The 66,150-nt window shown below is 33.9% G+C and overlaps 3 protein-coding genes and 2 long non-coding RNA genes across 7 annotated transcripts; all 5 read right to left on the reverse strand.

Annotated features, from left to right (window-relative positions):
• Nucleotides 1-737: 737 nt before the first annotated feature.
• LOC148608221 (uncharacterized) lies at nucleotides 738-13,408 on the reverse strand. Its single transcript, XM_088543581.1, has 10 exons — nucleotides 13,189-13,408; nucleotides 12,411-12,478; nucleotides 11,611-11,748; nucleotides 11,174-11,300; nucleotides 10,836-11,063; nucleotides 5,585-5,713; nucleotides 4,824-4,891; nucleotides 4,024-4,161; nucleotides 3,619-3,708; nucleotides 738-2,443 (listed from the first exon to the last, which is right to left on the reverse strand). The coding sequence occupies exons 1-10, from the start codon at nucleotides 13,314-13,316 to the stop codon at nucleotides 2,211-2,213; spliced, it is 1,347 nt and encodes a 448-aa protein (XP_088399707.1). The 5' UTR covers nucleotides 13,317-13,408; the 3' UTR covers nucleotides 738-2,210.
• Nucleotides 13,409-16,169: 2,761 nt separating this feature from the next.
• Nucleotides 16,170-22,578, reverse strand: LOC148608222 (uncharacterized). 3 transcript variants are annotated; one of them, XM_088544053.1, is made up of 7 exons: nucleotides 22,303-22,578; nucleotides 21,120-21,382; nucleotides 20,511-20,576; nucleotides 19,529-19,615; nucleotides 18,681-18,815; nucleotides 17,949-18,016; nucleotides 16,170-17,094 (listed from the first exon to the last, which is right to left on the reverse strand). In XM_088544053.1, exons 1-7 carry the CDS (start codon nucleotides 22,385-22,387, stop codon nucleotides 16,530-16,532), a joined length of 1,269 nt encoding a protein of 422 aa, XP_088400179.1. In that variant the 5' UTR covers nucleotides 22,388-22,578; the 3' UTR covers nucleotides 16,170-16,529. The 3 variants fall into 3 exon arrangements, with proteins under 3 accessions (XP_088400179.1, XP_088400181.1, XP_088400180.1); XM_088544055.1 differs by having other exon boundaries at nucleotides 21,290-21,382; nucleotides 22,303-22,345; XM_088544054.1 differs by lacking the exon at nucleotides 21,120-21,382 and having other exon boundaries at nucleotides 22,303-22,445.
• Nucleotides 22,579-23,373: 795 nt separating this feature from the next.
• On the reverse strand, nucleotides 23,374-26,022 carry LOC148608223 (uncharacterized). The gene is made up of 4 exons (XM_088544057.1): nucleotides 25,997-26,022; nucleotides 25,528-25,617; nucleotides 24,629-24,907; nucleotides 23,374-24,333 (listed from the first exon to the last, which is right to left on the reverse strand). Exons 3-4 carry the CDS (start codon nucleotides 24,861-24,863, stop codon nucleotides 24,095-24,097), a joined length of 474 nt encoding a protein of 157 aa, XP_088400183.1. The 5' UTR covers nucleotides 24,864-24,907; nucleotides 25,528-25,617; nucleotides 25,997-26,022; the 3' UTR covers nucleotides 23,374-24,094.
• Nucleotides 26,023-28,936: 2,914 nt separating this feature from the next.
• LOC148608224 (uncharacterized) lies at nucleotides 28,937-30,386 on the reverse strand. Its single transcript, XR_015914969.1, has 2 exons — nucleotides 30,116-30,386; nucleotides 28,937-29,213 (listed from the first exon to the last, which is right to left on the reverse strand). It is a non-coding gene; the product is annotated as an uncharacterized LOC148608224 (long non-coding RNA).
• A 24,070-nt stretch (nucleotides 30,387-54,456) lies between these two features.
• Nucleotides 54,457-56,399, reverse strand: LOC148608225 (uncharacterized). Its single transcript, XR_015915292.1, has 3 exons — nucleotides 56,126-56,399; nucleotides 55,376-55,510; nucleotides 54,457-55,014 (listed from the first exon to the last, which is right to left on the reverse strand). It is a non-coding gene; the product is annotated as an uncharacterized LOC148608225 (long non-coding RNA).
• Nucleotides 56,400-66,150: the final 9,751 nt, after the last annotated feature.

A 66,150-nucleotide genomic window follows, 5' to 3' on the forward strand; every position in this document is an offset into this window, starting at 1 on the left:
CCATGTATTGTTTGTCTTCTAACACAAGTATATTTCATAGCTAAAATGTGTAACGGGAGAGCATGATTTGACTCACAAAATTATACTCCGCCACCGAGGATCGAAACCTAGACCTAAATCTCCTGCCACATTTGCCCCACCTTAAGAGTCTTTGTTCCACGAACGACTCTAACACTAGCTAAATAGCTAAACAAATCCCGTGGGTTTTTTAGTTGAGCGCCAAATGTAACGGGAGAGAATCATCTGACTCACAAAATTATACTCCGCCACCAAGGATCGAACCCTAGACCGCTCGATGACAAGCCGGCGACAAACCGATTCGGCTGAAAAATTAATCCTTTGACCAAGTCAATTAACTGGCTAATTAAATCTCACTACTTACTACAACGCAGGTAGGTCAACCTGCCACAAATGAATGAATCAAAATTGATCTTCTTCATAATCATTTTGTTTTACATCATTTTAAACTCTGTGAACTGGTGAATGCCAAATATTATGTATAAAGTCATTTATTTTCTTTACAAAATCATAACTGGAATTTGGTAATGACACAAGAAATCAAAATTTATACCCAATTCTTTAAATACTGTAGCAACCCGTGAAAGATTTTGTTCAGAACACAGAATCTTAGTACTATTTTATTGACTATCAATGCAAATAACTTGTGTCTTAGAGCAGCTAATTATTAGGCGAGATACGTTACAAAACATATGTGTAATATGATAAAGACTAATATATAGAAACACAGTTTAATAAAAATGTACGTCAGCGTTAAGTTGACAATTCAAAACCAATCTACATCTCTCATAGGTTCCCTCAGTGACTCATCTGATCCATTCATAAGTAGTGTCGTATCGTCAGCAAATTGAGAAAGTGTATGTTCTACTTGAGTGATAACTAATATTTTATAATTTTCTCGAGTCTATTAAGCTTCTAGCTCTATAGATTCAAGAAAATGGTAAGAAAAGCAGATAAAATAAAAAGGTGAGGTGAGAAAGGATCTCCCTGCCTACATCCTCTTTCAATGTTGAAAAAAGATGAGATTAACCGTCTTGAAAAACAGCAGAATTGATGTTTCTAGCCAGTTCTTTGTGGAAGTATAGTTACTTTTAAAATCAATCAAAAATCCTATTTTTGAAGGATTCGCTAAGGAGTGGTATTCTTTCTGTTGATGATAATGTTGATGAAAGACCTTTTATAAAATTTATGAACATTTGTGTGATAGATATAATACAAACATAAATATTTTGGAGTATTATGGTATCGTATCCATATTATGTAAAATAAAAAAAGAAGTTTCATCTCAGGATTTTAAGTGAACTCTACCATTAAATCTATTATACAAACTATTTTGAAAGTCATAGATTGTAACATGATATGTTTGAGGTGTGTGTTAAAAAATGATACTGTATTTCTACTGGAAATGTCAAGTACGAAATTTTATTAAATTTAAACAACCATATAGACTGTGAAAAGGTCAGTAAAATGTCTTTTATTAATACAAAGAATCCCAAGTCACAGTGGTTACAATACAAAATCAATCACATGATTTTAACCACGAACAAGTTTTTATATAGGATTAATGAGGTCTCCAACTCTTTTTGTGTTTTTCGTAAAAATGAAAATGAAATGATAGATTATTTATTATGGGTATTTGAAAATTGTACAGAACAATGTTTTACTATGGATCAAACATTACATTTATTGTACAAAATATTTTGAATCACAATTGGTTTATCAGGCCTTAAAAAACTGTAGTAGGTGTACAATATAGAGAGGATAATTGCTGTGAAAAATAAGTGTCTAGAAAAAATTAATCAACTTTGGCGTAGTTTTGAGCTATAAATTTGATAGATCCTTCTTCAGGCAGGTGCAAATATGTTAAATTTATAAATTTCTTAATTATTATGTTTCATACAAGATTTTTACTCAAAATTTAATATCTCAATCACTCCATCTCTTTTAACAATTTCTCTTCTCACTTCTACTTACAACACTTATTTTACAACTAAAACCAACATTATTGGCGACATATTCTATGATGTATTCTGTATTTATGCTGAATCAATTGTGTTATACATGTTGGATTAAAAAAATAAATTTTCAAAACTTCAAATACAACTGTGCGTCCGTAATCTATGACATAGAATTTGTTGATTTAGATAATACGTGAAACATATTTATTTATTGAATATCTCCATCCGTGCGTATTAAATTTCCACCACGTTCGCATCTAGTACCTCGGCATAGCCTGGATCGTACGCCATGCTGACAGAACGATTAGTTCTGATAGAAGATGCCCGAATCTGACTGTTTTTGTCTCGTTTTGACTTTCCTGCCATCATCTGTTTAAGATGGACGATGAGAGCTGAGATGAAAACGAGGGCGATGAGAACTGCAGCCATTCCGATATATGCTTGTATAAGATGAATGTTACTGTCGTCTATAATAGTACGAACAAAGGTATATCAAAACAATGTTTATTCGACTTAAATATAAGATAGAACAAAAATAATCTTGAATGTGTTCATTATAACAGATACAAGTTTCCACAAACTTTGTCATAGTGTCCAAGTTTTCCTTTGGGAGATGGAACACTTATTATTATCCATGTAATAGAGTATATTAAGTGGAACTTTAATGGTAAAGAAGGGGCGGGGTGAACGCAGCGAACATTTCAATAATTAAATACTCTAATTAGCTCAGAATGTAACCTTATTTTATTTGGCCGGCATTTGGAAGGCCGATTGTGACGTGACGACTTCGCTGTGCTCACTCCGCCCCTTCTTCACCATTAAAATTTCATTTAATATAGTCTATTACATAGATCAACCAATTATCTGATATATCAACAGATTTTCACATTGGTCTTAAGGCTTACTGCAGATTTTACTTTTGATATCATTCAAATGGTACAATGTAATTCCCAATAATATGAAACTTTCTGTCAACCGAGACATTTTATGTTTTTCAATTCATCGCAAAGTAAAAAAGCGTGCGGCAAATACCGAGTAACTATTTTCCGAGAAACGTGCGGATAATAAACTGTAATGCAAAAATGCAAATCATGCTCAACAATGGTAGTTCCCTAATCAGACCTGAGTCTTAGTTTTTCATCCGGTTGTTGCACATGTTAATTTGAGGGAAAATATATAGACTGTGTATGAAATTGGCACTTTGCAAGAGTTATAGTTCTTGATTTGGTTGATTAAAGTATGCGATGAATATATGGTTTTCTCCAAAGTACAGATATCTTTCCTGAAAGGACTATAATTCCATAACACTATTGCGTACGTTGACCCAAAAGCGGTTTGGTGGATTTTTCTGCACCGTGCATATGAATCACCTCTACATTGGGCAGTGTCTGAACTTGAGAAGGATTGGTAACTAATTAGAATTATGCTATTGAATATATAATGAGAGGATGTCATGTGTATTGAAATTTAAATTGTCGGAAATTAAAGTCTTCACTTGGTCTGAAAAATCGCATATGGAGTCATGTGCTCTTTGCATTTTTTATTTGAACCAGAAATTTTAAATCATCCTTGATTTTATGTTGTAAGAATTAAAAAAAAACATCCGCGCGCTTAATTGTGATGCCATATCCCATTCTATTACCACTGATTGAGGACAGTGAGATCTCATAGGAGCCACTTGAAACGGATACACCAGTTCTGTTGTCACATGTCAATTCCTCTGTAGAACAATCTACGTAAAAAGTACACAAAAGATACTAAATTTGGTTCAAGAGCTAATGGATATACAATATCGCATAAAATCTCATGATATTTCTTTTTCTTTAATTATTTAAAATATATGTACATGTACTTATTTAATTAACTCATTAAGCATTTTGGAAGTTCATGTTTTTCACATCAACGCGTGAATGAAAACTACTCTGATTGATTTTTGTCAGCGCTGGCCTTTCCAAAGTCGTATGTATCAGCTATAGACGTGAAACTTTATTTAATACATTAGATATCGTTCCATTTTATCTACTTTATTATTTATTTATCAGCTTACCAGGGGTCGACACACATCCCTTAGTTGCATCACAAGTCTGGTTTCTTGTACAGTTACATTTATCTCGGCATTTAATACCATATCTTCCTGGTAAACATGAAAAATTGCAATTCTTACCATAATACCCAGGTGGACAAGCTTAAAATATAAGAAAGCATCAAATTATGATATGTATTTTTCGTGCGTTAATAATATAAGTGTTATTTAATAAACCTTGTCAGTTGCCACAGTTTGTCTCGCGATACAGCGTGCTGACTCATATGTGAAAGGTCGTTGGTTCGATCCACATCAGAGTAATATAAAGGCTTCAAAAGTCTCTGCAGCACAAGTGGAGATAACATTGGCTCGAGCTCGGAGTCAAAATAATGTGACAGGAATTTCATACCTACATGTGGACTATTTCTTCTATGAGTTACATTTAAGCACATTAAAGATTAGGCTCAGAGTGTCAGACAAATACAAAGCCCGGCTTATCGATTGATAAAATGTTTTCGTCCTTAAATACGTTAAAATATTTACCATAGGATTTTTACACAAAAATGTAAGCAAGCTGTGATTGATTCGAGAATAGTAGAATCATTCGAGTCACAGGTAGAAAGTATCAGTATGTAACTAAAATGAAATCGATCTTCGTATCAAAAACATCTGAATTGTAACCATAACTGTTGAAATATCCACATTTATTTCATCGTATCGTAATAAGTTTTTTTCCGAACTGTTACGAGAAATAAAACAAATGAAGAATTCAGTATTTTTGAAATATAATGAAATAAAAATAAAAGTCATGTTATAAATCGTACCTATACAGGACTTGTTTACTTCATGAAAATCAGCACAGCAATAGAATTTTAGTACGTAAACTACCGTGCTGAAATAATAATATTTGAAATTATTACATGTAAACAGCTAAGATTATTGGAAGCATATTTCATCTTTTTTTTTGTCAAATGCTTTGCATTGACAAGGCGCGACTTTTTGTACCAAGTCATTAACTTTTTCTAACATGGTAGATTTAATTTATATTTTATATTTTTGTACTAGGATAATACCTTTGTATGATGGAATAAACTCATGCGATCATGTAGTTGCATGAACATTGTTTATTCCAATAACTGCATACGATTGTCGATATCGAGCATCATATGAGTTTAGAATTTTAACAATTACCAGAGTGGTTTCAGGCTAAAAGTTTCATGGTATGATACCTAGCAAATTTGTTAGTCAGAAGAATCGTTAGTACTAAGAATTAAGTTCAAGGTTAAAATTTTCCTCTAAATTTAAAACTTTAGCGTTCGTTCTTTAAATGTCGAAAATTAAAACATATGCTTTAATTTAAGTATTTTCGGCGTGCATAACGCGTTTGTCAATTTCATTAGTTTAATAAAACAAATGGGAAAATATCAATCTTCTTATGGAGTTAATTCTTTAATCAATTTAGGAGAAATGAAAAAAAAATGGCATTATGCACTTAGGTTATACACTGAACAAATACAAATGGCATTTGATCTAAAACGTACGATTCAACAATAATCTTCATTGTGTTAGTAATAAATTGTCTTACCCATTCTGTAGAGTTAGTTTTTCTTTTTTCGGGCATGCATTACTTGATCTGTTCTGAGAAATAGATGTACACAATGCAATTTTAAAAGAAACGCAAATGAACATGTAGATATATATCCAATATCTCATTTTCCGTCATATTTCGTGCTACATAGACATTTGTGTAGTAATGTTTCCGCATCACATACATGTAGTATTTGGGTACTTGTTAAGGTCGAAAGTAATTTCGAATTGATTTCTCTTATATAGTTTAGACAGGATGTGACGATGCTTAATAATCAGGGAAATACTTTGATAAAAAGCATGAAAGGATGAAAGAAATATTTGACAAAAATGTACAATTATGTGAATGTCTGAAAGGTACCTTATACACTGTATATGAGCGCATTATTATGAAACTTAAAGTACACATTTTCACTGTCACCATATAAAGTCCTATCTCCTGCTGTATACTCGCTTAGACGCTATTTATCAGTTTTCGACTCTCCCACAAACAGCAATAAGCACACGCATCCCTTACTGCAAATAATAATAATAATAATAATAAAAAACATGCGCGTTGGAAAGAGCTTCGAGGATTTGTAATGATTATTGCTTTTGCCATGTGAAAATTTTAGCAGTCTTTTTTTTTTTAAGAAATCATTAGAATTAGAGCCCGAAGAACTAATTTACAGATGTCGTGGCCTGAGACGTATTGTGATATTTTTTTCTTTTTAAGAGATAATACATGAGTGAGGTAACTTAAAGAGTAGTTAGGGTTGCATTTATTCAATTGGTTTCATACAGTAAAGTTCAAATAAATATTTGCTAGAGTCGCTTTATACCGTAAAATGCGAAGAATACAAAAACGAAAAAGGAGAAAAGGCCTATATTTATATAAATCCACAAGCCGTAACGTTCTGTCTCATATTATTTTTACTGAACTATACGTTGTCATGATATTGGAAAAAAATACTTTGTACATGTTCTAGATTTCATCCAGTACGGACTTATTACATGTATACGACACATTTAGCATAAACTATTTCCTCTGTGTGTGTGTTTTTTTTTTAATGACGCATTGATTTCCGGTTACGCGGATGTTTGTGAGAACATTTTACATCAAATTATAGTTAGTGATCTGCCCTCAATGACATTTTTTTGTTGTTTTGTTTTGTTTTGTTTTGTTTTTTATTTTTAGGTCCTAAAGTTTATGAATGTCAATTGCTGGTGGTGTAATGTTTTTTTTTTCTTTATTTTCCCTATTTTTGAATTAATCTTTGCAAAACAATTACATTGAGTGAACACTTTCTATTTCTGCCCCATGCCTAGAAACTACACCTAAAAGGCTTCAATTCATCTACTGTTGATGAAGATACATGTACTGTATGGTCCATTTAGCTATTGGTGTGACAATTTGGGAAATTCCATGTGTAAAAATGTATTTATCGATGCCCTTATGCATGAAAACAAATTCTTGAAGCAAAATACACTGAGTAATTTTCCATTGTTGTTACACTCTTTAAGGCGTTTAGGTTTCCCCCACGCACAATACCCAAACGCACGATAAACAAACGCTTCTATCGTGCGTTTAAACAAGCGCTCCTCTCGTACGTTTAAACGCACGATAAACGAGCGCTCCCAGCGTGCGTTTAAACGCACGATAAACGAACGCTCATATCGTGAGATATCGTGTAAAAATAATAATATTGACATATAATGAAGACAGAAAAAATAGAAAATAAAATTAATGAAATCATATGAATGATAGCAAAAAATATAGAAATAACAGCTAAATCAAGGAAATAATAGAAGTACAAAAATAAACGAACGCTTCTATCGTGCGTTTATCGTGCTTTTAAACGAACGCAAAACGATGTGAAAACGCACGATAAATGATGCACGGTCGCTAAAATGGGAAACGTGAACGTGTCCAGGAGTGTAGGCCCCGCTTAATCTTGTTGAATAATTGTACATGGACATGTTCCTTCCAACTTTGACATAAAAATACCCCATCACCGCAGGGTATCATGATAAGATGTGTCACCAACAATGTTTTACAAACCGTCGTAAAATTAGGCCCTTTCCTCTCCCGCGGCATTACAACCAACGGTAGTACGCTTAGCGAAGGAGAAGGGGTACCATGCTGCTAGTGTCCCCTCACTGACAGGTTTCCGCTCAAGTACAAACAAAATGTACGAACTTTGTTGTGAGAGTCATCTGGTCTCACTGAATAGAGTGTCTAATGTCTTGATACTAGTACCCTTAACTCAGTTTCAGGCCATCTTATTTTACGAACTCCAATGAACTTGATTTTGTACTGCTTGATTTTCCTTACTAGTTTAGCGAATTTCTGAGTTTGGTAAAGGGTCTGCATGTTCAAGCAGCTCATTTGTCGAAGTATCTCTTCTTTCGAGGTGAAAACAAAATACCCATCATTCTTCCATCGTATTGTGTGGTATCTATCTTTCTTCAATCATGTATATTCAATAGCTGGAACTCATTTTTAAAGTGAACAAATGATACTGAACCAACAAACAACCAGGCATATAAAACAAGGATTGAGGTAGTACACATGTATCAACAAATATCGTATCAATTTGAGAACACAGCTAACATAGTTATTACGCAAATACATGTGTGTCTACTTCATCGTATTCGGTTAATATCTTTACAAATTATGAATATTCGGTTAATATCTTTACAAATTATAAATATTCGGTTAATATCTTTACAAATTATGAATATATGAGCTATAAATCGCCAATTTATTTTGCCGTTGATTCAAACATCTTACACGAAAAATGACAAGTTGAAGGTGCAGGTCTTATTTGGTAGGTGGGGCAGAAAATATGATAAAGTCATGTCATTTGCGGAACTATTTCAATTAGTTCTTTTAAGTTAAATTACACGTTAGTATTGCATTGTCATAGACATAAGCTAATTTTTCTATCTCTGTAATATTATACTTCGACTACATCCGTAATTAGCACACTACAACCATTTCATCTACAAGTTTTTTTAATACATAGATAGACACCTTTAAGATATCCACATAAAAAATAAATAATTTCAACATACTTACAAAAAACCAACTTTATGAAGTGTCAAAATTTAACGCTTTTTCTGACATTTATGAGTATCTTATATTATGTACATACATTCATACATACACGTTTAACAGTGAAAGTTTTGATTTTTGTATACTTTTTACTTTATCTGTTCATGTTAAAATAATATCCTGATAACTTCGAAACTATCCATTTTCTCATTGAAATGATAATTGTACAATAACGTTTCAGAAAAGTTAATCATTTGAATTGTTCACAATTTTACAATATGGCACATGAAGAATCAATAGTATTAACTATCACCGTTTTTAACTCCACTAGAAGCATCCAAATAACTATATCTTTGTGTTGCTGTGTTTTTGTCTTGATGTTGTTTCTGTTCAGTTTTTGAATGACGACCGAACTTATACTTATTTTTATTTTGCTGTTCTACCGTGAATTGTTCTTGTGGAATAGTTTGAGATAGAGGTCTGTCATGGCTACTATTCCAATCATTGTGATAGTTTGTCTTATCGGGCAACTCTCTGTGAGCTTCATGATTAGGTTTTTGTGACTCGTTGTTTGAGTAATTATTCATCGAATGCGATGCCAATGATTGGTATTTATTCCTCCCATGTGTTTTAATCTGTAAATCGTTTTGTAATTGGTCATAACCATTGTTTGGAGATTGTGGACCTAGAGGAAGATATTTATCCGTTTCGTGTCCGTTCGTCTGTTTTAATTGATCATATTGTTCTCGACGTTCTTTTTCACCAAGATATTCATAATATCTGTCTTCTATTTCATCGTAGACGTTTGGTCAAGTCAATTAACTGGCTATTTAAATCTCACCACTTACTACAACGCAGGTAGGTCGTCCTGCCACAAATGAATGAATCAAAATTGATCTTCATAATCATTTTGTATTACATCATTTTAAACTCGGTGAACTGGTGAATGCCAAATATTATGTATAAAGTCATTTATTTTCTTTACAAAATCATAATTGGAATTTGGTAATGACACAAGAAATCAAAATTTATACCCAATTGTTTAAATGCTGTAGCAACCCGTGAAAGATTTTGTTCAGAACACAGAATCTTAGTACTATTTTATTGACTATCAATGCAAATAACTTGTGTCTTAGAGCAGCTAATTATTAGGCGAGATACGTAACAAAACATATGTGTAATATGATAAAGACTAATATATAGAAATACAGTTTAATAAAAATGTGCATCAGCGTTAAGTTGACAATTCAAAACCAATCTAAATCTCTGATAGGTTCCCTCAGTGACTCATCTGATCCATTCATAAGTAGTGTTGTATCGTCAGCAAATTGAGAAAGTGTATGTTCTACTTGAGTGATTACTAATATTTTATCATTTTCTCGAGTCTTCTAGCTCTATAGATTCGAGAAAATGGTCAGAAAAGCAGATAAAATAAAAAGGTGAGGTGAGAAAGGATCTCCCTGCCTACATCCTCTTTCAATGTTGAAAAAAGATGAAATTAACCGTCTTGAAAAATTGATATTTCTAGCCAGTTATTTGTGGAAGTATAGTTACTTTTAAAATTAATCAAAAATCCTATTTTTGAAGGATTCGCTAAGGAGTGGTATTCTTTCTGTTTACGATATTGTTGATGAAAGGCCTTTTATAAAATTTATGAACATTTGTGTGATAGATATAATACAAACATAAATGTTTTGGAGTATAATGGTATCGTATCCATGTTATGTAAAATAAAAAAAAAAAGTTTCATCTCAGGATTTTAAGTGATCTCTACCATTATATCTATTATACAAACTATTTTGAAAGTCATAGATTGTAACATGATATGTTTGAGGTGTGTGTTAAAAAATGATACTGTATTCCTACTGGAAATGTCAAGTACGAAATTTTATTAAATTTAAACAACCATATAGACTGTGAAAAGGTCAGTAAAATGTCTTTTATTAATACAAAGAATCCCAAGTTACAGTGGTTACAATACATGATTTTAACCACGAACAAGTTTTTATATGGGATTAATAAGGTCTCCAACTCTTTTTGTGTTTTTCGTAAAAATGAAAATGAAATGATAGATTATTTATTATGGGTATTTGAAAATTGTACAGAACAATGTTTTACTATGGATCAAACATCAAACTCATGTAGAATTTGTTGATTTAGATAATACGTGAAACATATTTATTCATTGAATATCTCCATCCGTGCGTATTAAATTTCCACCACGTTCGCATTTAGTACCTCGGCATAGCCTGGATCGTACGCCACGCTGACAGAACGATTAGTTCTGATAGAGGATGCCCGAATCTGACTGTTTCTGTATCGTTTTAACTTTTCTGTCATCATCTGTTTAAGATGGAGGAAGAGAGTTGAGATGAAAACGAGGGCTATGAGAACTGCAGCTATTCCGATATATGCATGTATAAGATGAATGTTACTGTCGTCTATAATAGTACGAACAAAGGTATATCAAAACCATGTTTATTCGACTTAAATATAAGACAGAACAAAAATAATCTTTCTTGAATGTGTTCATTATAACAGATACAAGTTTCTGGCTTAATTGTGATGCTATATCCCATTCTATTAACACTGATTGAGGACAGTGAGATCTCATAGGAGCCACTTGAAACGGATACACCAGTTCTGTTGTCACATGTCAATTCCTCTGTAGAACAATCTACGTAAAAAGTACACAAAAGATACTAAATTTGGTTCAAGAGCTAATGGATATACAATATCGCATAAAATCTCATGATATTTCTTTTTCTTTAATTATTTAAAATATATGTACTTATGTAATTAACTCATCAAGCATTTTGGAAGTTCATGTTTTTCACATCAACGCGTGAATGAAAACTACTCTGATTGATTTTTGTCAGCGCTGGCCTTTCCAAAGTCGTATGTATCAGCTATAGACGTGAAACTTTATTTAATACATTAGATATCGTTCCATTTTATCTACTTTAATTATTTATTTATCAGCTTACCAGGGGTCGACACACATCCCTTAGTTGCATCACAAATCTGGTTTCTTGTACAGTTACATTTATCTCGGCATTTAATACCATATCTTCCTGGTAAACATGAAAAATTGCAATTCTTACCATAATACCCAGGTGGACAAGCTTAAAATATAAGAAAGCATCAAATTATGATATGTATTTTTCGTGCGTTAATAATATAAGTGTTATTTAATAAACCTTGTCAGTTGCCACAGTTTGTCTCGCGATACAGCGTGCTGACTCATATATGAAAGGTCGTTGGTTCGATCCACATCAGAGTAATATAAAGACTTCAAATGTCTCTGCAGCACAAGCGGAGATAACATTGGCTCGAGCTCGGAGTCAAAATAATGTGAGAGGGATGTCATACCTACATGTGGACTATTTCTTCTATGAGTTACATTTAAGCACATTAAAGATTAGGCTCAGAGTGTCAGACAAATACAAAGCCCGGCTTATCGATTGATAAAATGTTTTCGTCCTTAAATACGTTAAAATATTTACCATAGGATTTTTACACAAAAATGTAAGCAAGCTGTGATTGATTCGAGAATAGTAGAATCATTCGAGTCACAGGTAGAAAGTATCAGTATGTAACTAAAATGAAATCGATCTTCGTATCAAAAACATCTGAATTGTAACCATAACTGTTGAAATATCCATATTTATTTCATCGTATCGTAATAAGTTTTTTTCCGTTCTGTTACGAGAAATAAAACAAATGAAGAATTCAGTATTTTTGAAATATAATGAAATAAAAATAAAAGTCATGTTATAAATCGTACCTATACAGGACTTGTTTACTTCATGAAAATCAGCACAGCAATAGAATTTTAGTACGTGAACTACCGCGCTGCAATAATAATATTTGCAATTATTACATGTAAACAGCGAAGATTATTGAAAGCATATTTCATCTCCTTTTTGTCAAATGCTTTGCATTGACAAGGCGCGACTTTTTGTACCAAGTCATTAACTTTTTCTAACATGGTAGATTTAATTTATATTTTATATTTTTATACTAGGATAATACATGTGTATGATGGAATAAACTCATGCGATCATGTAGTTGCATGAACATTGTTTATTCCAATAACTGCATACGATTGTCGATATCGAGCATCATATGAGTTTAGAATTTTAACAATTACCAGAGTGGTTTTAGGCTAAAAGTTTCATGGTATGATGCCTAGCATCTTTGACACCCTATTCTTTACATGACATAGTCAGCAAATTTGTTAGTCAGAAGAATCGTTAGTACTAAGAATTAAGTTCAAGGTTAAAATTTTCCTCTAAATTTAAAACTTTAGCGTTCGTTCTTTAAATGTCGAAAATTAGAACATATGCTTTAATTTAAGTATTTTCGGCGTGCATAACGAGTTCGTCAATTTCATTAGTTTAATAAAACAAATGGGAAAATATCAATCTTCTTATGGAGTTTATTCTTCAATCAATTTAGGAGAAATGCACTTAGGTTATACACTGAACAAATACAAATGGCATTTGATCTAAAACGTACGATTCAACAATAATCTTCATTGTGTTAGTAATAAATTGCCTTACCCATTCTGTAGAGTTAGTTTTTCTTTTCTCGGGCATGCATTACTTGATCTGTTCTGAGAAATAGATGTACACAATGCAATTTTAAAAGAAACGCAAATGAACATGTAGATATATATCCAATATCTCATTTTCCGTCATATTTCGTGCTACATAGATAATTGTGTAGTAATGTTTCCGCATCACACACATGTAGTATTGGGTACTTGTTAAGGTCGAAAGTCATTTCGATTTGATTTCTCTTATATAGTTTAGACAGGATGTGACGATGCTTAATAATCAGGGAAATACTTTGATAAAAAGCATGAAAGGATGAAAGAAATATTTGACAAAAATGTACAATTATGTGAATGTCTGAAAGGTACCTTGTACACTGTATATGAGCGCATTATTATGAAACTTAAAGTACACATTTTCACTGTCACCATATAAAATCCTATCTCCTGCTGTATACTCGCTTAGACGCTATTTATCAGTTTTCGACTCTCCCACAAACAGCAATAAGCACACGCACCCCTTACTGCAAATAATAATAATAATAATAAAAATAAACATGCGCGTTGGAAAGAGCTTCGAGGATTTGTTATGATTATTGCTTTTGCCATGTGAAAATTTTAGCAGTCTTTTTTTTTAAGAAATCATTAGAATTAGAGCCGGAAGAACTAATTTACAGATGTCGTGGCCTGAGACGTATTGTGATATTTTTTTTCTTTTTAAAAGATAATACATGAGTGAGGTAACTTAAAGAGTAGTTAGGGTTGCATTTATTCAATTGGTTTCATACAGTAAAGTTCAAATAAATATTTACTAGAGTCGCTTTATACCGTAAAATGCGAAGAATACAAAAACGAAAAAGGAGAAAAGGCCTATATCCTATATTTATATAAATCCACAAGCCGTAACGTTCTGTCTCATATTATTTTTTCTGAACTATACGATGTCATGATATTGGAAAAGAAACACTTTGCACATGTTCTAGATTTCATCCAGTACGGACTTATTACATGTATACGACACATTTAGCATAAACTATTCTTCTGTGTGTGTATGGTTTTTTTTTAATGACGGATTGATTTCCGGTTACGCGGATGTTTGTGCGAACATTTTACATCAAATTATAGTTAGTGATCTGCCCTCAATGACATTTTTTTGTTGTTGTTGTTGTTTTGTTTTGTTTTTTATTTTTAGGTCCTAAAGTTTATGAATGTCAATTGCTGGTGGTGTAATGTTTTTCTTTTCTTTATTTTCCCTATTTTTGAATTAATCTTTGCAAAACAATTACATTGAGTGAACACTTTCTATTTCTGCCCCATGCCTAGAAACTACACCTAAAAGGCTTCAATCCATCTACTGTTGATGAAGATACTGTATGGTCAATTTAGCTATTGGTGTGACAATTTGGGAAATTCCATGTGTAAACATGTATTTATCGATGCGCTTATGCATGAAAACAAATTCTTGAAGCAAAATACACTGACTAATTTTGTATTGTTGTTACACTCTTTAAGGCGTTTAGGTTTCCCGCACGCACAATACCCAAACGCACGATAAACAAACGCTTCTATCGTGCGTTTAAAAAGCGCTCCTCTCGTACGTTTAAACGCACGGTAAACGAGCGCTCCCAGCGTGCGTTTAAACGCACGATAAACGAACGCTCATATCGTGAGATATCGTGTAAAAACAATAATATTGACATATAATGAAGACAGAAAAAATAGAAAATAAAATTAATGAAATCATATGAATGATAGCAAAAAATATAGAAATAACAGCTAAATCAAGGAAATAACAGAAGTACAAAAATAAACGAATGCTTCTATCGTGCGTTTGTCGTGCTTTTAAACGAACGGAAAACGATGTGTAAACGCACGATAAACGATGCACGAACGCTAAAATGGGAAACGTGAACGTGTCCAGGGGTGTAGACCCCGCTTAATCTTGTTAAATAATCGTACATGTACATGTTCCTTCCAACTTTGACATAAAAATACCCCATCATCGCAGGGTATCATGATAAGATGTGTCACCAACAATGTTTTACAAACCGTCGTAAAATTAGGCCCTTTCCTCTCCCGCGGCATTACAACCAACGGTAGTACGCTTAGCGAAGGAGAAGGGGTACCATGCTGCTAGTGTCCCCTCACTGACAGGTTTCCGCCCAAGTACAAACAAAATGTACGAACTTTGTTGTGAGGGTCATCTGGTCTCAGTGAATAGAGTGTCTAATGTCTTGATACTAGTACCCTTAACTCAGTTTCAGGTCATTTTATTTTACGAACTCCAATGAACTTGATTTTGTACTGCTTGATTTTTCTTACTAGTTTAGCGAATTTCTGAGTTTGGTAAAGGGTCTGCATGTTCAAGCAGCCCATTTGTCGAAGTATCTCTTCTTTCGAGGTGAAAACAAAATACCCATCATTCTTCCATCGTATTGTGTGGTATCTATCTTTCTTCAATCATGTATATTCAATAGCTGGAACTAATTTTTAAAGTGGACAAATGATACTGAACCAACAAACAACCAGGCATATAAAACAAGGATTGAGGTAATACACATGTATCAACAAATATCGTATCAATTTGAGAACACAGCTAACATAGTTATTACGCAAATACATGTGTGTCTACTCCATCGCATTCGGTTAATATCTTTACAAATTATGAATATTCGGTTAATATCTTTACAAATTATGAATATTCGGTTAATATCTATACAAATTATGAATATATGAGCTATAAATCGCCAATTTATTTTGCCGTTGATTCAAAGATCTTACACGAAAAATGACAAGTTGAAGGTGCAGGTCTTATTTGGTAGGTGGGGGCAGAAAATATGATAAAGTCATGTCATTTGCGGAACTATTTCAATTAGTTCTTTTAAGTTAAATTACACGTTAGTATTGCATTGTCATAGACATAAGCTAATTTTTCTATCTTGGTAATATTATACTTCGACTACATCCGTAATTAGCACACTACAACCATTTCATCTGCAAGTTTTTTTAATACATAGATAGACACCTTTAAGATATCCACATAAAAAATAAATAATTTCAACATACTTACAAACAACCAACTTTATGAAGTGTCAAAATTTAACGCTTTTTCTGACATTTATGAGTATCTTCTATTATGTACATACATTCATACATACACGTTTAACAGTGAAAGTTTTGATTTTTGTATAATTTTTACTTTATCTGTTCATGTTAAAATAATATCCTGATAACTTCGAAACTATCCATTTTCTCATTGAAATGATAATTGTACAATAACGTTTCAGAAAAGTTAATCATTTGAATTGTACACAATTTTACAATATGGCACATGAAGAATCAATAGTATTAACTATCACCGTTTTTAACTCCACTAGAAGCATCCAAATAACTATATCTTTGTGTTACTGTGTTTTTGTCTTGATGTTGTTTCTGTTCAGTTTTTGAATGACGACCGAATTTGTCATACTTATTTTTATTTTGCTGTTCTACCGTGAATGGTTCTTTTGGAATAGTTTGAGATAGAGGTCTATCATGGCTACTATTCCAATCATTGTGATAGTTGGTCTTATCGGGCAACTCTCTGTAAGCTTCATGATTAGGTTTTTGTGACTCGTTGTTTGAGTAATTACTCATCGAATGCGATGCCAATGATAGGTATTTATTCCTCCCATGTGTTTTAATCTGTAAATCGTTTTGTAATTGGTCATAACTATTGTTTGGAGATTGTGGACCTAGAGAAAGATATTTATCCGTTTCGTGTCCGTTCGTCTGTTTTAATTGATCATATTGTTCTCGACTTTCTTTTTCACCAAGAGATTCATAATATCTGTCTTCTATTTCATCGTAGACATCCGAGTGATTAATTGGTTCTTCGTAGCTTAAAGCAGTGATTTGATCAGTCGGATCATCTCTGAAAAAAAGAAAATACTGTTGCCTGTACCTTGTTTTTGCTATTTCTTTTTTTTTTCAGAAATGAAATATTACTCTTGCATATTTGTACTTAAGTTATTAATTGAGATAATAATTGCTGGCTTCTTATAAAGCTATTCCAGAACTGTCAGAAAAATGACAGTAATAAGACAGATTAGAACAGTTCTACGAAAGATCTAGAAACAGCTTTTAGTTCACCTCTTGTAGGGAATTAAAGCTCTAGAACGTTTCTAACTCAGTCATATATTGTAGAAATGCAGCTTTACGAGAAATGTTGCTGTATAATGCAGGTATTGTTATAATAAATCAGTTTTGAGCTATCTGTACTAGAGCTGTCAGAAGAACCCAATCTAGAACTATGACACTTGAAGAAAGATTCGAAAGGCGATTTCCTTACAGATTATCTGAAAGATCAGAATTTTATCTCCTTTGAGCCTATAACCAGGACAGATTTCCTAATATCTGGTTTTAGTCGAGTTGATTTTATGACTCACTTTTTGTAAATCCATGTATTTAAAACGACTTCACACTTTACGCAGAACATTAATATATAATATTCAGAAAGAATCTACAACGTAAAAAAAAATTGAGATTGAATGTTTTTTTGGTTTGGTTTTTTGTTGTTTTTTCTTTATTTGTTTCTTTGTTTTTTTCTTTTTGTTTGTTTGTTTTTTGTTTGTTTGTTGTTTTTTTTCTTTATTTGTTTCTTTGTTTCTTTTTCTTTTTGTTTTTTTTTGTTGTTTTTTTATGCTTTTGATTTGATCACTGTCATTTTATTCCACATTGTCATAAATAGATAATGTCTTGGAATAGAAAAAAACAACGTATATTTACCTAGTTACGTGGTCATTGTTAACCTGTGATTCTTGTACAGGTGGAGCTTCTGTTTCCGACCGTTTAATCTAGAGGTAATATCATAAGGTAGCTTGCTCATATGTAGTTGGTTAAATGATCACAAAAAAACAATGGAGTTTAGTCGTTCTTAACGTGTAAACGTCTTGATGAAAAATATATATAGGCTAAATTCATGCCAATGAGATAATGAAGGTTCAAAAACGCCTTGCGATGATATGTAACAAGAGAACTAAAAATGGGGCTTTTGACTTGGATAAATATGATAATAAATTAACACGGCTCGCATTTTTTGGCATTTCTAAGCTTCATATATAAATCTATTTTATGTCTATAACAAACAACTGCATCTATATATCCATAAAACAAAACAAAAAGAACTAGTTATGGGATGAAAACAGTTAAGGACATCATGACACAAATATATACTTTGAGATGTCTTAAGATAGCAACCATTTGATTTTTTTGGGGGTTAGGATGGGGGTTGGATCAAATTTTTCGTCCTGCATATTTTTTGTATTAAGACTATCATGAATTAATTCTAGCTCCTCTCTAATAAAAATCAAATGGTTGCTCCCTTTTGTTATCTTCATTGATAAAGCACGTATACATATTGCATAACCACCTTAGCTTAGCGTAATTAATTAGTGGAACTATTGTAAGAGATCGAAAATCAGGAAATATAAAGCTGGTCATCTTTAATTGATTAAGTACCCTGTAATCATCCAACGACGAACAACAGCAGCACACTGAAGCCGATATAACAGCAATGATGAATTCTAATGTAGAAAAACTCATTATTACTACCTGTAGGGCTACTTGTGGATCAGAGTCTCGCGATAGGGATATCTGAAATTATCATCAATATTAAAAGTACATTTAACAATACATACAGATATAGAATTAATGAGATTTTGCTTCATAAAATAAATTAATGTGAATATTTTTTTCATTTAAAAGATGAAATGAATTGGTATTCTCTTGTCAAAGTTACATGTGATTTGTTCTTCTAGTGCCACATTTCACTTTAGCAATGTTTAAAAGTAGGAGACACTCGGGAACATGATCATTCGTTTATGATGTATAGGAAGTCGGAGTCACTCAAATTCGCTTATTGTTTCTAATGTAGTTATTTCAATTGTTGGTTGTTTCTGTGCATTTGGTATCACATTTCGTCAATATAATAAATCAAGGAGTACACTGAAAGACCGACCTCAGGCTGAACTTGACCATTTTATTTATTTATTTTATTTTTTTTGGTCTATGAGGAAATAATTCAATCTCGTGGTGCACACTAAATAATTTGTGTAGCAGGTTATTTTCAAGTGTGCACCACGGGCTTTGAGGTTATTTCAATTAGAATGAAAAATACGAAAGCCATTCCTTAAATTAATCATAGTACCAAAACTCGTCGAGAAAATCAATAAAAAGTTGATGAAGACATATTTACATTACAAAATTTCGTCTATGTGGTGATGGACAAATTTTACTAAAATCAGAAAGCGTGATGCTTTTGAAATTAAATTATATGAACTACTTAGTAACTAAAATGTATTTCTTACCGCTATCAAAATTATCAGTTCCATTATAATAATGGCAGGTACAAATAATGCCGCTCCAAGAATACTGAAAACCATGAAAGCTATTTTCTGTAATAGAACAGAGAAATTAATCTTCAATTTTGTTTTGGTTTTACAAACATTTGTGGCACAAACCCTCAATGCTTCATTTTGTTGTGGTCTTGAAACTTTTTGAGAAGATATCGATCTGTCCCGGAACTTTTTTAAAGGATACCAATTTGCCCGGTGGCAGTTTTGTGCTGCCTTTTTGTATTGCGATATACCGGTACCAACTAATCGTCAAGGTAGAGGGAGGTGTAACGCACTGTAAAACCTTATTTAACCAAATATTTCGGAAATGCCTGTACCAAGTCATGATCATTGCGGTCGTTCCCAACGTTTCAGTATTTGATATCTTCAATTGTTTCAATGTACATGGAAATGTCCTTCTTTTACATCTGCTTGAAATAGAGTGATTCCTATTTCAGTGTAAATCTATGTAGGTTACTGAGTAATATAAATAGCTCTCTAGATAGAAATCTGCTCTATATTATACTAATGTGTCCTACTTAACTACCACATAATACCTATGCGATCTTTTGCTTTTTAAGTATGAATAGCATTAACATACCTGGATTTGTATTGAAATTGGAGTAACTCCTATCCAATCTGCTGTAACTATTCCTTTTAACCATTGCCTGGAGAGTTAATTTTGTTATGTCACCGGTTGCGTGGGATTCTGTCAGTGTGTGTGTGTTATTTTGGTTTCTAATTAAATCATATTCCCTTTTCTTTTCGTAGGATTCTCGGTCATTTCATTTTCGTTTTTCTTATCAAACCTGGCGTGTATCTGGTATCAATAAAGAAGATTCATCGCCGTACCGATAAAAGTACAATTCAAAGAATCTTCCATGCAAGATAAAAACGGTACAATATGAAGATAAAATGCCAATAATTATGTCACAATACATGGTGACTTCCTTACCAATCCTTTCCAAACAGATCTGCGGGACTCGGACATGAAAAGAGGAAATATGCCCGTCAGAATAAACTGTAATATAAGATAAACATGTAATGTAACGTAGTGATATAATTTTAAACCTACAATACGGGTACATTTGTACTTGTATTGTACATGTACATATCGTAGCAAGGTTCTTTTTTTTTCAACAACTGTGATTTCTTATCCGTCAAGCAAAAATATGCAAAATAAAGAATAGAACGGAAAGCTAATATAAAATTGATAATATAGATTTGACAAAAAAAGAATCCAGCTTTAATATACTTTTTTTCAGACGGCTTATATGCATCTTTGCACAAGTACAGGTAGACAAAAAGTTAAAATGGTGGCCCTTGTGTGATATAGCCTATTAAGGAGTCTAGTGTTGACACGGTATGTGATACAGATTTTGACGTAATATTCAGTATATATTGAACTCTGGTGAAAAGGTATGCGTTCAGTATGTTGTGTGTACTAGAGAAACTTACATTGTACATGTACATGTAGCATGATTAAACCTGTGGCATATTGTAACAAAATTAGGTCAGTTGGCAAACTATTCAAATCAAAATATACTATATTTTAAATATTTACCCAAAAGGACAATGTAAGGCTGCCAGCATCAAGTCCAGTAACTCCTAGTGTAGACATGTGATTCGACAGACTAATACTGTTTGATATTACACATGTCAAGCCAATAGCACAATGAATCCCCCCAAGCACCCTGAGCACTGGGATACGATGGGGTTGAACATGTGTGTTACCTGCTACTATAACGACTTGTTTTCCGTTTAACACCACGACATTTTCGCTAGACGCCATTTTTTCATTAACATATATACAATAGATGGTGAGTTCTGAAATGTAAAGCATTCTTGGGGCTCTTAAGCGTCTTAGGAAATCTGCAGTACAAAATGTAACAATATGGAGGTTGTTTTAATGTCACAACAAACGAAAACTACACCATAGGACTAACGAACTGTCAGATTATCATTAATGCGGATTAATTGTTTTAATGGTGTACACTGGAATTTATAGTGAATAAACCCTGAGTTTTGCATGTAAATATCTCATTTTTAACTACTCGTGGAATGGCAGGGTAGTTAAAATAAGTGTTAAGATATCTTTAAATTTTGCTGACTAAAGAATACGAAATAGGAATTCCACATTTAAGTAAGATTATACGGTTGTTTAATTTTTAAACAAAATATTGTTAGTCCTTTCCACTTCTCTGCGCTAACAGTCTTTTGCTGAAGTGGATTCGGACTTACGGAATGGGCTTGAATTCCCCGACATCCAAATTTTCTAAACTTCACAAACTAATGGTGTATTTTCCACCCCTTTTTAATGCTAACTTTACATTACTCGCCATTTTGCAGTAGCGGGTTCAGAGATTTAATAAAAATTTGTCCTCAAGAAAATAGTAAAAGCATTTTGCGTTCATAATATAATCCTAAATAAAGAAATAACAAATCGCTTGATTAATTTGATTATCATGTGCAATTGTTGTCGGTGTAATATTTTTTAAAGATTTAAACATAAAAATTATAATAAAAAAGAAAACTGTATTCATAATAGGGTTCGGGCATCGCGGGACTCCCGTTGTTTCCGCCTATGGTTTTGCTATCACTTGTACACAATACACACTAATAATAAGGTACTCTCCTTCTGTTATTAAACGATTCATAGAATTAAGATTAAGTTATCATAATAATATAATGACTTGAAAAATATGAATATGTAAAGGATAGAGTATCATATTAAACTTTTATCTTACCATCATCATTCTGTAGCCATTTCCAATCCCACAAACAACATAATACCCCGGATGTGATGAAACATCTTACCGTAAGTGAACACATCCTGTTGTCACCTTTATATCAACATTTTTTTTCCACTCGAACGAGCCTGATTTCCAGATTACATATCCACCCACAATTAACATTTTATTCGTTTTTTATATCTTTTTTATAGCATAATGTCTAATTGTTTTGGGAGTTTAATTAATTTCTTGTGCTTTTTGTACTGATTTTAGGTGTGTTTAATTGTGTGATATCTTCCTACAGCGGTCAGATTTAAAATAGGGGGGGGTGATCACACCAAAGTACCTTAACCCTGCCGCATTTTTTGTGCCTGTCCCAAGTCAGGAATTTCTGGCCTCTGTCTTGTTTTGTTTTCACTTTCAGTTTTCTGTTGGAGTCTGTAATGACAACTATTTCGTTGAACTAGTGTATAATGTTGTTTCGGGGCCCAGGTGCAGCCTGCACTCTGGTGGGAGGATTTCCGCGTCGTTCACTAAACAATGGATGACATTTTTCATTCCGGTAGTGTTGCTGTTGCTTTGACATATTCACCATATGCATTATCGTTGTATACATGCAGATGTTTACTTTTTGCAAACAAGTTTCCATTTTTGCTACATGAAAGTATCTCTTAACAAGGAACATTTTAATTTGTTTCATGCCCTTAATCTGTTGCTAAATCAAGCCTTAGACTATGTTTTGATCTTTACAAACTATTGACTCATTGTAAATCAATGGATCACTCTCAATTTTAATTTGTCTCGTTCAAAATAATCCTTCCATTTGTTTGTTCGATTGATTGTTTTTATGCTTTTGTTTTGTTTTGTTGTTTTTTTTCGTTTTTTTCTTTTCGTTCCTTTCTTTTAGTTCTGTTTTGTTTGTACGTGTAAAAGATCCATACCACACACACATAAAAACTAGAATTTAGTACTGATATTCTTAAAAGAAAAAAACATGTTCCAATAAGTTGGCTGAACATGGATAGGTATTTATTATTATTATTATTATTATTTTGGTAGGTTAATGTACATTTTTTGGACAAAAGCAATTTGTCAAAATTACACAATCCAATCCACTACTTACTCTAACATATACCTTGGCAACTGTAAAGTATATGGGTAAAAATGATTGCTAGTTATTCATAACATATTATGCGAATCTATATTATTGGTATTGTATTATAGTCTAACAACTTTAATGGATATAATTCATTCAGTAGTGATTTGACAGAAATGAACTAAGTATTAAGCACATGATACAGCAAAATTCATCCATAGATAATGAAAATGTAGATGTAAAACTACACAAAATAAAAAAAAATGGTAGCAAGGCAATAACATAATTATATCATTCCCATATTAAGGTAAGATACTTAAGTACTTCTCAGTCTACGAATCAGGCAAAATGTGCATAGGGTGTGGCACATGAAGAAAAAAACCAGAGATTTTATATCATTGTCCAAGTATTCATACCTCATAACCTCCAGAAATAATCATCAAAGTGTTTGTAAAGTTTGTATTTTTAAGATATTTTTTGATTGGCTAAATTTTGTTGAAATGCACTATAATAGATAAATGGCGGGAACATTTCCATCACTTTTTCCCAATATAAGCAGTCAACAAACTATCTATTTCATAGATGCTTCAGAATTAATTAAAGTACTTTTTTCGATTGTTATCTAGATGTATTGAATGTATTTGAGGCATTAAAGACGAAATTGGGAAAATGATGTGCCAAATATTGCCTGATTTTTACACTGAATATTACTTAATATTGTGCTTTTACACAGACTTTGAGCTTAGAGTCGAAAACCTGCTCGGCGGAATTTTCTTCATAAGAACACTTTCCTTGGAATACTACTCTCTGTGATCGACAGATGGCAAAATAAGGTGACCCTTCCCTTCCCGACCATGGGTTTAGGCCATCCGGAAGTCCTCGGCATGATGGATAACGGATGTTACAAGGTATACAGTGTGATTTTGAGCAGTGATTCTCCGAGTATTCACCTGTAGTGACGAAATAACACAATGCATGTATACCAGGCTGATTAACATGTAAAAAGATGAGGTAATAAACCAGTCTGTGAGAGAGGATAAGGTTGGAGAATGATACGGTTAATTGCTGCAATTACCAAGCCAGATATTACTGAAATGGCTTGTCTTAATTGAGAAAACAATTGAATTACTTAATTGCAGAACTGATTTTATGAGAATACGAATTAAGATGGCAGCTTTCTTCCTTTGTAAACGCAGAGTTTTATGTTTTGTCATGAGAAAGTAAATAAAAAAAATAACTACTCACATGGATCTAGTGGTTCGTATCTTGTTCCACACTTGACAACACCTGGCATCTCACACTTTAGTGTCTCAGTATTAAAGAGCTTAGGGTAAGGGCATTCAAGGGAAGATGCTGTGAGCATTGGTGAACACAAGATGTGTCTAGCGCAATTACTAGAAACTGGATACAGTCCTGGCTTCCGGCAGTGTATTATGGGTGTTGTTGGTGTTTGGACGGTAGTAGGTTGTGTGGTCGGCATCAATTGATTTACAATACCCTTTGTAATATTTTGCTTATGTGAACCTAGAAATATAATGGAAACATAAAAAGGCATACATGTGTTACTATATCTATACAGTTCATCTATTTGTACCAAATCTAATACAAATGTACATATCGGGTCAGGTCTGGAGCGGATCCAGAATTTCAGGTTAAAAAAGGTCGTAAATAGAATTAAAAGTCGAGCAAAGCGAGGAAAGAAAACTATGGGAGTAGAGTATTAGAAAAATCAACATTTCACGCATGTCTTTTTTCTCAATATTACGAGGGGTCATACGTAAGGTCCCGTCCCATTTGAATACACACCTGGTTGCACTGTTATTTATTTTGAATAAACTGCGTCAAGTTGTAAATTTACTGGGTATCAACGTCTTTATATTATGCTTGTTTGTAACTATTTATACAAATGTCAACACATAATATATCATAGTAAAATTTAGGAATTAAAAAAAAGATCATTTTAGACTTATTTTATTTTCCTTTGCTTTAGTTAAAGATGTAAGTTCGTTATAATTCCAGTTCAAAATTCAAATTTAATAAATCTTATTTTGGCTTTTAAATGTTTAATCTCCATAACGCTATAAGATGAACATCATGCACCATTGGATAAAACATTAATAACTTCACCAAAAATTTATACTCACAACTGTCAATAGATGTTCCAGCCTTTACACATAGTCTGTACTGTATATTAGCCACCGTTCCAGCCTGGCATACATACTTCAACCTTTCACCTTCAGAACACAGGTAGAAGACTTTACAGTCTTTAGGGTCGGGTATCCATTCTGACGGGGAGTCGGTACAAAGTGAATAAGTAACAAGTATGTGTGATGATACTAATAGTAAAAAGAGTGATGTCCGAACCATTATTTTGTTATTGTAAATTTTAACAATTAGTAATTCACATATAAATTAAACTCTTGTAGTATTTTAAAGCCTAAGACGTTATTCCTTATGCGGTGTGCTTTACAATACAATTATTCCAATTGAATTATCTTCTACGGCTGAATTTATAAACAAAATTATGTTGATCAATTTCAGCATTTGTTTATATTTAGTCAGTTCGGATTACTTAAACCAAACAAATGATAAACTTAGCAGATTACGACCTACGTCCTAATGATTGTTGACATCGTCCGCTAATTTGGAACTCAAGTCCATATCAATTCAGGAATTAGGTGGTCAAGCCCCCAAGAATCAATGACTACTTTGTTAGAACATTGTTAGGTGACCAAGTTGTTCATGTCATTACTTCCAAGTTCAAAATAAAATCTGAAAAATTAAGGAAGGAGACGTCTGCTGTACTATTCTACTCAGACTTTGACGTTAGGATTGTCAACGCATATTTATTCCAAATGGAAACAATGTTATAATAATGTATGTTCTGCAGTATTATATTTGGCCATCCATTGTTTAATGAACGACGAGGAAACCCTCCCACCAGAGTGCAGGCTGCAGCTGGACCCCGAAACAACATTATACACAAGTTCAACGAAATAGTTGTCCTTACAGACTCCCAAAGAAAACTGAAAGTGAAAACAAAACAAGACAGAGGCCAGAAATTCCTGACTTGGGACAGGCGCAAAAATGCAGCAGGCTAAAGTAGTTTGGTGTGATCACAACCCCCCCCCCCTTATTTTAAATCTGACAACTGAAGGAAAATATCACACAATTAAACACACCTGAAATCAGTACAAAAAGTACAAGAAAATTCCTTAAACTCCCAAAACAATTTATATTTTATTATTGGATCTTGACTGTCCTAACTATTAGTTATAATGCTACTGATGAGATTTTATTCCTTGAAACACGAGAACACAATAGCGAATTTGCAATATTGATTGGATAGGTATTTTGGTAAAATTTGCAATATTATTGCAAGGTAAAAACTTATTTGATTTTGTAAAAACTATTGCATATGAAATATCTTTACTGCTGACGCCTAAGTTCATAAATACAATATGATCATAACGTAGTTTTCTACTTCCAATTTCTGATCGATTTTTTTGGCATAGAATATTCTAATATTTTCAGTGTAGAGGTCTTTGTGTGTACAGAATAAGTTTCAGTTCCAGTAATTCAAGTAACATTTTTTTGCGGCATCATGTGCTAGTTTTAAAATACATGTATAACTAGAACTTTGTCGTGTTACAGTCTACATTGTGTATGTAAACTACAAGTATACACCTCTCTAGCGCATTCAATGATCGCTTGGTTGGTATTTATGTTTAACGACATTATAATAACTACTATTTACATGACGACTTGTTTCCTTTCCAAGAATGATACCATGTCTGGACCTGCGTCACCATTAATGAATTGCCAGTATTTTTCCCCGTAATGATAGGTACATATCTTCAGTATGTGTACGAACTATGTACAAAGTTTGAATGATGATGGTTCAATGATTTTGAAGAATCGTGACGAACATATTTGAACGGTTTCTACACCTGCTTTCGCCGTTGGTATTCAAACGGAGGTAAAACGTATGATGTATATGTATGCTTCAAATTTAAATTTAAATTTTAAATTGTATGAACAGTCATGCACCCGAGTACCTCATAAACTTTACATATACCACCAGGTAATTTCTGCGTTAGCAGCATATGCCTATCCAAATTTTTTGAAATATTGTACACAATACATGTATGTTAATAAATATGTAATTTCATATTGACCTTGTTATAGGTTTGAGTTGGTTTTTGATACAAATATGATATCCTATGTCCGTTTGTTTGTTCGTCACACTTTTGGTTTCTGAACGATATTTAAAAATCAAGCTCAACGGCTAGCTATTTTCACATTTTGATATATTGCTATGAAAAATACATTTCAGGTCTAGGTCGATTTCATTATTGTATTTTGTGTTGTCAGTTTACAGCCATACAGGATGCAGCTCTTTTATGGAGTTTTTCTTTTTTTTTCAGAATTAAGTATTGGATATATTTGTATTTATTATTACATATTAACAATCTGTTAAAAGTTTTTTTTTATCAGTCAAGTCAATCGATAAGCGTCATCCCTTTTTCCGAACGAACATACCGTTCAACCTTTAATTTCAAGTTGGCACTAATGTGCCTCGACGAAGAAAGATAAAAAAATGTACAAAATCGTCAATTTTATCAAATTGACACGGTGCCTTAAGGTACATGTATTACATTTTTATTAGGAACACCTCACTGCCAAACAATTTCACCACTGATTTTTAACATGGCGGGTTGCCAATACTCTAGAATTTCCACTTTACATATTATGTGACAAACAAACAAACAAACAAAAAAGACGAAAAACGCCTACTAAGTCACTATATGTAGAATTAATTGGAAAGTTTTCAAAGAAACAAATGTATAAAATGTCAAAGTGTGTATATTTTTAATTTTTGACTTGTTTCTTTGGTTTTTGGTTTTTTTGTTTTAGTAGGGAAATCTTTGGCTTGTCAGTCTCGTCGTAAGTAAAAAGACAAAATTCCATTGAATTCATTGATGCCACTTTCAAGGAGAAATACGTATAAAACTAGTGTGTATTACATGCTAAGATGCATGGACCCCTTCCTTCCGAAAAACCCACTCCTCAACCAAATATAATGACTGGGGTAAACGGTGGATTTTGCAAGCACTTCGTCTAGAGCTACATTTTTTACAAGTTAAGAAAATTATGAATAAACAGGTACGTCGGTCATCGTAGAGGGGGAGCTTCCCATTGAGGGTTTCTTATTGTACCTGTGTATACATTTGTTTACATTGCATCACTGCGATTTATACTGATGTTAATGATCTGTTTTATTGATTTAGAAAGAGTAACCAAGGGAAATAAGATTTTAGCGGAAATCAAAGGTATGTAAATCAGGGACAAAGACCAGACATGTAAAACAGATAAACACAACAAAGAACATAAAGTAACTAAATTCACACGAAGACACAGAAGTAAATGAGCAACTCGGACTCCACTAAAAACTGGGAGCATGGACCAGATACACCGGTAGGGTAAGCATCCTCAGCTAGTTACACAACCAGTTTGTGACAATTTAGATCAATGCTATCATAATACATGAAATAATAGTTCCTCAATACATTTATTACTGTCGTGTTAAACTATGTATCATTCACACTGGTGTTTCCTTTGAAATGCATAACATGTTCTTAAAAGCGTTACTACTTATCGTTTTTATTGTCGATTTTTCATTGCTGTTTCCCTTGCCGAAACTACATTCATCTCCCGTAATAGATTCAGGCCGTACCTTTTTCCGGATAAGCCCTTCGGGAATTGGATATTTACTTATGATTTTCTTGTCTATTTGGAATTTTTTCTCGGCTAGCCAGGAGGGAGAACGCTGAAATGATGTATTATATACGTAGTTTCTTAAAGGACCATTACCTCCCAGTATTATCAAAGGGTTCAGCATACGTAACATAACACATAGAACCCAGATAGATCTATTAATGTGAACTGGTGTTCTGATGTACTGGAATAGTACACGTAACATTAAATCTACAAAGACGCTTGTTGTCAATAACACAACACTAAGAACGGCCTTGACGAACCTGCCAATAAAGTCACCATCCATTAAATCAAGGGTAAATCCAGGATGTTGTGGAACGTGACAGCGATTGTAACATAGATTGACTAAGATACTTGCATGACTAAGTACTATGATTATGATAAAAAGCACTGGGATGACCCAGAATATATGTCTAATAGCTATACTTCCGGTGTGAAAGCAGTAGAACATTGACAATGTGTTTGATATATAATGTACATGATATTCTACGTGAATTCCAATACAGTATAATCCAGTTGGTATGGTACATAAGCAAATGTAGAAAATAGTCTTTTTTACGCTGAAAAAACTCAAATGTTTAAATGGAAATTTCGTATATAGAACTTTTTCTAGAGTCATCACGGTTAGGCAGAGGAAGTTAAATATTCCGAAAAAAGCATTCAGAAAAGCTTCCATTTCACCCAGAGTCATATATATCCACAATTTTTCCTTGATTAACACAACACAAGCAAAGAAAGCATGATGGCATATATGAATCAGATCACTTACAAGGAATGCAAATATAGCAACGTTCGCCGAAGTTTGGAGTTGATCTTTAGAAAGGATCTCATAAAATATCCTGAAGTCGATCGTTAGCCTGAAGCTTACTTTTATACTATATAACACAAGTTGTAGAATTTTAAACAATAGAAATCTATCAAATTCTTCACCCTCAATCAAAAAATAATTCTCACCATCTTTAAGTGTAAGGTCCGTTATATTTGTACAAGGAATCATCGTTTCACAGTGTTACACAACAGCTTCTAATATCACCAGACTTTGAAAGTAATTACCAGCTCATGTAAAAGTTCCACAGATCCTTATGACCAATACACAATAAATTAACTAACTACCCCATCAGAGGTATGTGTTTACCTGAGAAATGAAATAGAACAGACAGCTGTTTGGAGTGCATTGCAATCACTGCTATTTCAGGTAACAATGAAACACATAACTACTGATTAATCATCTTCACAATGATTCCCTGCCTGAAGTATGTGAAGTTCTTATACGTTCACCTTATTTTCTTATTCGTCATTATTGCGACCACAAATGAGTAATTGGATTACTTGGCAGAGAAATAAAGTATATTCTTCAAATAATATTTGTACAATGTTAACATAAATATTCGATCGGGAATCCAGAATATTTTTTTTAAATATAGACTTAACAGACAAATGTAATTGATGTATTTTGAGTACAGTAGTATATGACTATATATTTAGTTTGTTTGGTTGGTTGTTGGGGTTTAACGTCCAAGCTTAATTGGGTCGATAAATTTTGATTGCCACTAGAAAAGGGGGGATGGGTGAGCCTCCTATGGCGGAGCGCAAAGGTTCCTACTCCTATCGAATTCCACAGCAGGGTTCTTTATCGTGCGAGGAACGTGACATCTTTCCCAACACGGTGCACCATTATGGTTTGCGGTCAGGGTTTTCGTATTATAGCCTGACAATCCCAGCATGTAACATACCAGGGTACCCCATTCCACCACCTGGGGCACACATCTCAGTTGCTCTGTGGGCAGAGCGCCTAGCCCCTGGCTAGGTTTCTGAGCCCTATTTAGCTTAGCGCTGCTGCATGCCTATTCTTTTAACACCCGGACCTGCACGGGCGACTATATATTTAGAGACGATCAATGCGAATTCTACCATATCATTGCTCATTTTTGCCTGAATTTTGTTCAATTTCTACAAAGATATAACGGAATAAAAGATGGTGGAGTTCAAACTTTAACAAGATGAACAACTTCAAAGAAAAAAATGGTATAGTCCAAAAATAATTGCTTTCAGAAGCTGGTTTTAATCTGCAGCTAAGGGCATTTGGTGAAATTACAGTTTTTGTCAGTTGTCTCTACCTCTTGTAAGACTCCTGTGTATTGCTATGAGAGAACAATATATGTAAAGTGTAAAAGAAACCATGATTTCCCATTCTTATGCATATTCAATGAATAAATGTGCCACTTTGACTTATTAATAAACTCCTACTGAGTTTTCGAAAAAACAGTTAATTGTTTTGGAGCACATCATACACTAAAGAGCCTAAAAGCAAAAAAAACCTGACCTGATATGAAAAAGAAACATAAGTTCTATGCATAGGTACCACATAAGCATCAAAACATGCATTTCAAAATATCTGTTGACTATTTTTTAGAAGGGGCAAAAACTTGCACTTAGTTTAACAACCCTAATTTTGGCTTGGTTTGTATGACCTCATTTAATATTTTACTCTACTCTACTGAAGGACTTACATATTTCTGTCTTTAAACAGATGAAAATATGACTAGCTGGTGGTTTCTTCTTCAGGAACATGCTATATCAAGGAAATGAACAAAGTGAGAACAATCAATCAAATAAATTAATTAGAGGACACTTCTATACCCTATCTACAAAAAGTTAAGTTGAGACATACACCAAAATTTGCCATAAATCATCTATTTTTCAACAAATTTATGTAAAATTTTGCAGTTACCCTCAAAATTGAATTAGTTTTCCACAATTGAAGCACTTTTTGAGCTTCAAACATATAAGTCAATCTATTTTTGAAAAACACGCTACAACTGATAATATGTAATTATATTTATTAGAGGAATATGCTAAGTATAAGGGCTTATTTGTTATTACATTGAGTTTGTGGCAATGTCCCATGCACAACTTAATGAAAGACCTTCAGGTCCCATGGAAATTGTTCTTTAGGAAAAGTACGTATCCTATGCCAATTTACACCGGTCTTCTTATGCCTTGATTAATTTTGACTAGTCCTTTATGCAATTGCAATTTTGAATTAAAGATACATAGAAGTCCCGTTAAAAACATTTATTCTACATGTGAATATTTCCAACTTTTCCTTCTGACTGTTTTCTCTCTGTTACATATACCTGAGTCTCTCTGCAGTAAGGTGTGGTTTCTCTGTATAAAGCTGTTTCAGTGCAATGAACGACCTGTTTGGCATCACCCACTTACAATGTATGACTGATTTTTTTTTATTATAATCAGTGTCCAATTCGTTACTATCAAAGTCATTTTTGCCGATCGGTTGGCACTAGAGCTCGTACTAAGCCTCAGTGACGATATATTAAGCGAACAAACCCATCCGGAACTTTCACTAAGCCAAGAGATATATGTATATTTCGGCCCGATCTGCTCATTGACTTTGAACGTCTGTTTGATGGTGGTATTGCCGTAAGTGGTCTAGGTCGGGCTATTTTACTTTTTTGTTGATTTGCTATCACTGTATTACGAGCTATCACCCCTTTTCTTGTCTCTTTTCCACCATAATACATGATTGTATTATCTGGTAATATTTGTCATGGAATGAACACAGATGGCCATCCGATTAAATAATATATTTTCAGTTAAATATAATTTGAAATACATGTATATTAGGTTTTGCACTGCAAAATATACAAGATTTTTTTATTTGGCATTTCTGATTTTTTTTGTCACAGCTCATTAAACAGAGGTATGGTACATGTATTAGGTAAAAATGTAGCACATTTTCACATTTTGTCTACATAAGCAATGGAAATTGCCAACAAAATCATTTATCAATTATGTTTCAAAAGTTTTTTTTAAACTTAAAGAGTAATACTTAAAACTTCTATATCTTATAAACATATTCATAAGGAGCCTAGCTAACTTATACAATGGGTTTGCATTGAAAATAATTGGAGTTTCGTTTTTTGCTGAACTTATTCCCATTTTGCCGTTTTATTGCAAGTATTAGCGAATGCAAATATTGTCAAACGTGATTTAATTTAAAAAATTTTCCAGATTAATTTGAATGGAAAAATGTGTCATCATTTTCAATTTGTAAATGCTCTAAAAACAGATTATATTCATTGGAAGTAAGAGATCTAAATAGTGAAATGGTCATTTTAACTGAAACAATTTTATCAGCAGCAAAAATGTCACTTAAGAAGAAGAAAAAGGATAATTTTAGACATCTAGATGAAAAAGTTGCATTCACTTTCTTTGAAAAAAAAATGCGCATACATGTATCTTTAGAAGTACAAAAATACCAGTTTTATATACATGGGTCTATTGTAAATTTCGATATGCCGTACACGTGTTTCAAGGACTAACCTCTCAGCAGTATTAAAATCAAATATGTAGGAAGATCATAATCAAAATATTAGTTGTATACAAGAAGTACTCATAACTAAATCTATCGAAAGAGGAAATATCATTATGATCCATATATTAGGGGGAATTTTTATCACTGTATGTATAGCAAAATGTGTAATTTAGAATACCGGAAATTCATAAAATGTTTGATAGAACGGCTAAATGGTTTTTGCGGAAAAGACCCGGGTTCATACTGGAGGCTTTTGAATGAACTGAAAAAAAAATCATCAGAATTTTGCTATAGAATTCAATGCATGAGCAAGGCCTTTTGAATTTTTAAACAAGGTTCCTGAAAAATTTAATGAACAAAATACAGAACATTCTGTTAAATATCAACAGCAGTACCTTTTCAACTACTAACCTTGATTACTTACTAGTAATTACTAAGTCAGAAATATTGAAAGCATAAAAAAGCCACTGGGTTATATTACTTTTAAATGAAATGTTGAAGTTTTGTGATTCTTCTATTTTGCACTGCCTATATTAATTGTTTGATAAGGTACTCACGAATGGTTCACATCCTTCAATGTGGAAGGAATATTGATATATATCACCTGTATATAAGAAGAGTGGAAATAGTTCTGTTACCAATAACTATGTAGCCTAAGATATAACAATTTTGAATAGTGCAGCAAAACTTATTAATACTGCATTGAATAATTATATAATCAGTCATACACAACTCTGTTTAAAAAAAAAACAAGTCTAGACCATCTAGTTATATGTTTATACTGAGAACAAATTTTAAAAAAATATACAAAGGGGATGAAATAAAAAAAAATCATGCTTTGTTGATCTTCGAAAAGTGTTACATGAAACACTCTTTTTGAAATTATCAAAAAATGGTATTAGTGGACATTCTTATCGAATGGTAAAGAGTTACTTATAACAAGATCATTCATCTCTGCCATGGGTGTACGACAGGGTGCTACATTAAGACAGATTTGTTGATTAATTTAATTAATGATCTTCCTAAGTATTTCGATAATAAATATACATGTAAAAGCACTAGTTTATGATACTGAGTATCAACTTGAAAATGCAAAACTAGAACTTGAGCGACAATGTCTTAACCAAGAACATGAATTACGGATAAAACAACTTGAATTTGAAATAGCAAAAGTAAAACCACAATGCCATTCAAGATCAAATTACAAACATACAGTCACAAATCAAAGGAAGACATTCTGTCTTACTTATCTGGTACTGAAACAGTATCCTCACAAGCGACTACGACAGAAACAATGAAAATCCTACTGTTAAGAACACTGTTTACTGGTGAAGCAAGAAATATCGTACAGCAGTAAAAAAAGGACCAATCGAAACGAATATTGGGCAAAAATAGATTAATGCTTCTAGGTTCGTACATTCTAGAAAAGCAATTTTGATTGCTTCAAAGAAGTATTCTTTCTTCGAGCATTACCCGTTAAACAGAAAAAAAGCAAGGTAACAGGAAACCAGCCATTTTGTCGCGGCAGAAAATGATATTCCTCCAAAGCAAGGAAGTGATCCGATAAGCCCCACACATACTTTTCCAAAACCGAAAGAATATGGTAAACAACGGAAAAGTACTGTCCGTTGTCATGCCTGTACAAAATGTAGTAAACTAGGCCACAAGGTTTGCAACTGTACAAACAAGCAGCTGAAAGAGAACTTTAGTGGCTTCGTACATGTATCTAGTCAGACCGATGATGGGTACAAGATTAATATCAGTACCGGCCACCATTGCTGGGAAGGAATTGCTGTTTGTAAAAGATATCGGGGCAGACGTTACTCTAATAAAAGAAGATTTAGTTGACGGAAGTTATATTATAGAGGGTAGAAACTTTGTAAACAGCGATTGGTCAATCTTTTACAGCTTAGATGGCAGTGGGGAATATGAAGACTCCATCTGACAAGGACCACAAGAGAATTGCATAATCACAAACCTTGCCAGAAAATGTTTAATTGGAACGGACATATAAAGTCATAGTAACGTGCATGTTGTGACAAGGTCACATCAAATGACGGTTAGAGAAGAGGAAAATAGGGTCGAAAACTTGGAAATGGTGGCCTTGATGTTGACTATAGTGATTGTAAAGATGAATTAGAGGCTGTAAAGGGCCTGAATCGCTCACTTGTTCGATATGCAACATTCTATTTTTCCAAAAGCGACTATGTTTTTTTCATGGATAAAAACTACTAATGCTCATGGCTAAGGAACAATCATACCAAGTTTTCTTTATTCTGTCCAATAGTTTCTAAGAAGAACGTTTATTTTAAGCAATAACATTAAAAATAGCAAAAGGATGTTGGAGAAGGGCAACAACTCCATGGCTAAACCGATTTACATGGAAATTTGACCACAAAAAGATCTTATCATCCTGAACATTTCATCATATCAGAAATAAGGCTGACCTATAAGTTTTGGTGCAGAATTTAGGTTGACCTAACAGTTTTTGAGCAGATTAATCTAACAGTTTTGGAGATGTCTGCCTGGCCGCATGTTTAATTTATAGTAACAGCAGCCATATTTTTCGACGTATCAACAACCCCCACAATAGTTTTATGCAGAAATCCCATAGAAATATTTGTATCATGTTTGGTTCCAATTGGTCAAGTAGCGTCAGAGGAGAAGAGTTTTTAACAATGTGTTAAAGACAACGGACGCCAAGTGATGGCAATAGCTCACATGTCCCTTTGAGGTAGAGAAGCTAAAAAGAGGTTGACACACCATTTCACACTGAACATTTAGTTAGGTTGCAACAAGCTGACGAGTCACTGGAAAATGCTAGGACTAAAGCTTTAGCTTGTGCTGAAGTCGCAGAAACCATAAAGAGGACTTCTGCTGGGACAACGACATTTTGCGAAGAAAGTGGAGTAATCATGTTGGAACAAAGTCTGGTTGTCATGTGGTATTGCCAGTTGAATTTCGGGAAATGGCAATGAGAAGTTATGGCATGCACACCCCTAGCAGGTCACAAAGGGGTCTGTAAAATCAAGATAAGAATCATTGCATCATTTTAATTTCTGGCCAGGAATGTTTGAAGACCGACAAAGTTACTGCTTAACATGTGACACTTGTCTGCGAACTGTCAAAAGAAAAGGTAACGAACGGCAAACAATGGTAAATCCACCTGTTGTAAAAGAACAAATTAGCAATATTTAGTTAAAACTTAATGTTAAAGATCAAGTACTGATCTTTTTCCCGTCTGTCACTTCAAAGATGAAGGCGCAATGGAACGATCCATTTTGTGTCATAAGAAAGATTAATTAGGGTAGGTATAAGACATTTATATGGTTACATACCATATAAATCGGTTGAGATTTTATCACAGATCTGTGCTTTTCGTAAGTGAACCAAATGAAACAAATATATATAAACGTAGATTATACAAGCAATAAAACTATGCAATGAATTTACAGACGTACTAATAGGAGTCTTTCAATACAACATTGATCGATTACACAATCCAAACAAATACTGATAGTCCGTTTATGTGCAAACCGTAGAGAATACCGTACAATTTGCGTGATGAATAAATATAAATAAATAAATAAATAAATAAATAAATAAGCTTTATTTAGAGTCGGCACATTACAAAATCAAAGACAACATAAGCTCGAATGAGCTTTTAACCGACATAAACAAATTACATGCAGTTGAAACAGTAAATAACTTACAAAGACATAAGCTCATGAAGACAGATAAACCATAAAGTATATGCAGCACGACACACACACATAATAACGTCCAAGTTATAGCAGAAAAAATCAAAGAAGCTATAGATAAAATGTTGAAAGAAGGAATTATAAGTCCTTCTACAGGTCCCTACACTACGATGCACCTCTTGTTCATGTGAGAAAACGTGATGGAAGTTTGAGAATATGTATCGATTACAGATCAATGAGTTTACAATATTTGACAGTCATCCAACTCCTCGCATCGATGAAATTTTCGAAAAAGTTGGACATTCTAAATTCCTAAGTAGTATCGATCTTACCGAAGGCTTCTTTGAAGTTCCACTCCCAATGAAAGCAAAGAAAATCGGCATCTGTCACTCCGTTTGGAACTTTTCAAATGCATGTGATGCCGTTTGGATTAAAGATATCGATTTATTTATAATAACATTTGGAATTAACATTTGGAAAACATTCAGTGTGCACTTGAGCGATTGAGATCATTGGACATTACTGCACTACTAAGGGCGGGGGAGGGGGGGTCCTTGACTCCCATGATGACGTCACAAAGTACAGTATATCACAAAATGATGACGTCACAAAATACATTACATCACAAAATGATGACGCTATTTCATACATTGCGTCATAAATATATGACGTCATTTATTAGTCACAAAATACGAATGATAACGTCATTATCATATCACGTCAATTCGTAATTGTGAATGTCCTCCCATTTTAATATTTATATTACGTACGAACAATATTGAATAGGATTAAAATCATATTTTTCAGCTGTTGCATTTCCCTCGAAGCATGAACAAAATGATAAAAAATGCTGAAATCGCAAAATTTAAAGTTAACACCCATTTTGACGCTATTTTACATCGCCAGTAGCTGTTTGTCGATATCAAGGTCTAAATATTGAAATAGTCAATTCACTAAAAATGGAAAATAGGGCCAAATGAAAAGAAATGTGAACATTTTGTATTTATTAATATTATTTGTTTTAGTTTTTGGCTAAATCGTCCAGCCTATTTTTCTAATGTGTCAACAAAGTATCTTTCTTCTTCGCCTTTTTTGATTCCTCTATTTTTGAATCTAGCCTTTCAATTCTTCTCTTTGCCAGCGTAATTATTACTCTTGTACAATCCAATTCTCTGAAAAAAGGTAATTATTTATGGAAGGACAAAGAAAACAATTTTTTTTCAGTTAATGCCGAGTATTAAAAATTATATTTTGTATACATACTGTATATGTAGAACATTTGGTATGAATTCTCATAAAATCTTTGAAAAATGTCGATCATGCAGCACTGACCAAGATCCATCCTCCCCAACTGATAGACAGATATACACCTTGTAAACCCGCTTCAAAAAAAACAAAACAACATTGCATTTGAAAAAAAAATAATTGGAGCGATTTTATAACTTTCCTTGATCCTTGTGCATGTTTTCTTTCTAAATAGATGTACTTTTTATTCAAGAAAAATAAAGATATCATATATTTTGACTTTCAATTGAAAATAATCGGCATCCAGCATAGAAAGTTTTCGAGAGAGGATCTCGATAAGTTATGTCCAATCCCGTTATTGACATTGTAGCAAATAAATATGTTTAAACTAAGAAATGAAAGAAATGTGTTTGACTGCAGAGAAACAAGTACTTATCAATATAATTTTTCGGTTCATTTAACATTTCTGGCCTTATCATATAATTCCATCTGATTTTCACAACCTTATCAGATATTAAGAAGCATGAAAAAAGTGACATTTTCCAGCGGCTTATCCCTATCATGAAGCATATGGGAAGTGACCTTCCCCCTTTAGAAAAGAACATATGAAAAAACTTACTGAATTACATTCCTATCCGTTCTATTCTCATGGTCATCTTCAAGTTCACTTTTTAAGATAACTTTCCTCTCATGGTTGCTATAAAAGATAAATCACTAAAAATTCCCAATTCTTAGAAATAATTTGGTTTAGGTGCACTTCTTTTTTAGTAATTTAGGCGTATGTGCACAGGCTCTGTAAATAATTTGGTTTAGGTGCAGCTCTGTAAATAATTTGGTTTAGGTGCACTTCTTTTTTAGTAATTTAGGCGTATGTGCACAGGCTCTGTATCCGCCCTGCAACTTCTTCATATAATTTAGAAAAAAAAATAACACAATTTCATTTGTCACAATATTAACAACTGACGGTGTATAATATATTGGGAAAAACGTAAAATAGGTACATACGTCAAGTTCATAAGTTTTTTTTCAACAATATTTTTTATATAGGTCTATTAAATCAAGTCTTTTTTTCCTAAATTAGAAAAATGATAGCCCTTCAAATTTGTCTACGTTTTTAAAATTTTACTAACAGTCGTGACTGAAAAATAAAAAAAAGATATAAGATTACATACTTTTTCCTATCATACCTCTGGTAAAATCAGGGACAGTATAATATGGTCCCTGGGTAAAATATATAATTAGTGAAACAGCTGGACTATATATGGATACCAAATTTTTGTAATTTAAAAAAAAACGAAAATAGATGTGACATGATGCTCATGAATGATATATGGCTAGATCTTTATGAGTATTGAGATCAAATAAAAATTCTAAATTATTAAACGAAAATATACGCGAGGCACGTAACTTTGACATGAAATTGCCGGGGGAAATAGCATCATAAAACAAATCAGCATATAGTTCAAGGTTTTAAAATGACATGTAGGGCAATGCCAATTTATTTGAAAATAGTTTATTGTTTATTCTTATTAAATTATGCTTTTATGAATTTCCATGAATTTATATATAGATTTAAGGTCCTTTACTTTACACCTCACCCCCTTTTTTGTATGAATCTTCTTGAGAAAGCCGTATGGTATTCGGAATCCATTAATACCATATATGCATTTTTTTCTATTTCAATAAATTGTGTTTTTCTATTATCAGTAAATGCGCATAAGTGATGTGATGTTTTAGCGATCTCCCCCTCCCAAATGTATAATAATTAAAATCATTAATATATTTTCTGTGTTTTGATGGAATTGAATGTATCCGTACGGTTCTTCGTCATGAAAAAAAACCGAGAAAAATCACCATGTTGGTTGACACGTGTTTGAAGATTATTATTTGTTATCTTGTGTTTGTAAAAGAGAGAATACATGCGTGTCCATATCAGCAAACAATAGCCGAATGTATTTGCGAATTTGCAATTCCAATAACCTTGATAAGACCAGTAATCGACGTAAAAATTAATGGAGGATGTGACTGCCAAATCAATCTTGCTACGGAACAGAACCCGGTTATTGTTAGTTTAGATGACGATTCGTGCCAGTGTATGTGTAGAAATATTATTATGTGTGGTAAGTTTGAACTAAAGAATTAAACAGCTTTCGGCAATATTTCATCTATAATAGGCGTTAGTTTTAATGGTAAAAAACAAAAAATGAATAGTGCATATACAATTCTGAATAACAAACACATTGGTATGTCTTAACAAATCGTTCAAACCCCAAGACGGCGCCTATAATGAATATATTTGGTTAATAAAATCCATCTTATTTATATACTTTTTCGTAGCCTAAAACCATTCATGAACCAAGCTCGTGGGGGAATTTACAGTAATAGCTTGGTAATGAATCTTGATCAAATACATGGGAGTTAACAAAAAAAATCTAGAAAACGGGTGATGGATGTTTCATTAAAAATATAATTTTTTTTGCATTGTCAAACAGACAGGAAGGAGTTGATCACACTAATTTAACTGATATAATCAGTACGATTCCGTCGCTTTCAGAGCGAGCTACAAAAATGGGCGAGGGAAAATGGCATGAAAGATCATCCAATCGTCCAACAGAGAATGGACTTTATTCTTTCTGAAATTTTGCATACATTTAACGATAGCGAAATGTTGACGCACTGGGCCATAGAACACAGTGTACTAACTAACAACCAAGTCCTTTAAAAATATCCAATTTGCAGACCTGTCCTTATTGCGGACTCAAATTCGAACTGGCATCCGACTGACGTCAACATAAGATACTACACAGAATAAAAACCGAAGATAGTTCATGGAATCATCCTCAGACTAGCAGCCAAATTCCAGATCTTACATTAGAAACTTTATCTGATGTCCGCAATCAAACAGGGTCCGGCGAAACAGAAGTCTCCCTTCCTTACATTTTGAAAAAAAAACAGGTCAAAAAACATTTTCGAAAAATGTGGCGACGTAATCGACATACACAATAAAATTCAACGATTGTTGGGACGGAAAAAAGATCAAAGATATCTTTAAAGAACTAAGTAAAATGTTTGATGATGTTTTGAATAAAGCAAGGGGGACAAGGACTCTGACCTCGGAAGAGTAATCATAATTCACCCGCAACTGAACAACGACATTGTCGTACCTTTGGACAAATGGTCCAACATCGATGAAAACCGCGTTGAAAATGTATTGAACAGCGAAGAAGACCTTCCTCTACTGGAATGAATATCAATATCTAGATTAACCGGAGCTCAAAGTTCCATAGCTCTGAAAAAGTCAATGCTTAGGGTATCTAACAACGATTATTTATGCTTGGCAACAGCAATTGGGAGGTGTTTTCTTAAACTTTGCGAAATGGTGTCGGGGGAAAAATGGAAGGAACTTACAGCAAACGACCCAAAACATATGAATACGTTTATGAAAGTCATGAAACATAGAGTCACAACAAAAAACTACAAACACGTCAGTGGACGGAAGTAATATAGCAAAACAATGGGATTAACTTTGTGCAAGGAAGCTAACGTGCCAACAGATAGGCCATTAACAATTAGAGACATAACCGCTTTGAGGACTTACTTGAAATCAACATTTTGGTATTATCTGCGAAACGTAATAACAAATTCTGCAGGGTTGCAAACGACCGCGAAAGAAATAATATTTACCTTTACTTGACAGAAAATTCTTCTCATGGACATTTGATGGCATAAGAAATATTCAGGTTTTTTTTGGGTACGGGTGCTTTTGTTTCGAGCGCTTAAAACCTTACAAAAGGAAAACACCGTTGTACAAATACATGTGACGTCTGCGGCCACAACACTTGCTACTTAAAAGTAGATCAACAGAAGTGTCCAGGATGCAATCGGACGTGTAGAAGTCGCGAGTGTTGTGATAGGCATAGGTCTAGAACAATTAGAAATGGAAGAGAAACACAAAAATCCATGTGTGAAAGATTTTTTCTCTGCGAAACTTGTAAAAAGGTGATCAAGAGAGAGAAGAGAAAACCTGAGCATCACAGGTGCGATGATTGGAAATGTAAAAATTGTCATATATATCAGTTCGGAGATCACTTATGCTATCAACGCAAAAGCCATTTTAAAGTCTCAAAAAAGAACCAAGAAAGTATTTCTTTTTTTACTTTGAAACTACTCAGAATCAGCTTATTACCTGTCAGGACGGATACGTTCCGACCGATCCATGCAACAGCCAAACATGTAACGGGACGTCCAATAAAACTAAATGCGATGCGACAAATGAAGAATATGTCGCAACTGTAGTCAATCTTGGTGCGGGTTAGAAGAGCATATCGTTATTTTCGCTGTCTTACAGTCTACCTGCGACAAATGCGAGGAGAAAAAATTAACTGCTTCTTTGAAATGTAGTATTTGCGGAAGTCGATGTGAAAATTGTAGAACCTTTAACAAGAGTTCAAAAATGCTACCATGTCAGGATAGTTGTGGATTTCGTCAAAGAGTTTTTAAGGGTGAAAATGTTCCTTCTCAATTTTGTTCCCATATCATGACTCCCTATTATAAGAACACAGTTTTGATAGCTCATAATGCCAAAGGATTTGATAATTATCCTATTCTCAACAGCCTGATAGACGATCATGCCGTTAAACCAGAAAGGATCATTTATGATGGATCTAAAATTAACTACATGCACGTTGCAAAGGGGCTGGACCTTACTATTCTAGATTCCCTGAATTTCATCGGGATGAGGCTGTCACAGATTCCGGAATGTTTGGCTTGCAGGAGTTGACAAAAGTTATTTTCCTCATTACTTTAACAAATTTGAAAATCAATCGTATCGGGGACCGTATCCAAGTGAAAGCCATTATGGGATGGAATACATGTCTTCAGATGAGATCGATAAGTTTCAAGAATGGTATGAGTCTAAATGGGGGTGAAATATTTGATTTTCAGACCGAACTATATACATACTGTGTGTCCGATGTTGACATCCTGAGGCGATCTTGTTTAAAATTTCGTAAGTTAACGATGGAGGTTACATCAGTTAAAAAACAAACGACAATGGTGAACTGATAACACAAAAAATAGGCATAGATCCGTTCGACCATGTAAGTATAGCTAGTGCATGTCAGACTATCTATAGGGAATTATTTTTGGAAGAGGAGTACGAAACCATCTTAATAGATCGCCGAAATGGGAACGTTTTGAAATGTAAAACAACATTTGAGGACGATGAAAAGCTATTTCAAATACCAGACGGGGAATGGGTTAGTACTGATTTGTTTGTTTGTTGGGGTTTAACGTCCGAGCAGCAATATCTCAGCTATATTCAGACGATGAACATGAAATGGATGATAAAATGAACATGAAATGATGATGATATGAAAAAAGGGATGGGACACAAGGATAATGGGGTCGACAAATTTTGATTGCCACCGGAAATGGGGAGAGGTGGGTAGGGTCGGGCAATTTAGCCTCCTGTGGCGGAGCCCTATGGTTCCTACTCCGGGAGAACACCACAGTATGGTTCTTTAACGTGCGAGGAACGTGGCATCGTTCCCAACACGATGCACCACTATGGTTTGCGGTCAGGTTTTCCGTATTATAGCCTGACAACCCCAGCATGTAACACGCCAGGGGTACCCCATTCCACCACCTGGGGCACACATCCCAGTTGCTCTGTGGGCAGGTCGCCCTAGCCCCCGCTAGGGTTCTGAGCACTATTTAGTCGCCTTTTACGACAAGCTTAGCGCTTCTGCAGGCCTATTCTTTTAACACCCGAACCTGCACGGGGCGGGGTTAGTACTGAAACTTTAGATTCCGATAAATACACTTTTATAACAACATTATTTCGAAGAAGTCCAATTGCCATGGTACCATCCCATGGTAACGTTTCAAAAAATAACTTCATTAAAATTTCAATTCAATTGTTGGAATGGGAAAATGAGCTAGCCAGGAGACAAGGAAATCCCATCAGAATACAGCATACATTAAATGGAAATGGTGAACATAAAGTACCAAGAACAAATTATCGCTTGGATGGTTTTACGACACAAGGACACAAAAATATTGTATACGAATTTCTAGATGCGTACACATATATATTTTTTTTTCTGTTGAAATAAAACATTCCTTTTGATATTCAGATATTGAATATTTTTTAAGTTTGCATCCTCTTACTTGAAGTTATAAAATAAATAAATAACCACATACACATGTAGAATCCGCGTGTTTTTTTTCTGATTATTTTTTCCAGCACCTTTGAGCTGGTCCCGATACGCGTGCATCGGCGGCGGCGCGATAAAAAATATATGATTTTTTCTCTTTAAATAATTTATGCTCTCCCTCCAACCACCACCTCCCCTTCCCCAAATAAATACATATTTTCTTTTTGTTTCAGGGTGCCGTTTCCATGGATTCCCTACTTGTTTTCCTCACGACAGAAAAACTACTACCGACCCACTCACGAGTAATTCTCTAAACGAATTATACTGTTTGACGAAAAGCAGGGAACATGAACTGAAACATCGAGGATGTGAATACGTGTGCATAGGGGAACCCGAATTTCGGGAACGACTCCAAAACAACGACGAGATGAAAGCCTATGTGTCTGGAATAGACGTGACTGATCGATTGAACCCTAGGATGCATTTTTGGTGGTAGAAGCAATGCATTCAAACTATACCACGAATGTACATAACCAGGGGAAATGATCGAATACTTTGATTTTACAAGGTAAAAAATAATTACACAAACATACAGAGAGAGAGAGAGAGAGAGAGAGAATATTCTAGTCTTGTGGGCAATTGTTAATTTAAAGCGTACACAGTGTAATTTTTTTTTTTTATATATATATAAACAGTTCTCTATCAATCCTAATTGTAAAATTGTAATTTTATATTATTTGTTTCTTCAGTTTGTATCCAAGTGTTAATAAATACGCAAAATATCCTGTGGGACATCCTGAATTCATCACATCGAATTTCGGCGATCTTTTTCAGTATTTTGGTACAGCAAAGGTGAAAATAATTCCATCGAGACAATTGCTACATCCAGTGCTACCTTATCACTCGAACGGTAAATTGAAATTCCCTCTTTGTAAAACGTGTGCAGATGCAGAAAATCAGAACGAGTGTTCCTGTCATGACGAAAGGCGAGCTTTCTCCGGAACTTGGTGTACACCAGAATTGGAACTTGCAAAAGCTAAAGGATATAGAATACTAAAAATATATGAAATATACCATTTTCCCGAAAGTCAAATGTACGATAAAAGTACGAGAAAGGGAGGTTTGTTTGCTGGTTATGTAAATTTGTTTTTGAAGTTAAAGCAAGAGGCTTCAGGGTTTCCATCCGAATGTCAATCAGAAGACCTGAAGATGAAATATATAGCCGATTACGCCAACAATGAGAGAATCAATCTAAAATATGATAATATAAAACGAAATCCTGGACTGCGTAGTTTAGCAAAGATTTGTTTGAATAGCTTTTGGGGAAAATTTGCCCAACGGCTAAACATGAAATCCAGTTCATTTTTGTATGAGAGCGAAGTAAGCAATTTTTTTCAATTAAAATCCGATCCCAAAAAAGACGTAAGAGACTTCCATATTGTTAGTGAAAACATAATACAGACCGAACATTTAAATAGTCCCACTTTTGAGAACATAGATTTTAAAACTAATGTATTTATTGCCTCTTTCACAAGATGTTGGGCGAGAATTCAACTTTATGATTTACTTGAAAGAACTGGAAAAAATGCTCTCTATGTGGATACCGATTCTATTATATTTTCAGACAGGAATAAGGAAATTACAAAAACATTACCTATTGGTAACTATTTAGGCCAACTGACAAACGAAATTTCTCCTAGTGATAGTTATATCACACACTTTGTGTCAGGGGGTCCGAATAATTACGCTTTTAAATTGTTATCGGGAAAGGAAGTGTGTAAAGTCAGAGGTTTCTCATTAAAAAGTAGAGTGAATGAAGAAATTATCAATTTTTCAGCAATTCGCAGTGTTGTGGTGGAAAGAAACAATGATCCAATTAAAAAAAAATTACAAGAATTGCAAGCAAACGGAAATTATGTAACAAATCAGAGACAAAAGAGTACAAAATGACGGCTTTTGAAAGACTTTGAAACTTTACCGTTTGTTATGTGTGATAAAATAGCTATCCTTTGGTTTTTATTTGCCTGGTACAGGAACTTCAGCAATACAGAACTCTATTTCATACGGCTACTCATGATTTTGTGCAATACTATTTTGTAACAGGTTATTTATACTGGTAGGAATACGAAACATGCGTCATCGGAAAAAATTCCTGTACGCAACATATATTTCTCGCGGTCCATTCGTTGATTCGAAAGGTTAGCTAGAAGATATCCGAATCAATTTCTTTCTGTTGCTTTCCTAAAAGATTCGTTGAAATATCTGGTCCTACCAGGGAGTACCTGTGATGCAAATATTGATAACTGACGCATGTCTCTCGGATTACGAAATAGAAGAAAATCCTGCACAACTCGTGAAACTAAATTATCTAAAAGTATCAAGGAATGGTTTTGGTTGTAGGTGAACTCCTCAATCACATCATAAAAGGTTAATTTAGGTACATTTTGCATCTCCTTGAACATTTTTTGATGTTCAGAGTAGACATACAGTATTTTTTCATGTGGTTCCGTGAACATTTTACTTACATTTTCAATGATTTTTTTTTAAACATACATTTGCCCGATTGTGTGGAGCCTGAAATAAATATAATTGTTGGGGAAAGGAATGGTAGAAGGGTCTTTTCCTCCTCCATGACAAAAGAATGATATGAATACAATGTTTTTTACACTTTTATAGCTTAAGTTTTACATTAATATTTTTCTCTGTTGTTCTTCTGCAGATTAAACTGCTTTGTCTATATGTGGTATTACCTTTTTAAAATATCTATACTGGTTCCTGTTGAGAAAAAATCCTCGAATTGTTGGTTTTCCATTTAGGAACAATTTGCACATCAACTCTTACTCTTGATTGATAAGTGGAAATGGTAACCAAGTAGTTTCCATGCAAATGATATTGTTTAATGTAACTGCACAAACTCATATTAAATTGTTCTATTGTGTCTATATGTGCTAATTTGATAGTCTGTCATTGTTGTGTTTTGCTTTTTCTCACTTGAATATAAATTGCTGGTTAAAGCTAAAGTTACACTCATAATAGATAAGAGAACTATAACTCCAGTTATTTTTAAGATCTCAAATGAATGTTGAAATTTCTGTATAAAGAACTAATACTGGATCCAATACTAGAATGTCTAAATGTCACACCATCAACATCATCTTTTGTATTAATTCTCTCTAAAGTTTGTTTGTTTGTTGGGGTTTAACGTCCGAGCAGCAATATTTCAGCTATATTCAGACAATGAACATGAAATGGATGGTAAAATGAACATGAAATGAAAAAAAAGGATGGGTCACAAAGATAATAGGGTCGGCAAATTTTGATTGCCTTTGGAAAAAGGGGGGATGGGTAAGGTCAGGCAATTTAGTCTCCTGTGGCGGAGCCCTATGGTTCCTACTCCGGGAGAATACCACAGTAGGGTTCTTTAACGTGCGAGGAACGTGGCATCTTTCCCAACACGATGCACCACTATGGTTTGCGGTCAGGTTTTCCGTATTATAGCCCGACAACCCCAGCATGTAAGAAGCCAGGGGTACCCCATTCCTCCGCCTGCGGCACACATCCCAGTTGCTCTGTGGGCAGAGCGCCCTAGCCCCCGGCTAGGGTTCTGAGCACTATTTAGTCGCCTTTTACGACAAGCTTAGCGCTGCTGCAGGCCTATTCTTTTAACACCTGGACCTGCACGGGGCGTTTTTTAAAAGGTCTATTTTGATAGTGTTGCAAAACAATACATAGTCCCCTACCAGCAGGATGTATAACAGTGACCAAAAGTGTCAGCAAAATTTTCAAAGTTAAAGGGTTACAACTTTATTCTGCAAAAATCAATGGGGCAGAATGAAACTTCAACTTGATCTGTATCTCATCTAGGTAGACTTGCATACCACATGATTTAGGTAGAGAAAAGTCTGTAAAAACAATGGTTTTTTAGAACTGACAGACAGACGGAGCACAAACCTTAAGTCCCTTTCGGCTAAAGCCGGAAGGGGACTAACAATCAATAAATACCAAGATTTTACAAATATCATATGGATTTTCAATCAAATATGTTTTATAACCAACAATTAGAATTTGTAAAATGAGTATATAGTTAATTAGTATGAGGGAATATCATATTGCTCCAGATGATGCACACCTTCCACTTTCTAAGATGCAATATACTTTGCATATTAAAAAAAAAGAAAGAAAGATGGCGGACATGAGTGGCCACGGGTAATGTTGTCCCAATCAGTTTATGTGTTTTGTGTATTCATAACAACTATAAGTTGCCAGAAACCAGCTGAGATTGGTAGTTTGGAACCGAGGACTTCATGGCATCATTCAGATATATGTTTTATGGGCGGTAGAAGGAATAAAAGGAGGCGCCAGGACAGTTCAGTGAGTGCGTCATACATCATGTCGAGCACGCCTACAAATAACATGACTTATAATGCGCTTCGTAATGCTAACGAAACATTGTATGGACCTGTGCCATTTATTCCAAATGTACCTCCGCCGAATATGAATATACAACCGCAATTAGGACCGCAAATGCAGACATCGACCCCGATACACACCAATTATTCACACCTGAATGCACCGCAGGTATTTCTCAGTGACCAGGGTCAAGGACAATTTAATACACAAACAGTGGTACGTCAACAACAGTCTGGGCCTAGCATAGAATCGATACTCAGTGACATTCAAGTACGTTTAAACAAGTTAAATATGTTGGATAGTATAAATGACAGGTTGCGAAACATAGAAGATAGATTTGATTCAGTTGAAAAAGAAATCGACCAATTGAAAAAATCAGTTACAGAACATGACAAGTACATGGAGTCGAAGGACTTCGAATTTAGAGATTTTCACGATAGAATACAAGACCTAGAATTTGCTAGAGATGAATTGGAAAACGCAACCAGGGACATGCATGAAACCATTCTAGATCAGCAAACCCGTGCTATGAAGTATAACCTGATATTTGAAAACATACCGATTAATGCGCCGAATCCCGAAGTTAAAGAGGAAACCGAAAATGTCTTGAAGCAATTCCTGACAAAGGAGCTTGAAGTAAACGACATTCAATTTCACAATGTCCATCGTCTGAAACCGAGGAGAGACGGAAAACCATCCATAGTGGCAAAATTTGTTTACAATAAGGAGAAGGACACGGTGATCAACGCAGCACGTACGAAACTAGTGGACAAACAGTACAAGGTTTACCAACAATATCCCCAGGAAATCAGTGACCGTCGTCGCGAATTGGTGCCGAGGATGAAGGAACTGCGGGACCAAAATCAAAGAGCGTATATTGTAAAAGACAAACTTTTCGTAAACGGACGGCCGTACGTTCACGACGCACGAGGACAAGGGGGAGCAAGAAACCCAGGCGACCGTAGAAACGATCCTCGAAACCAGGTTCAATTCAGTTAGGACAGGCGGCATAGTGATGTTAATAAAGAACATACAATAAATGAAAAACATTCAAAACTTAATGTTTGTTGTTTAAATGTGTGTGGATTATTGTCCAAATTAAGAGATCCTGACTTTTTAAATATTTTCAATGATTATGATATTCTATTTTTTCAAGAAACCAAAATTGATGAGTTTGATCATTTAGCTTTACCTAGTGAATTCAGTTATGTTGGAAAATATAGAAAGACGTATACAAGAAAATCTGGTGGTTTAATTACAATTTTTAGAAATAATTTGAAGCATTTACTGGAATTTCCAGATATTCAATCAAATTTTGTACAATGGGTTAAAGTTGACCGTAGTGTTTTAAAAACAGATCGAAACATGTTATTAGGTTGTATTTACATTCCTCCAGAGAATTCTAAATATACATCTCTGGACGCCTTCAATGAAATTGAATCAGAAATGTTCCAATTATGCGAACAAGGTGATCCTATTGGACTTTTGGGCGATTTTAATGCCAAAACTGGAACTTTACAAGATTATGTTGAAACTGATAAATCTTACTAGATATTTTTGACATGTTAGACGATGTTGATCTTATTAATTTTATGTATGATTATGAGACTATTGTAAAAGCTGGTGCTTCGTTAATCAGAAAAAGTACTTGTACTGCTAGAACAAATACTCATGGTCATATGCTTCTCGATATGTGTAGAAAAAATAATATCTATATTGTAAATGGAAGATTTGGTAAAGATAAGCATGCCGGTGAATGTACATGTCAAGACGTTTCTGTAATTGATTATTTCTTAGCGTCTTCTAAATTATTTTTCCATATTTTAGATTTTGAAGTTAAAGATTTTCACCTCAATTTTCAGATGTACATAAACAGCTTCATATTTCGTTTAAAAACTATCGTACGGGTAGTAAGCAGATCGATATCGAAAATGATAAACCGAAATCCAGTCAAGCGAAGAACTGGAAGTGCGAAAAATCAGAGGAATACGTAAAAACTTTTCTCTCTGATGATAGATTGCAAAATATTATCAGCGAAATAGATGAATTATTCGCCAGACATGAAATCGGTGACGTACCGTGTCAAGTACATATCAACAACATTATAGACACCATAGGTATGGTGTTTGATGACAACGCGAAGAACGTTTTTGGTATTAAATCTGCGCATTCGGATAAGACACGTGAAACGGACGGTTCACCTGCCAAAACGCCCTGGTTTGATAATGATTGTAAAAAAAGGCGTAAGGCTTTTCATGCGGCTAGAAAAACTTACAGCCTGAATAAGACCGTAGATAATCGAAATAATATGAACTTAGCAAGTCGTGAATACAAGAATGTGCTTAACAAAGCATATTCAAGCTTTCGTTCGAAGTTATCCGCAGATATAAGAGAAGCCTCGAAGAATAATCCGAAGAAATTTTGGGAAATACTTACGCGATGCACTGATGCTAGTAAATCGGATGTAAAAGTTCCGCTAGATGAACTATACGATTATTTTAAAAATATCAACTCGTCAGAAGAGGAAGTTGATAATGATCTAGATCCAGATAACGATGAATTCCGCGAACGCGATCTTGCTGACCGCATACTTAACTGTCCTATTGATGCGTCGGAGATAGAAAAGGTCATTAAGAATTTGCCTAATAACAAGGCTATCGGAATCGATTGTATCAGGAATGAGTACTTAAAAAGTACCCTTCATATATTGCTTCCCACATGCGTAAAAATCTTTAACGTTATTTTTGATACCGGTATAGTTCCAGGAAGTTGGACTTTAGGCATGCTACAACCTATTTATAAGAATAAGGGTGATGTACAAGATCCGTCGAACTATAGACCGATAAGTTTATTAAGCTGTTTTAGTAAAGTTTTTACGAGCATTTTGAATAATAGACTTACCTCATTTGCAGATGAAATTAACCTGATTTCACCAGTACAAGCCGGTTTTCGGAGGAACCATTCGACTTTAGATAATATTTTCATTTTAAACTCATTTATAGAACTTTATTTTTTACATAAAAAGAAGCTGTTTTGTACATTTGTCGATTTTAGCAAAGCTTTTGATAAAGTCAGCAGAAGTGGATTGTGGACAAAAATGTTAAGGTCCGGTATAAATGGAAAGTGTTTCTCTGGTATAAAAAATATGTACCAAAACGTAAAATCATGTGTTAGAAAAGATGGCGAATGCTCTGATTTCTTTAATTGTTCTATAGGCGTTCGCCAAGGAGAAAATTTGTCTCCCTTTCTTTTTTCAATTTTCCTGAATGATTTGGAAAGCTTTTTTGATAATCATGATGTTTCATCTTTACAAACTATAGATGATCTTTTGGCCCAGCATATAGATGAGTTTATGAAGATGTTTCTTTTGCTATACGCTGACGATACATTACTGTTTTCAGAAACGTATGATGGCATGCAAAAAGTTTTAAATGTGTTCAATGAGTATTGTAAACTATGGAAACTCGAAGTTAACCAAAGTAAAACAAAAGTTGTTATTTTTTCTAAGAGAAAGTTTCGTCCTGCAGCACCATTATTGTTTGACGGTCATGATCTAGAATATACAGACTGCTACTCCTACTTGGGAATTTTATTTCAATATAATTATAATTTCGTTCACACCAAAAAGAAGTTAGTAGAGCAAGCTCAAAAGGCTTTATATGCAGTCTATTATAAGATCAGAAATCTTAATTTGCCAACTGATTTACAGTTAAAAATTTTTGACTCTTTAGTAGCCCCTATTTTACTTTACGGAAGTGAAATTTGGGGGACTGGGAAGAACGATAATATAGAAAAAGTACATTTACAATTTTTGAAAAGAATTTTGGGTGTGAGAATATCTACTCCAAATTTTTTGGTTTACGGAGAGACGGGTAGATACCCCATGGACATCAATATAAAATGTAGAGCATTATGTTTTTGGAGCAGATTGATGTCCAAAGAAAAGTTGTCATCCAAGATTTATAGATTATTATATAACTTGTATATTAGAGGTCAAAGTCAGATTATGTTTGTTAAGAATATTGAATCTATTTTCGACAATGCAGGACTAAGCTTTATATTTGGATACCAGATGCAAGTTGAGGTTAAAATGATCAAATTTCATATAAAACAGATTTTGATAGATCAATTTGTACAACATTGGCGTTCACAGATAAGTGTATCATCAAGAGGATATTTTTACTCTTTATTTAAACAAGAATTTTGCATAGAACCATACTTACTAAGACTTGAACAAAAACATTACGAAGTTTCGACTTAGTAATTTTCGTATACCTGTTGAAACTGGACGTTGGTATCACATAGATAGAGAAAATAGAAAATGTACGTTAGATGTTGTTGGTGACGAATACCACTACCTTTTTGTTTGTAACAACCAAGAAATAATAACATTACGAAATAGATATATCCCAAATTATTATGTGCAAAACTGTAGTATTGTCAAAATGGCGGGTATGTTCTCTTTGTGTCACACTAATCTTTTGAAAAATGTATCTTTATTTTTGAAAGGACTCGGAAAACTTTTTGCCTAGAAGTGATTTACTCCTGTCCGCTACGTTTCTTTTCTTCCATATATACATGTCACTTTGTCTTTGTATGTTTGATATGTTGTATGTTGTAACGTTTGTTTGCTCATGTTGCACACTGTGCCTGAGCTTTTCTAAATAAAATCTTGAAAATCTTGTAACCTTGTATAAAAAAAAAACTAATGAGAAATACTGACCAAAAATGTCACAATTTCAAATAACTTATCAATTATGTAAAAGCAAAATCAGATTTAAAGATTTAAGGACCTTTAAAATATATAGCAGATTGAAATGATTTCTAAAAAATACTTGAGATCTGACTTTTGATCAGTTAAACAAGGAAAAAACAACATGTATTGCTGTAATGAATCAATACACAAAAAAGGTGTATTTATTCATAGTAAAATTGAATACAGATGAAAATGTTCATAAATCCAAAGAGAGCATATAATAACAGTACCCCTAGGAGTTAAATAAGCTGTTAAAAAACCCAACAAAATTGTCTGACTAGCAATTGAAAAACATCTTGTTTATGAATTTCACCAAAAAAATTCCTATGTAATTAAAAATCTGAATATAAATTTAAAAATTCTGGGATTTTACAAGTATTATATGCATTTCTAATCAAAAATGTTTTATGACCAACTTATAAAATGAGTATATAAATGTATCTGAAATATAACTTGGAATAATGTACATAACAACTTGTAAAAAAACCACCTTTCAACCCTAAGTGTAACATATAATCAGATTCTAAGATACACTATACTTGTAACTATGAAAAAATTATATGAACTACAAACTAATATCTTCTACTGACTGAAAATGTCACCACTTTGAATAATATATCCATCTTCATGTAATAGCACTAATCATATCTAAAGTTTAAGGACCTTTGGCTTAAAAAAATGAAGATTAATATGAATATTACTTTCTATGATCAGTTAACATACACATGGAAAAAATACATACATGAATGGAATACACAAAAAAGGTGTATTTACTCGAAGTTGAATACTGATGGAGATGTTAATGAGTCCATAGGAAATTGACCCAAAACAAACAAAAAAAAACACAACTATGGGCTACATGTATTAATACATATTTGACTAGGTTGCCATAGATGAAAAAAAAAATACAAATCAAACGTCTTCCTCAAAGTTCAATTTCCTTTTGGATCTTGTCCTGCTAGCAACTGGTGGAGATACACTGGGTGTCACCGGTTCAGGGACTGTTGCCATTGGTGGAGTATGATCAAGAGATTCAGGTGTTGCAGGGGGAGTATGACCCCGATATTCATGACTTGCTGGTGGTGATGGCGTTAACGTGTACAAGTCAACTTCTGATAGTGCTACACTTGAGTTTCTTCCTGCTATCTGCTCATATTGTCTCCTTTTTTTACAGTAGCACATTATACACACAGGAACAGCAATGATTGCTAATATACTGGTGACCACAATAGCCCCGACAAGAAGACCTGAAATATATATACATGTATATATTAATATAAATAAAATCACTTTCAATTTTTATGAAGTAAAAACACAAAACTGCTTGGAGCTTTCGGCCACACTAATAAAATACATGTATTTGTACATATATATTAATATTAAATAAAATATATATTATATTATTTTTTTTTTTCAAAACTAATATTTTTAAGTCTATAATATACAATGTATACAGGTACAAATCATGCACTATGTGTACATAAACAGTTTAATCTGTCTGAATTAATAATTCTAATTCAAAAACCTTTACAATTGTAAACAAAACCAAAAGTAAATAGGCAAACAGAATTTATGTGCTCCTGCACATTGTGAGAAAAATATAACTACCTGATTCTTAAGCTGGTTCTGCTGTTGTCAAAGCCGCGTCTGTTGTGGTAGCTGTTGTAGCCGTTGTCCTTGTTGTGGCGGTTGTCTGAGCTGCTGCTGTAGTGGTGGTTGTAGTTGTGGGTTGGTCCACTGGTACTGAAAAGATGAAGAAAATCATATCAAAACTCAAGGGAGTACAATACAGTAAGGATGTACAACTGATTTTTCTTACTAATTTTCCATAGTGGTAGTTTTATTATTGTTCTCTCAAAATATGCAAAGAAAAGTATAGGTCTATGTACTACTTTTATTAAGATATTAAATATTGAAAAAACACAAATTTCATGAAAATTCAGAAAAATATGAGTTTTTTTTTTAGTTCTTAACTGTAAAAGTTACATGTTATAATGGCAGATAATGGAGAATTTAAATAGTATATAGCGTTAGAAGAAAAAAATCATGTCTTGCTTTGATGCACCATGCAAATATACAAAATCAAATTGTGAAAAAAGACAATTATATATCCCGATTAGGCATTTTCCAAACCTTAATATATCTGAGAGTAGTTGTACTAGGGTCCCCGAATAGTAAATAATTCACATGTAAGAAAAAGACGATATATGAAAAGGGAAAACAAATGACATATTTTCCCGCAAAAAAGTTTTGAGCAACGAAATTATCTCCCCTGTAATTAGTTTTTTACCATTAAAACTAACGCCTATTATAGATGAAACATTACCGAAAGCTGTTAATTCTTTAGTTCAAACTTACCACACATAATATTTCTACACATCCACTGCCACGAATCGTCATCTAAAGTAACAATAACCGGGTTCTGTTCCGTACGACCGTAGCGAGATTGATTTGGCAGTCACATTCTCCATTAATTTTTACGGCGATTACTGGTCTTATCAAGGTTATTAGAGTTGCAAATTCGCAAATACATTCGGCTATTGTTTGCTGATATGTACATGCATGTATTCTCTCTTTTACAAACATGAAATAACAAGTAATAATCTTCAAACACCTGTCAACCAACATGTGATTTTTCCCGGCTTTTTTTAATGACAAAGAACCGTACGGATATATTCAATTCCATCAAAACACACAAAATATATTAGTGATTTTAATTATTATACATTTGGAAGGGGGAGATCGCTAAAAAAATCACATCACAAATTCGCATTTACTAATGATAGAAAAACGCAATTTATTGAAATAGAAAAAAATGCATATATGGTATTAATGGATTCCGAATACCATACGGCTTTCTCAAGAAGATTCATACGAAAAAGAGGGGTGAGGTGTAAAGTAAAGGACCTTAAATCTATATATAAATTCATGGAAATTCATAAAAGCATAATTTAATAAGAAGAACAATAAAACAATAAACTATTTTCAAATAAATTGGCATTGCCCTAACTGTCATTTTAAAACCTTGAACTATATGCTGATTTGTTTTTATGATGCTATTTCCCCCGGCAATTTCATGTCAAAGTTACATGCCTCGCGTATATTTTCGTTTAATAATTTAGAATTTTTATTTGATCTCAATACTCATAAAGATTTAGCCATATATCATTTATGAGCATCATGTCACATGTATTTTCGATTTTTTTAAATTACAAAAATTTGGTATCCATATTATAGTCCAACTGTTTCACTAATTATATATTTTACCCAGGGACCATATTATACTGTCCCTGATTGAACCAGAGGTATGATAGGAAAAAGTATGTAATCTTATATCTTTTTTATTTTTCAGTGTAATTTTTTCTGTTTACCGATTTTAAGATGTCACGACTGTAAGTAAAATTTTAAAAACAAATTTGAAGGGCTATCATTTTTCTAATTGAGGAAAAAAAAGACTTGATTTAATAGACCTATATAAATAATATCGTTGAAAAAATACTTATGAACTTGACGTATGTACCTATGATACGTTTTTTTCCCAATATATTATACACCGTCAGTTGTTAATATTGTGACAAATGAAATTGTGTTATTTTTTTTTCTAAATTATATGAAGAGGTTGCAGGGCGGATACAGAGCCTGTGCACATACGCCTAATTACTTAAAAAGAAGTGCACCTAAACCAAATTATTTCTAAGAATTGGGAATTTTTAGTGATTTATCTTTTATAGCAACCATGAGAGGAAAGTTATCTTAAAAAGTGAACTTGAAGATGACCATGAGAATAGAACGGATAGGAATGTAATTCAGTAAGTTTTTTCATATGTTCTTTTCTAAAGGGGGAAGGTCACTTCCCATATGCTTCATGATAGGGATAAGCCGCTGGAAAATATCACTTTTTTCATTTTTGTTTTTGTTTTTTTTATTGAAGCGGGTTTACATGGTGTATAACTGTCTATCAGTTAGGGAGGGTGGATCTTGGTCAGTGCTGCATGATCGACATTTTTCAAAGATTTTATGAGAATTTATACCAAATGTTCTACTTATAATACTATATGTATACAAAATATAATTTTTGATACTCGGCATTAATTGAAAAAAATGTTGTTTTCTTTGTCCTTCCATAAATAATTACCTTTTTTTTTTCAGAGAATTGGATTGTACAAGAGTAATAATTACGCTGGCAAAGAGAAGAATTGAAAGGCTAGATTCAGAAATAGAGGAATCAAATAAGGCGAAGAAGAAAGAGACTTTGTTGACACATTAGAAGAAAAGACTGGACGATTTAGCCAAAAACTAAAACAAATAATAATAATAAATGCAAAATGTTCACATTTCTTTTCATTTGGCCCTATTTTCCATTTTTAGTGAATTGACTATTTCAATATTTAGACCTTGATATCGACAAACAGCTACTGGCGATATAAAATAGCGTCAAAATGGGTGTTAACTTAAAATTTTGCGATTTCAGCATTTTTTATCATTTTGTTCATGCTTCGAGGGAAATGCAACAGCTGAAAAATATGATTTTAATCCTATTCAATATTGTTGTTTTGTAAATATTAAAATGGCAGGACATTCACAATTACGAATTGACGTGATATGATAATGACGTAATGCATACCGTGACGTTATCATTCGTATTTTGTGACTAATAAATGACGTCATATATTTATGACGCAATGTATGAAATGGCGTCATCATTTTGTGACGTCATCATTTTGTGACGTACTGTACTTTGTGACGTCATAGGAGTCAAGAAAACCCCCCTTAGTAGTTACTGCAAGACCATCAAAGTGTAAACTCGGCGGTAGTAAGTTCGTATTCCGGGACATATAATTGGAAAAGGTCAATTGAAAACTGACAATGCTAAGATAAAGGCTATGTTTGGTTTTCCGCTGCCGATGACTAAGAAGGATATCCGATCTTTCTTATGAATGACTGGATATTACAGGAAGTTCATTAAAGACTTTGCAAAAATATCAGCACCGTTAACAGCCCTCCGTTAATTGGAATGACGAAGCCGTCAACTCATTTAATAAACTTCCGTATCCGTTTTGGCAAATCAAGACTTGAACAAATAATTCATATTACATAAAGACGTTAGTGACAATGCAATCCGTTCTGTTCTTGTTCAACTTACCGACAATGGTGATGAACATCAAATTGCATATTAAAGCCGGAAATTGCTACTGTACTTAGAGAACAGAACTATAGTGTAGTTGAAAAAGCAATCATTTGGGTTGTTGAAGCTTTGAAATATTGTCTTTAAGGTGCGAAGTTTGTCGTAGAAACTGACCATAATCTGCTGGTATGGTTATATCGACTGAAAGATAAGAATCAAACACTATTGCGTTGGGCTATGGCTCTCCAACCGTATGAATTCGACATTCTATAGAATAGGATTTCAAAACGCTAATGTTGATGGACTATCTAGGTGCTGATTGTTTATGAATGTGTACACTGAACTATAATTGAGGTTTTGTTTTATAAGGAGAAATGTATGGATAAGTTTCATATGTTTAATTCCATTAAGGTGGATTGTGACTGTAGACTGTAATTATTCTTATTCCATTATTAATCAATGCCGATTTTATTTATTATAGTAGCGACAATTAAGTTAATGCAGTTTATTTCGTAATGATTGTGATATAATCTCTCCAGTGAACAGTTTTTATTTTTGTGACACAATTTAAATATTCTAGAAATATGTTTTTATCAATTTAGATCGAAGATCAGAATAGATATAGCAGTCGCTAGAGCTTTTAGATTTATAAAGCCTATTAGCATTTGCAATTGTCTTACACTACGGAAGGAAAATAGTCCCATCGGCATACACCATTAAGGCTCAAATGCAGATTGTTAAGTCCATTTTATAGATATTTCTGATATATCAAATTTAATTCTATATTATTTATGCCAACAGACAAACCCAGTAAACAATTTTTACTGTGATCTAAATATGCTGATTGATTTGGTTTGTATTAAAGAATAGTTAACCTCTTATCAGCACCTGTTCATTGTTGTGCATTTACCCGAATAAACAAGTCGTTCATTAATAATATCCCTAATTGCGTTCCCTTTTTGAGGTTTCAATATCTACGTTTATAAGTCTTTGTAAGTCTTATTTTCTTTTCAATATTTTTTTTTGTGTACAAATTCAGATCAAAATCTCTGTACGGAGGAAATGAAGGAATGAAGGAATTAATCTATTCCATTTTGAATGCACGAGCGAATGGCTATCGATAAATACGCTTTTTTTTTCTGTAATGATTTCGATCATTATACGAGAAAAAATATTTAAAGAATGTAAAATTACATTGAGCAAGACGTATATATATATATATCATCGTTCATCAATATAAAATTCCTCTGGGAAACACATGGTTTTCAAAGTATATAAAATTTTATTTCTGTGAATAAAAATATCAACAATTTTCATTAACATCATTGTGCGTAAGAAATCAATCTCCGTGAATGAGTCGTAATAAATCTAGTTCCAGAGTAAAATATGACATAAAAAACAAATACTATCATTTTCAGTAAAAAGTACTAATTAAGAATACTGTGACGAAAGTTAAAAAAATCTACAAGATACATTCTACAATAGACATCATATGACAAACCAACATCATCGCTAAAAGCATAACCTATATCACCAAGAAGAAATAAAATTTGGCACTTGGAGACAGTTCACTGAAATTCAAGCCAGTATTCACAACCGCGTTGAAAACTTATTATATTTTGACCGTATATGATCGAGTGCTGGCCACATAAGTAAAAATGTTCTAAATCCTCAGCGCTATCCGAATCGCATAGCGGACACCGATCATTTTCAAATATATGCATTCTAATGAGATTCTTATTTAGACTTAAGCAGTTCGTTCTGGCAAGCAGTTTTAGCCGTGATGATCTAAAGTCGATAGTGTCATTTAGGTACATCTGCATTTCAGTTTTGATATTGCAGTGCTGGTAGAATCCAAGACAACTCTTCGATGCAATATCAAGAAATAGTCTCTGTCTTGTGACACTGCCATACAGCCGACTGAAATTTTCCAGACAGGTTTCACCCATTATCGTGTTAATCTCATCAAAATAGTTAAAAAAATTTCGTTCCGACGAATCGTTTTGTTTAATACCCGCTTGCACAGTCTGTCATTCGGTAGGTCAACAAGACGTTTAAAGTATGCAACTTTTTTGGCGTTTTACGGAAGCGCTGACTGGCTCCCATCCTAGTTCGAGAAAAAGAGCATTCCCTGGGATGATCATGTATTCATGACTATCTTGTCGACGTGGAACTGACAACTGTCTAATAGGTCTTCATTTGTGGCTGACAGTGGCATCCAAACGGAGCATGCATGTGCTAGAGATGGCCGTACAACCGAATTCCACAAAACGTTTCCGAAGCTTACTCGGTTAAAATCTCCATGCTCTCCGAGTAAACATACAAGGTAATTCCGCATGTAATCCATTTTATCTTTCAGGAAATTATTTACGCGGAAATTCGACTTCTACTCATGTAAAAGCCCCAGTACTTGTATTCATTTACCTCATTGATTTTGCCAACCCAAGGATCCAGTTACAATCGGGATTTATTCGCTTACCGAAAACCAGAACTTGGGATTTCTTATGGCTGAATTGCGTTGCAAAATCGTAAGATATACGAAGTAACGTTTGAAGTTCCTGTGGTGATTTAGTAATGAGGAAAACGTCGTCTGCAAACATAACAAAACTATAAATGTTTTCACTAGACGCCAGACTTTACCTTGTATACCGCTTTGCCATAATTTGACAAATAGACCGTCTCGCCACAATTTATAGAATGCATTCGATAGGTCTAGAAAAGCTAAATATAAGGGCTATTTAGCGGAACGTGACACGGCACACATGCCCTGCAGAGCAAACTTTGGTCTTCTATTCGTCTGTCTGCTCGGAAAGCACCTTGACTCTCGCCAAGAACGTTATTTTTTCTCGAGATAGTCAACAATAACCGATTCCAACGTTTCGGAAAACAATTTATAAACATCGGACGAAATAGTCACGCCTCGATAATTATCTAAGTTATCATTATATCTCCGCCATATCTCAACAACTCGTTAGGAATTTCATCAAAACCGGGTGCCTTTCCTTTTTAGCTAACGTAGAGCACTTTCTATTGATTTGCGTGAAAAAGTAACGGTTAAAATATTCTCGTCCCGACCGCGGTTTTTCACAATTTTAGATAACTGATCAGTAACTTGTGATCTGAAAACGGGATTGACATTTGTGTCTTTACCTATTTTACCAAAGTGCGAGCTGAGGCAGTTAATTTACAGTTCATTTGAACTTCATCCTCTATATAGTCTTCCATGTTATTAGGATCGACTATTCGACTCGGGTTTGTGTCATCCCGTGGTCCTCTCAGCAATATCCAAAATTGCTTCGTATTCGTGTTCTGTCGAATATTCTTTACGGACAGGCTTTTAGCTACTTCCGCTTAATCGCTTTGTGTAACGTGTTCTTACGTTTTTTATAAACCTCCGATAGGTGTCTGCCGAGCTGACTATCATGCTGCCGTGTTTTAGTATGTATTCGTTGTAATCTATTCGCGACACGCCTCTCCTTAAGCAGTCGATCGAGATCTTTGTCCCAAAATGATCTATAGTTTTTCACCACCGGAACCCTTTTTATGACTGTTTCAGCGGCAGAATTTACATTTGACTTCCAAATATCCCAGATTTTATCTACATCGTTAGATGTTTCGTGCCAGTTTTCACTGAAAATCTGACATAGGTTCCTTTTGAAAAGTTCCCAGTCAACACCTTCAGTTTTCCACATGAAGCGTTTTGGGTTCTGTTTCTTTGGGGCACCATCAAATGTTTCACAAAGCTGGACACGCAACATAACATGATCACTGGAGGTTTAAAGAGCCTATCTCATCTACGAAAACAGATTTCACGCCATCGCATAGTCCGTCCGAAAGTAAAACGTAATCAATGGCCGATTTCTGGTCAATTTATATTCTGGTATAGAAACCATCGCAACATTCGAAAAGGTTTATAAGTTTTAAGCCAGTAGCTTCTTTAAACTGATTAAGTCTAGTTCCGTTGTAGCTTTGCTTTCCGTCATTGGCTATCGTTTTGCCAGTAGACTCGCATTTCCTGACACACCTGCTATTGAAATAACCAATTTCGTATCCAAGACTGTTAAATAAAGAACCATTATCGAGGAGTTCGAAAAACAATTTATCAGTAGTAGGCTTATCTACTCCGTCGTTTGGGAAGTAGACAACGTCCAAAGCCGTTTTAACGTTATTTAAGCGACATAAAATCCAAAGCCGTTCTAGATCATCATTCTTACTGCCAACGAGATTATCGTCAAGAATTTTCAATTTAGAACTAGCACAAATGCCTAAACCACCCTTCTCTTTTGAATCAGTTGGACATTTACCGACCCAAATTTAATTGTGCAAGTCGCGGGGTTTATAGTTTTACGAAAGGAAAGTCTCCACTAAACACAAGGCATCAGGGGTATACTCATTCAAATACTTGTTTACCTCGTGGATTTTACTCCTGATGCCCCTTATGTTTAGGAAATCAACCGACGATTTTGTAGGTTGTCGTTTATTTTTTCCGACCTCTATGGTGACGTCGTTTACCAGGAGGTATTTTCGTCGATACAGGATCTACGTAATCTGAACTGTCGCCATGTACGGCACTAATATCATGGCCAATAACCTAATAACTACAGTGTTTTGCTTTATGACCATATATAGAGCATGTGTTACATTGTATATAGTCATCATACATACAGTTAGAGATGTGATTGTCTTCATTACATAACTTACACCTACGCCCACCATTGTTTACATTTTGACGCCCATCATTACTCATACTATGACGGCCACCTTTGTTGTTTACCTTTTGACGTCTGTAGTCTGGGTGCACCTGCTCATCGTTGTGGAAATCATTCTGCGGGGGGGGAGGGGGACGCTGTTTTCATTTGATGCAATTTTACTGAGTATTACATTACCACGTCTAATGTTGCCACAAATGTCATCCATGGGGAAGATAGATACAATTACAACGTTTATTCTGCGTTGTCTGAACAAGAGTTTGATAGTCATCAGGGAAAATTTCCTCATCGAACTCAGCACTGGTACAATCGTTGCTACCAATCTGTAATATGATGTTCTCATGCTATTCATCATTTAGTTTACTAAGGAGTTCTGCTGTGATATCCGACACTATACCTCCGCGAACGCAAAGTGGTTCGCGTCCAATTGAAAGGCAGTCTTTTTTATATCACGAATCATGGAACTTCCGGCAAGTAGTGTTTCACCTTTAGATGTATCAGGTTTCGTGTGATCGACAGTAAGATTCGCTGTGCTATCGTCATCGTTGTTTACATTTACATCTGTCTTTTTCTCGCTTGATTTTCGCGTTTCAGTTTTATCTAGTCTGTCTCGAAGGCGGATATTTTCCTGCTGAAGAGTTTCTAATTCCTGTGATTTCTTCTCAAGTTTTACTTCGACCTCATTGCATCGAATAATAAAACGTTTTAATATTGATTCAATGTTTTGAACTCTTGATGGAAGGAGTCTGCAGCCTAGACAGACCCATAAACCTACATCGGTATCGTTTTTGCCTAGAACGCAGACAGAATGGAACCAAATTTGGAAAAAGTTGCCTCTTACCATATCGATGTCTGACTTATTTTCATTGCATATACACTGGCACTGATTACTGATGGCTGGTTTATCAGTGTTTTGTGATTGATTTCTTTCTTCTCCGAGGCCTTGATTTTGTCTCTGATTTGTCTGAATCTTCAGCTGATTTTCCTGTTACTGACGCTTCAACGGTTTCGTTGGCGACCGTCTTAGTAGTGATGCTGTCATCAGCGGATTCGGACACATCGGAATTATGTGATGGTTTACTTTCATACAAAGGTTTGTTTTGTGTGATGAAGAGGTCGTTCATCAACCACTTGATTTCCACTTGTTGGTGATGTTTTCTTTGTTTCTGTGGTGTTCTTTTCCGCAGTTTTCCTAGTTTTTTCTCGGAGATGTTACGCCTGCTCTTCTTCGCCTACCTAATTCACCCTGACATTCATTATTAAGAGCGTTCAAAGCATAATGACAACGTTCTTTGAGTATGTCTAATGATACAGTATACTCTATGACTTGGTTGATTTCTACTTCCATCAAGTCTCTGTATTTGAATTTATCAAATTTCTTTAGTTCAGTTAAGGTGAGAGAACACACGACGTTTAGATATTTTTCTTTCAATTCATTTTCTGCTTTCACCAGACGTTCCTGGATCGGTGGACTTAGTTTTTACACTTCCATAATTGCGATTTGCCGTTAATATAGCTTCAGGCTAACAGAAAACATGAACAAAGTCCAAAGTCCAACACGACTGAATTAAACGATCTCACGGCTAGTAATAGATCAATACACCCTTAGTGAGATGTTTTCATCGGTTTGTCGTGTATTATATTTTTGTATGTTCATAAATCATCGATATAGACAAAAATATGGACTCACTTTTCTGAAATTAATATCTCCAATAATCATTTAACATCTATGCGACAAACTTTTATATAAACAGAGAGCTTACACTTTCTTATATACATTTAGGTTCATGAGGTTGTTTGTACGCACGATTCAAATGCACGAAAAAAAAACGCTCATACTGGACGAACGCAAGATAATCGAACTCACGATTTATAAATGAACGTTTTAACTAGTAAGTAAGTAATTATAAGTAAATTCTTTATTTAAAGAGGGTAACCCAATTGGGGCTCTAAAACACAAGGAAAATTCAAACAATTATACAACATACATGTAATTACAATAATATATATTCTATACATTTATATGAATAGACATGCAGTTTCTAAATAAAATTTTGCGACGATGAAATAAAATGTTGAATATAATGTTGAAAGCAATTATATTTCTTATATAAATCTAAGATTTAAAACATGTTATGGCTGCTGGCAGTTCAATCTAATTAAGTTATGACAGCCGGGATATGGAAAGATCTTCTGTAAAAAAAAATGTATTAGATCTAAGTAGAAATATGTCATTCCTTGTGAAGACCTTAGACTGTAAGGTTGACATTGATCGTGCAACACTAAATAGTCGGGACACTAATTCATTAACATACATTAGTATAGCTTTTTGGTCATTGTTTATACATGACAGTAGTGAGGAAACTACTAATTGATTTTTACGCAGACGGCTAGGTTGAAATTTGAAATAGAAAAGTAGACGGCAAAATAGCCCATACAGTTAAAACGAAAGGGTAGTATATGTATAAATTATTGTCCTAAGTATCATTTGTTTATATTAAAAAAGAAAAGGGGTAGATTTGTTTACTTGTTTCTTGTCCAGCTATGAA

Source organism: Perna viridis, chromosome 9 (assembly GCF_037379345.1).
Source record: "Perna viridis isolate PV_CMFRI_1.1 ecotype Kerala chromosome 9, ASM3737934v1, whole genome shotgun sequence".
Classification (NCBI taxonomy): domain Eukaryota; kingdom Metazoa; phylum Mollusca; class Bivalvia; order Mytilida; family Mytilidae; genus Perna; species Perna viridis.

Bases quoted from the DNA above. Each gene is read 5' to 3' on its own strand.
- LOC148608221 (XM_088543581.1), bottom strand. From the start codon at position 13,316: ATGAGATATTGGATATATATCTACATGTTCATTTGCGTTTCTTTTAAA. The intron at 4,892-5,584 runs GTAAGACAATTT...TTATTATTTCAG, and splicing joins AAACTAACTCTACAGAATGG to CACGGTAGTTTACGTACTAA. The intron at 4,162-4,823 runs GTACGATTTATA...TTATATTTTAAG, and splicing joins AGTAAACAAGTCCTGTATAG to CTTGTCCACCTGGGTATTAT.
- LOC148608222 (XM_088544053.1), bottom strand. From the start codon at position 22,387: ATGTGTTCACTTACGGTAAGATGTTTCATCACATCCGGGGTATTATGT. The intron at 21,383-22,302 runs GTAAGATAAAAG...TTTACATTTCAG, and splicing joins ATGGCTACAGAATGATGATG to AACTCACCATCTATTGTATA. The intron at 19,616-20,510 runs GTAAGGAAGTCA...GTTCTATTACAG, and splicing joins GATCTGTTTGGAAAGGATTG to AAAATAGCTTTCATGGTTTT.
- LOC148608223 (XM_088544057.1), bottom strand. From the start codon at position 24,863: ATGCCGACCACACAACCTACTACCGTCCAAACACCAACAACACCCATA. The intron at 24,334-24,628 runs GTGAGTAGTTAT...TCGTCACTACAG, and splicing joins ATACGAACCACTAGATCCAT to GTGAATACTCGGAGAATCAC.